At 36.5% G+C, this 72,089-nt stretch overlaps 1 long non-coding RNA gene and 1 pseudogene across 1 annotated transcript; both read right to left on the bottom strand.

Annotated features, from left to right (window-relative positions):
• Positions 1–35,726: 35,726 nt before the first annotated feature.
• On the bottom strand, positions 35,727–41,674 carry LOC149263837 (aspartic proteinase nepenthesin-2-like; annotated as a pseudogene).
• An 11,255-nt stretch (positions 41,675–52,929) lies between these two features.
• On the bottom strand, positions 52,930–53,945 carry LOC149263836 (uncharacterized). Its single transcript, XR_016250004.1, has 2 exons — positions 53,589–53,945; positions 52,930–53,499 (listed from the first exon to the last, which is right to left on the bottom strand). It is a non-coding gene; the product is annotated as an uncharacterized LOC149263836 (long non-coding RNA).
• Positions 53,946–72,089: the final 18,144 nt, after the last annotated feature.

The following is a 72,089-nucleotide window of genomic DNA, read 5'->3' as shown; positions in this document are numbered from 1 at the left end:
CCTATTTTGAAAAGTGGTGATGCAGAATACACCTTTTTTCGGAGCATATTTTTGACACTTTAAATTTTATTATGTATTAAATATAATTTTTTGTTTTTAGATATTAGTGATTTTCATGTTGATTTTGAAACATGTTGATGCAACATCAACTCTTTATTTTAGAGGGCTTATTTTGTACACTTTAAATTTTCTAATGTATTAAGTGAGGATATTTTTTTTAAATGTTACATTTTTTGACACTTTTTTTTGTGTAATTGTTTTTTAAATCATGATTACTTAACAGATTTTCTAGTTGTCTTATTTCTCTTTTTTAAATGTTGATTACTTAAAAACACAAATATAAAAATATATATAGAAAAAGGACAAAAAAATATATATATATTAAAAAAAATATATAAAAGAAAAATTATTTGCTTAACCATGAAAAAATTGGAAAAAAATAAAATAAAATTGAAAAACCTATAAAATAGAGTAAATAAAAATACAAAATTTTTAAAAACCATTAAGAAAAAATTAAAAATCTATATATATAAAAATTAAAAACAAACTAAATTTAAAAAAAACAAAAACAAAAACAAAAACAAAAACAAAACAAAACAAACTAGAAAATTAACAAAAAAAATAAAACGTCTCAAATAATTTAGAAACAACATATTTTTTTGTTTTCTTTGGTAGGTAAGCACCCACAAGGGATTTGAACCAGTGACCTATCACAAGGAGTGCCTTAACAATGCACCCACTTACCGTCAATCCAAAGCGCCATGGGCAATTTAAAAACAACATTAAAAAGCAAATAAACAAACATTTAAAAATTACTAAAATTAAATTAAAAACATTTAAAAAAACACAAAAAAAATTATAATAAACCTAAAATTGTGTTTTTCTAAATGTTTTTAATTTAATTTTAGGAGTTTTTTTCTTTTGTTTGTTTGCTTTTTAATTTTGTTTATAAATTATTTAAGATGCTTTAATTTATTTTTTTTTCCGTTAATTTTCTATTTCATTTTTAAATATAGTTTGTTTTTAATTTATTTTTATTTTTTTTTGGTTTTTTAAATTTTTGTTTTTTGTTTACTTCATTTTATAGTTTTTTAATTTGTTTTTTTTTCCCACTTTTTTTTATAGTTTGCATTTTTTTTAATTTTTTATGTTTTCTTTTGTTGAAATATGTTTTTGTTATTATTTATTTCTTTATATTTTTTAATTTTTTAATTCTTATTTTAAAATTCTTATCTTTTATAGGTTAATTTTGTTTTTCTTTTTTAACATTTTTATGATTATTTTCTTTTTAGTATTATGTTTGATTTTTTTCTTATATATATTTGATTTTTTTGTCCTTTTTTAGTTTTATGTTTTGTTTTTAATATATATTTTAATTTACTTTTTATTATTTTTTTTAACTTTTTTTTTGTGTTTTTCATTGTTTTAATTTTTAAATTTATGTTTTCACTATTCTTTTGAAATTTTAATGTTTTTCGGAGTCATGATAAAAAGTTTTACGCCATTATTTCAAAATGTTGAAAATTTATCCTAAAAGAAAAAAGAGAGAGACCTTATTTCATCAACACATGTTGAAAATTTACCCTAGAAAAAAAAAATTGTTAATCTAACATCAACACTTTTTATTTTCAGGGTGTGTTTTGCACAATTTTTTCACAAAAAATTCGTTTTCACTGCCATTTTTAAAACATGTTGAAAATTTGCCCTAGAAAAAAAAAAGTGTTATTCCATCATCAACACTTTTAGTTTTTAGCACTGTTATTCATGTTTGTTTGGGGTTTTTTGGCTGGAGTTCTCGTCTTGAGTTTATAGTTCTCGTTTCAAAGTTTACATTATTTATCTCTGATTTTTGCACACAATACATTGATAAAACACTACAAAACAACGTGAGCAACTGTTGCAATTTACACTGACTCTCAAGGCAATCACATTGGCATACTCACACACTCTAAAAACAACCAACCAAATAGACTCACAACCTTCCTCTATTTATCAATTTTTTGTTTTGATTAACTCGGTAAATACTACAGTTTATGAAGCACTCAACAATTCCTTTCACACACTTCAGATTTGGTTGAGATAGGCCTCTTGACCAAATCAACCACTAACTCCTCTAGCCTTTTGATATCTTCAATCTTGATCAGATTCTAGAGACCCCACAACTTGATTTGACCTTTTTATGGAAAACTTGATCATAAACATCACCATGATACCAAAATTAGCTAAGTTGCACACGGAAAGCAAAGAAATTCTCTTGAAAAACCTTGGTCTTACATACAAAACATGCTAAGTTCGACTGAAGCTCCTTAGTCACTCCAAAAGGCCTATCTGCCAGCAACCAGAGCTTTTCATTCGATCCCATGACCCATCATCCATGTGACTAGGGCGGAGGATGGTCAAAAACATCTTTCTACAGCTTAGAACCTACCCAAACTTCTTCCAAATCTTGACAAGCATCTGTAGGACCTCTAGAAGTCACTAACACCTCTACAACACTACACCAAGTTACTGCCATATCACTGGCATCATCACGAGTCAAACACGGTTGACTTGGATGCCAACCAATAACCATATTAGCACCTGGGTCATCAAACTACTCCACAACAACTCTGCCATTAGTATGCAGCTCTAGAACACATCAGACATCCTCCTACATGTGTACAACCATCTCAAGCATTCACTGACACTTGTAGATACTCTTCAAGCCCAATGTATAACATCATCTACATGAGAGACCTAATCCGGGACATGGAGACCTAATCACAATGTTCCTTAACTCTAACTCCTATAGCAACCACCAATACCTATATGTAGCAACATGATCAAAAATATCATCACACCTTCCAAGCTAGTACATTCTAGTATACATGCCAAGGTTCATTTACACGTCATCCATACACAAGCCACCTGCAACCACACATACACATGCATAACCAATTCACGTGCAACCCAAACAACCAGGTTGACATCAATGCCAACCAACAACACACCTGTAACACTGCAACACACATCAATACCAACACTGCTTCTAAAAGTTCAATTATCATGACTTAAACTACTCATTTTTTAATATGCTTAAACCACTTAAACATCATTAATATGTTATATATCTACTCTACTAAAATTCTTATTTCTCATTAAAAATTCCATAGTACTTTTGTCTTTTGTTTTCTTTCTTTTTTAAACAATGTGAGACTCTATCATAACTTAGTTGCTAACCCACATAGGGGTCAACCATCAGGCATTTCTATCCACAAATGCAATTCAACTCATCACCATTATTTAATGGAAACCATGCCAGTTGGAAACATTGGTTGTTCATAAAGGGGCTTTCACTCCTATTAGATGCCTCCGGGTCTTGGGTAGTAACCTATTTTGTTACCTATGGGAAATTTTAGCTCTTAGCTAGGTAGAATTAACTTTATATAAGAAGTCCATAACTTTTTTATTTTTTTTAAATAGGGAGAAAACATATTATAACTTACTGGTCAAACATGCAACTTCGAATTATTAACTTATAGTTCACAAGGAGGTAGGTTTTCACTCCTACAATATGCTTCTAGATATAAGTGTTAACCTATTTCCTAAAATTGGGGAAGATGAACTCTCAACTAAAAAAAAAAAAAAAATAGATAAAAAGAATTCATAATATTATATCAACATGTCAAGTGGGAAATGCCATTCTATTTTAAAAAAATGATATTTATAACTTAATTTGTGGAAGGCTTCCTATTTCAACTTAAGATGGATGAGGATCTATTGACTTTTCTTTATTTTTTTAATTGACCTCCTAGATTGATTGATTCTCAAGGGAATATGTTCAGCATATGCCTCTTAATGCTTATCAACACTTGTAGTGTGTCAAGGAGTTTGTTAGGTTGCATTGACTTTTAATAAATTTAAAAAGTTTGACTAAGGATTTTCAAAGCATATATATTTTTAGAAAAAATGTCTTATATATTGGTTGTCAAGGATAAAAACTCTTCAAAGCCTTTGTTTTGTATCAAGACGTGAGATTCTAAAGGTCTAAGTAAAATCAAAGTTAAAGGGTTAAGTAAAATCAAAGTTAATAATGATATTTTTTGTGGAATACATTTTTTCATTATATATTTATCAATGGTAGATAAAAATTTTGCCTCTAATTCTATATCAACCACATTAATATTTTTAATGTGGTTGTATTAGTTTTCTTGAGTGTAAAATGTTTCAAAAAATTTACAACTAAAAAGTTTTGATTCCTCTAAACACTTGATAAATACAAAGTAACATAAATATAAACTAGTGTATTTTAATTTAAAACTTATTGTTTTTTACTTTAAAAAATTATAATTACATTAAAATATTATAAAAAAATACCATAAAAATCCAAAAATTAACCCAAAAAAATTAAATAAATAAATAAATTTTACTTTAACAAAGTTAAAGTCACCTCCAATGACTGGCCATATTGTAAAAAACACAGTATTTAGTACTAATGAGCCATGGCTATGACCGTCCGTATACCAAAGGTGAGTTTTGCAAGGGACACCTAGGAGTGCGTTAGTTACCTTTTACTCCATTTTCTTTAAAAACTAATGATAATAAATAATAATGCTCAAACCTATGTTCTTTGTTGATTTAATACATTAAAATCATTGTCATAAAATCCTATTATGACATGAATGTTTCTGAGATTTTACTCGAATCAGTGACACATTTTCAAGACCCGCCCTTATATCAAATTGGATGTAAAACCACTATTAAATTAAATTTCGGTAGCAGCTGATGTCAAAATCTATTAAATTAATTGTTTTACGTCCCCTGTTCATATTTCTTTGTCGGTGAAGCCCATGAACCAGAGTGAAAATGGAGATGGGCGGGAGCATCTGCATGGTTCAGAAAAGCGTTGGATTGCTGAAAATTGGCATCAAAATCACTGGCTCTACTCACATTCCATACTTTGGAACGTAGATATTTGAAAATTCTTTTCAAGCTGGATTTTCAGCTGGGTTATCCTTTCAATTTGAAGTAGGTTTCTGCCAAATCTCGCTGAGCTCCGCCTCCAGGAGTAACTGTCCGTTTTTCCTTTGAGAATTTTCTGCTATTGCACTAGACGAAAGAGGCTTATTTTTCCAGGTAACAAATCTCTAAACTTGGAAATACAATTTCTACTATTGGGTTCATCTAGGGTTTGGTTTGGTCCTGTATTCGATTCCAACAGTCTAGTGTGATGAATTAAATCACGGCAGTAACCTATAGAACAAGACACAGTGTTGTAGTTTAGTGAAATTGAGCATGAGATGAATATGCTTGGATGGTTTTGCTGTTGGGTTGTCCTAGTTTTATTTTGGCTCTTGTTATTTTTTCACAATCCATTTTGTTTAACTAAACCTCTGTCTAGTAGATTGCATAGCCACTGAAATATATCCCAATCATACCTGGCATGATAGATACATGGGTGTCTTTACTCAACTCGGTAAATTCTCAAATATTTTTTTTGGTTAGGGATGTTTCAATCGGCTTGCTGAGAATAGAAATATCAAAATTGAATAAAAATATCAAAATATTTTGAATAAAAATATCAGAATGTTCTAGAATAAGTAAATTTTAAATTTAATGCATTCATGTTTCACTCTATGCAGCATTTCCAACCCAATATATTGCATGAGAATAAAGAACGTTGAATCAGTGATGTGCAATGGCCATTGGATGATGCGCAATCGAAAAATATTAATGAGGTATGCATACATTTCTTTATTTAAACTTTTTATGTGAGTTTTTCGGATGAAACATAAGTGTATAAAACAAAACAAGAAACCTTTGCCAATCATAAAGAAGGCCTAATTTTCAAAAATTACTTTTCTAGTTGGCAGAGAGCACTGGTATGTACTATTAATACCATATCTTAGGTAGATTTGAATTAGATGTAGGTATAATTGAAGATTACTTTAGGATATAGGCATAATTGACATTTCTCTTCTCATTTTTTCTTATTCTATAAATTTTTAAGAGCCATTTCATTCCTATAAGTGTGTTGTTAGCTTACGAGGGGAAATTCGGGCTTGTAAGCTTGTAGCTGGACATTTCAGCCTACAGACCTATAATCCCATGGTCAATAATGTCAACCCATAAGGCTTAAGAAGTGAAAATCAAAATTTTAGATAACTTCGAATTTTTTTCAAGTTGTTGAGCCTTGCCAAGTTATTTTCCAAAGAGTTTGACAACTTTGTTATATAAATGCACAATTCCATATATGTAAAGGAAAGAAGTTGGTTAATATTTTATTTTTTTTTTATTTTTTTTGTTCTCACTCAAGCTTTCATATTTATAATTATAGCATTAAGAGAGGGTGTGGAGTATAATGATCTAGTATGTATGGTCTAATGAAATCCAATGAAGGTGTGTCAGATAAGTGGTCTTGATATCTAATTATGATAGGCATTGGTTTAATATATTTCATTAAGAAAAGCAGTTAGGTTATTCCACTTCATCCTAACAAATAAAAGAGACTTGATGTCAATGTATTTGATAACCCATCATTAATAAAAGTAACCATTTTCATATATAAATTATCTATTTCTTCTATGATGCATAGCCACAGTGAAGTGGTAAGTACAACTTGTTAAAATGGATAAGAGTGGGTTCTATTTATTAGGAGAAAAACTCCTTATTTGATTTTTGTAAGTGGTAGGTGCCACATTATAGAATTTTGAAAAGTGTTGGGTGTTGCAAAACAATGTCACAAGAGAGAATTAATTTGAATCCATGCACATCAACTTGGAACAACCTAAGATGCTCCAAAAAAATATAAATACCTATTTTCCCCTTCAATTCTTCATGTTTCTTTATACGCTTTTCATTCATTGATTGTGCATTTATGGTTGTAATTTCTTAGAAGGAGAGATTGAATCCTAGATGTATAATTCAAACTATGCGACAACCCTCATAAATTCACATTTTCCATCTATGTGTTTTTCTATTCATTTAGAGTAGAATATTCCGATATAAAGATTGCAATGTGGGTTGCAGGTGGAATAGTAGGGTTAAAAGGTAACATTTTCTACTTTAGCATGTTTTTGTTGGATTTACCCTTGTGTTTGTGGAACAACCTGTAATTTGTATATAAGACCATTTGGGTGGGGAGAATAATGAATTATAACCATAGTCTACTTTATTTGATATCAATAAAAATTTGGGGTTCATTCCTGCACATTTCATCTCGAGTTTTCCCCTTGAAACATGACTACTAATATTCTCTCAACATTATAATGGAAGTATGTCATAGCTAATATAATATCACATCTTAACTATTTATGGTATGGCTTGAAAATGATGATGGTATATGTGCCTTATTTACTTGGATTTGTGTGTATGTTTATGGGGTGGAACAATTTATTGTTTCATGTATCATTTGATCATTATGAACCATAGAAGAAAATTCCCTTGGGTGATGCATTAAGGGGAATGATATTATTTCCATGATTCATTCTTGTAGTATGTCACATGGCTACCTAGTTGGTGCCAAGTGGAAATGATGCTAATGTGTATCTTATTATTGCCACTACAATAAAGTTATAATTGACCTCACAATTTTTACTACTTCCACTATAATTGGGCTATAGTTGTGTTAACATAGATTTTTAACCCTTCAGAAATTGGATTGCTAGGGATATTTGGAATATGAAATCTTAATGCAAAATGTAGGAAATTTTATGTGAGGTGCAAACTTTTCCCTCCATTTGGGCAGGTTCTTGCCAACCACAAGTGGTTGTCCCTAGTCTTGCATGCATTGTTGCTCCCATAAATGTGTAAAAGAACATAAAAACAAGAATGCAATGGTTTTTTTGGGCCAACAAATTAGTGACCAAAGAAGTGAAATGGAAACCATAGGATCAAGCATTGGCATTACAACAAAATATTGTTTAAATTGTAAGAATGGGGACCAAAAAGGGGCGTTCCTATCATACCTACAAATCTTATCTAAAATGTTTTACATTTATCTTATTTACATGCTCTATTTTTCCCATATATAGGGAAATATGAACCGGAGTTTAGACAGTTACATGAATTTTTTCCACTGAAGCTTGATTCACATCAAGTCTTATTAGACCTCCAATGTAATGTGTATGCTTTGACCCCCCTGCATTAAAATATGTGAAATGCTAATAACAGATTACATAACATAAAGATATTATCTGACATAATAACACGAAAACATGAATCATGACTAAGAAAGAATTATTATGTTTTCATATGCATATTGATATTTCTTCTATAAAGGTTTATGATGTAGTTCACTACTTAACCTCTATTCTATCTTCACAATGTGATGGGGGCTTTTGGGTCCCGATGAAATAACACGAATTTGGTCCCTAGAGTCATGTTCTCAATTTGTGCTCTCTAAGCATGGTAGTCAGGATTCTTAATCTAGAATCAAGATAAATCGTGTGTGTTGCGGAATTTGAACTACTTTATTCAACAGGTAGAACATGTATTTTGTGATCTGAATTTATTTTTTCAATTGGTAGAATATGCATTAAAAGATATGAACTATTTAATGTCAATGGAAATTCATTGTCAGAAGTTATTCCAACTTTTATAAATAGCAATTGCTCCAGGAAACAACAACAATTGTTTCCAACAAATAATCCCATTCAAGTATCATTGGACGTCCTTCAAACAATTCAAGACCCACTTGATCTCTATTCTAATCTCTTATATTATGGCACTAGGTAAAGTGGCCCACTTGGAAAAATTGGATCTAGGAGTGTCCAGGTTTTTCATGATTTGAGTCAGAAAATTTTTAAAGACCTAGTGTGATCTTCACTGATTCACAAGGGATTTATGGAAGATAAATTTTCCCATGGAGTATTTTTGAATCATAATAAACTTTCTGGGAACATCTCAAGTGACCAATTTTATTCATGTCCAAGTTTACAAAGGTTTTCCTTAAACTTAATTGCTAATCAAATATCAAGGGAAATAATAGCACCCAGACTACTAAACTGTAGTACCTTGAAGCAATTGGATGTAGCATTCAATCATATTATAGGACCAATACCACTAGTGTTTGGGAACTTGCATCATTTTTATGTTATAGATAGTCCAATATATGTTTTTCTAGCTATTTGTTGCAAAGTTACTGCTAGTCTGATTCCACGCTCGTCCTTGAGATAATATTTAATAGTATTTCATCTCCATTTTTGGTGTTTATTTTGTTTTAAAATATTACATTGTCATTCTGATATAGTGGGGATTTACATTTGCAATTTCGACCTTGTCGTGCTTATTTATGTATTATCCATCCATGTAGTGATTATTTTTCTCTAGCTAATAAATTTCTTTTTCCAATAGTTAAAAAAAAAAAAAAAAAATCACTATAAAATTGCGAGTTAATTATAATTGTTTATTTCCTTTGGAACTATGTAGGTGCTCGATAAGTATGGTCGCTTTCTTTCGAAAGGTAACCTGGAAAGTGGTGCAAGCTGGGCCATGGAATTGTGTGGTAAAACCATGGGGTGACCTATCAGAGTGGAGAATATGAGTCAACCTCGACAATTGTTTATAGAGGTTAGTTAAATTCTTAGATTAACATGGTTTTTATATGCACTCAATAACTCATTTTTGTTACTTTGATACATGGTTTAACGTTGTCTTGTTATCTTGTGCTAGTTTTCCCCAATATTCTAGATGCCTTGTGAGGAGCGGGGGTTGTTCCTAGAAATAATTTGCATCATTCGGGGCTTGGGCCTTATGATTTTAAAAGGGAGTAATGGAAGCTCGCAGTGACAAGATCTGAGTTCACTTTGTTGTTGAGATAATGTGATGGTTGAAAATAAGATAATTAATACATGGACCTTTGATTCCATGTAAAGCTTCCTCTTTTATTTATACCTTTGTTTCTTGAGCAGACCATAGACTTCAAGAATTGGCATTTGGATTTATAATGAGAACAAGGTATGAAAGTTATTTTAAGCATACATGTGTTTCTATAGTTGGAGAAAAGTGCCAACCCGAACAAATTTCAATGGTTGATTCTTAATAACTAATAGTTGGAGATTGTTATTGGGAATTTGATTGTGTAGGGTTGTAGACCATAAGATACTTTAGCTATAAACCTCTATATTTCACCATATGTGCTAATGCATGTGGCAAATAAAATTCTAAAGGCACCCTAGCCTGATTTATCATGTCGTGTGATTTGGCAGTTTCATGGTATTTTTGCAAAGTAGTGACTTCTTTTATTGGAAGTGAAACTCTAATGATGTAAAAGGATTAATAATGTTCTAAGAGCCACACAAAAGTTATAAAATCACAATTTTGATCTTTAGTGATCCCTAGACATGCATGTTGCTAAAGGATACTTGCACTTAACACAAGACGCGGTAAATCAGTGAAATTGTTTTAGGGGACTTAGTACCCTCACTTGAAGATGTGAATTATAACTATGGAAGTGTAGGACGATGCACAAGGAGAAATAATATAGCACTATATTTTATTACCTCCATAGGTTCATCTCTTGGAGGTTGTGTGCATTCAGATCAGGATGTAACACATATTTTTACTCGAGAAATGCAATTTTTCCACTTGAGATGTAATTTTGACACTTTGGGGTGCATTCTAACTATAGAATATGATGCTTCATGGCATATAGGATAAATCCTTTTCCTTATTATCCATCAGGTTTTCAATTTATGTACATGGCATGCATTTTTTAATGCAAGTGGACATTTTGGCACTATGAAAATAATAGGTAGAATGCAAAGTTAGTCTTACATAAGCATATTTTGGCCCATGGGAGTATAAATCAAGGTAGGATATGGTGTTAGTGAGCAATATGAATTCATATCCCCTCAAACATGGCATGAAAAAAAAACATCATAGAGGATAACTTGGCAAATTCCCCATTCCAAAGACCTCCAAGCATGGGATTAGAGATCAAGTTTGACTTTTCCAAACTCAAAGAGGGCATATTGCATGGTAAGATAGTTAACAGTTTGGGAACCGGTCTTATAACATTTAAATCCCAAGAGGAGGTTATCACTTTTTAAATTGTAGAAGAGATTAAGGTTGAGGGCTACAAATTACTTGATTACCAATGGATAAGCGTAATGATGATCATATTTGACTTGATCAAAGGGATTAATATATTTATTGGAAAATAAACTTTGACTTTGCCAAATGGTCATCGTTATAAATTATATAATCATTTTGTACTTTATCAAAGCAATCTACATTGAGGATATTGTAAAATTTGTAAATAACAGGAGCAAATGTTTCCTTAGGGGCATGGATTTTTTGGGGTTTAATGTCCCAAAGTTTGAAACAAGAGAAACAAAAATCTCTAAGGGTACTAAAACATTTGGGTAACCATGGCTCTTCAATTCTTCCTTTTCCCTTTTCTATAGATTAGTTTTATATGTTAATGTTGAAACTAGAGGTTGTTATTGATTAATTTTTATCTATATTTCATGCAGTAGAATTATTTCCCTTAATACTTTTGAGTAGAGTAAGAGTAGGATTCATGATTCATTGAGTATCCTCTACTACTCTTTGTAAGTTTAAAACAATCCAAGATATCATGTTCAAGATACTTTGTTAAGAAGCTTTGTTTAATTAAGCTCTTGGTTGTTTTGCTTATATGGTCCATTGATGATTATGGTTTGAAGTGAAAGTTGGTTCATCCCAAACATTTTTATTCCACATTAATACAAAATTTGTGTTGATTTGAGGAGGATATATTCTTATAATTATAATTCCCTACTGAACTTATCCATCATTTTCAAGAACTCGTCCATCTATGTGCAAGTAAAGGAATCCATCACCCAATGAGCAATGACTAGTCCTAATTGAAATCCATCAGATTAATCATCAATATATTCAAATCATTGTTCAATGACCTAACATATTGCATTTGAACTCAAATTTCATATCAGAAATGATGGGAAACCCCCTATAGCTAGAAAGCCTCTAGCTATGAATATGAATTCAAATTGGGACCACCCTTTAAAAGGTTTCTCAACAATTGTAAACTCTATGACCAATCTTAGTTAACATTTACAACTTGTTATTTAATATGGAGAGGGATCTTCAATTAAGATAACCTCTGAATTAGAAGACATGAGTTTCCTATTTATATTATGGTACAAATTTTTTATTCAAGAGATGAGTTTTCCAAATTTTATATCTCAGTGGAGATCACAATCACAAGACATGGACCTAGGATACATTGGGAAAAGTCTAAAAAAGAAGGTTGATTTGGATTTCCCAATAGAAAATTGGCATAAAACTCCAGAATTAAAAAAAAAAAAAAAAAAAAAAAATCCTAAAATAGTGGCTTTCCTAGTTGGAAAAAGTGAAGTGTCAAAATTTCCCATATCAGTGTTCAATCCTCTTTGATGACAAAATTTTGATTATGTTTATATATGAAATAACACAAAAAATAATGACTAGAGTGAGATGCAAGTTTTGAAGATCATTTGGCAAAATAAATGCCCCTCTCTTCCTCACTTAGTGGATACTATTAGTTATAATTTTCCTCGCTTATCTAGCCACATTATGGTAAGAAGATTCTTGCTCATATTCTCTCTTCAAGACATAAAAAAATGGAAAACTTGTCAAAATATATCAGAGCATTCATTTCTATCAAAATTCCTTTTCAAAATCCTAGGTCAAGCTTGTTGACTAGCTTAGGAAAACATAATTAAGCTTATTGCATCTTGGTTGAACTTGACAAGATTTGACTAGGTTTGACCCAAACTCAAACAAATCAGACATATTCAGATACAAATTTCGGAACTCTTATTTTAATATTGGAGAATAAACATAGAGTGTGGCACAAAACCCCAATGTCATACATACAAGACTTATTCCAGAGGAAAATAGAAATTATGCTAGGATTTTCTTCCATTTTACTAAATAAATAAATGCCATTTTATGAAGTGCATAATCATCATGCTAGGTTCTTTTGTTTCCTCTAATATTTGAGTACATGTGGATACATGCTCAAATTAGTAGATTTCGTTGTTGGTTAATTTTTTGCTTATCATATTTATTTTTTCCACTCTAATCCTATTCTCTATCGATATTTTTGTTATTCCCCTAGACCTATTCTATAAAGGTAGAGGGGGATGAAGTGTATTTTTGCATTGTGTAGTTTTTTTTTCTTTTGAGGTTCTTGTCTTCACGCCCCTTTGCTATATGAAGTGCTTGTGGGAAGACGTAACTATCATTGAGAGGTAGAGAGTAATTTCCTTTTATCCATGCAATTGCATCTTAGGATACATGCTTGGTGTGGATTTGGAAGTGTTTGAATGCCCCTTGGATATTTTGTTGGTGTAATAGATATTAGCCAAACTTTGTGCTTACATTTTCACATATGTTTAATGGTTACATGTCATCATTATTGTTATTGATCATTGTATTTTTACATATTCAATTAATTAATAATGAGAAGCACTCCCAATTAGTCTTCTAGACCCCATAACCAATAGGATTCAAGCATGTAGCTCATTATTCATAATTGCATCATATATACTCACTATTTTTTTTACTATTTGGCATGCAAATCAGTGTTTTAGAGATAAATCTTTATGTTGACACAACATATTTACATGATTCACAAAGTGAGAAATCAATCTTTGGTGTAATTGCATATCTTAGATTTGATAATTACAGGTCATTTATAGGATATAAATGTCTTCCAAGTTTCACTTTTAATGGAGTATTCGACTGAACATATTAAGTATCTTATATGTAGCTATTTTTCTCTCCACCCACTTTTCATAACTTCCATAACTATTAGGTAGGGACCTACACCTTTGATACTATTTTTCTTTTTTAGTAAAATATTTTCCACGACTTTACAAAGTTTTATAATTTATTGAAAGTTGTAGAATTTACAATTTATATAGTTTCAAGGTCCAATTTTTTATAGTCTAATTCTTTAAAGGGTGCTAGATCAATGGAAGATCACTTGCTTTACAAGAAATAGGTTGGTGGTTCGATTCCATCGTGCCCTGATATTCATATGGAATGGTGACGATTAGTTTTTGGTGATGGAAGATATTTTGACCATCACCAATGAGCTTATTCTAACATTTTTTTACCTTCACCAAAATATGAATTAATGGTGACGGTCAACGAATGTCAACATATATGCATCAATAGTGTTGGGCATGAAAGGTCCATCACCATAAATTGCTTTTTCTTCATATGAAAAGGTAATGGTCACTATATATCATTATAATCATTATTCATGATGGACCTTGAATGTCACCACAACACTTATACTTTTGGGAATGTAGTCTTTGGTGACATTTAACTTTTGGTGATGAAGGCTCTTTTGACCATCACCAATGAGCCTATGGTGACATTTTTCGACCCTCACCAAAATATGAAATGGCGATGGTCAACGAACGTCACCATATATGTGTGTCAAAGTGATGACCATGAAGGGTCCATTAGAATAAATCGTTTTTCATATGAAATGGTGACGGTCACTATCCCTCAATTATTTGTGATAGACCTTGAATGTCACCATGTTGACGGTGCTGGAAATATGTCAACCAATGGGATCTCCCTGATGTGAAGTTGCAACTAGACCTCACACCATTTGGTGTAGGAGTCCCATCCAGTATGAAGGCGTGGTTGCCATATACTTAGAGATATGCCTTGGCTATAGTTGTCAACACATGAGAGTGTTACACTGGTATATTCAAACAACAAGGTGCATGTGCCTAGTGAGTTCATAATGTAACTGTGTCAAGGTTATCTTACTACAAAGGGGGACAGTAAAGTCATCCTCTAAATGAGAGGTAATAGTACCACCCAAGAAGAGACACACATGAACCAAAAAGGTGTGTCCAACACCCAGCGGAATAGTCCACAATAGATGCGGTAATCATTAAAATCAAGGTGAAGGGGACAACACATACACCACCCAGTGCAGTACTCCACACAGATGTGACGTTCGTTATAACCAAAAAACAAATATGGCCTGTCCATTATCCCACAAAGTAGTCCACAAGGATGTGACAATGGTGATAGCCAATACACAAAGGTGTTCTATCTAGTGTCTGACAAAGTAATCCACAGGGATCAGACAATAGTGATAAGAAATACAACACATATTCAACAATGTAAGTACCAAAATAACCAAAGTAGTTCAACTATATTAGTACAGGTTAAGCAAACATGCATTGTTTAAAGAGTAGTCTTACAAACGTCTACAAAACATGCCTGAAAACGTGTTAGCCTTAGCATGCTACTAAATTAAGAAAAAGTCCCAAGACACATATGTACATCATACATCATTAGTCCCAGTAGTGGGACATTGGATCCACTCCTCGCTTCTCAAAGAACGTACTGCAGACTCTCAAGGCTATGTGGGAGGAACCAATGTGAAAAGTCCTTGCTCATACAATGGGAGGGGTATATATAGCCGAGGGTGATGTTTGAGTCTTGCGACTCTTGGACGACCCTTGTGACCATTCAACTTCCAATGACTTTTCAACTAACATGACCCTTCAACTTCTTATGTGCATCCATTGGACTTCACTTTACATTACATTGAGTTACAATGGATATGGCCCATAGTGGTGATGTGGCCAAGACAAATCATGACACAACTTGACATGATACTCGTAACATGTACTCGCTGACTGTGGTGTCTGTGTCAAGCAGTTACATTGCTGAGAGATGGATGTACTCTTGGTGTGCTTTGTCTTCTCCTCCGCATGGCATAGTATTGCGGGGTCTTCGATGTTCTTGGGTTTTGCATGATGGTTAAATTCATATGTTCCTTTCACTTGTTGCTTGATATGCTTGGTACATCCATCTAGTTACAAGAAAGTCTTATAGCACATGCACTCCTTCTTAATCTCGTTCATCATCTTGGCATGATCCATCAATGTACCTATTCCTACAATTCACTCATGAGATGATGACATCAAATCCAAAACCTCCTAGTCTAGCATGATGCAGTGTTCTCGTGTTTCAGGTGAGAAGGAGGGAGGACAACTCACTAAGACAGTGGAGAGTACAACTCAAGCTGGAATGAAGAACTTAGAGACGACAACCTGCACTGTCGGAAAAAACTACGCAGTGACCACTGGGAGGCATAATTGCGAAGTGAAGGACACCTGTGGTAGCTGCAAGGTGGAACCTTGAGGGGAATTTATGTGCAGTTCCTGGGGGGAACGAAAGGCAGGGTTGTAGGGGACCTGTTGTGTACTTTTGTGCAGTTTTAAAGAGAAAGGCATGACAGGGCTGCAAGGGACCTATTGAGCAAGACTACAGAGTTTTGGAGAACAACGCAGGACAGGAGGTAGAGGGCCTGCTAGACACAAATGTGATTTTTTAGAGAACAATGCAGGATAGGCAGTGGAGGGTCTGGTAGACATGACTACAGATTTTTGGAGAGAAATGTAGGACTACAAGCAGAGGGATCAGCTAAGCATGTCCATGCAAGTTTGGAGAGCAGTGTAGGACAAGTAGTAGGAGGCCTATTAGACATGTCTACATAGTTTCTGAAAGTAGTGCAGAGAAAGTCAGCACAGGACCAGTAGGACATGTCTATGCAGGTTTGGAGAGCAGTGTAGGATAAGTAGTAGGAGGCCTATTATACATGTCTACATAGTTTCTGAAAATAGTGCAGAGAAAGGCAGCACAGGACCAGTAGGACATGTTTGTGTAGTTTTGGAGATCAGTGCAGATGTAGGTCTCGGTGCAGTGTAAAGTTTTGATAGACCAGAAGGAGGCTTGATGACTGTGCTTGAGAAATGTGCAGTTCAATTTGGACATGGAGGCAGTTTCTGTGTAAATCTAGGAGGTAGACATGGTGCTCATCTTTAGGATTGTGCAATGCAATGTCCCTGGAGGACAACCTCAAGCACTGCGTAATTTTGGGTAGCAAAGCAAGGTCACTTAGGGCTAAGACTGCGTAGTTTCTAGCTCATTTGGGATTCGGTGGAAGAGGGTTGGCTGGTCAAACATATTTTCATGAAAATGGCTAAGCATTAAAAGAAAGTAAAGTTGTGTAGACTTGATATTGTGATTATACACTTAGCATACTTCGACGACGAGACAACACATGCCACCAGTACAAAAAGACAAAACATGCCCTCGGTGAGACTGTCTTGGAGTTGAAAGCGACAAGCATGTCACTTGAGATAGACCTTCAGACGACCATGAAGACACTTGCACAATAGTGCTTACAAATTTGTGTGTTAGTACGATGGACATTCACATAGTGAAGACAATCCAAACAGACAAAGACAAACCTTTAAACTCACCAAAACAAGATCGCAAACATGGAAAAGCAATCAATATGCCAAAAGATGACAGGTGGTCAAACAAGCAAAAGGTGAAACGACTTCATAAGAACTCATGGGGTGAGCTCGAGTGTTTGCAACCATCAAAGGAAAAATCAAGGAAGGATCTAAAATTTGGATTTAATCCAAAAACTTTGAGGGTGTTGCAGCCACTACAACACTTGGTGACACATTGGTTGAATACGAACTTCCCTCTCTTGGTTCGTTTACAATGCAAGGCCTTGGCCTTTCAGGGAGTATTGATTCATTGTGCGGATCACTTCGGCTTCACCAATTACCCCATGGATAGACACGGTTCACCTTGTGCTGAAACAGTTGAACACAACACGAAATTCAGCCAGATCACGGTGTTTCAAATTGAGAAGGGTAATTTGGCTCGCGAACTTAAGATTTTCTGAGTATAGTTTTTCATCTTTGGTGTTGCTCTGCTACTAGGAGGCCTAGACAGTACCCCAATAGAGTCACACAGGAACACAATCATTGCTTCACTCCTAGTGAGCCTGGATAGTTCCCCACTGGAGTTGCCTACTTCACCTCTTTGTGTATGAAGCCTTTCTATTCTTTCACTTTTATTATTTGTTTGAAAGAGAACTATTCATAGGACTTATTTATTGTGGGGCGGAAGAGGGATCCTGGCTTATTGAGATTAGGAGAGTTTGTTCCTTCAAAGAAGCATATAAATAACTTTGATTCAGGTTTTCTCGTTTAAATTATCCCCTTCTATGTTTCTACTAGTTGTATAGGCTTGAACACACCAGAGTAGAAAACTAAGTATAGGCTTTAGGTTTCCCAGACTGGACACAGGGTCATGGTTCAACCAAAACTTTCCTTAGAGACAGATCATATTTTCCATCAAGATTTCATCAGCCAGAAGCTACAACCAACTAGAAAGTAGACAGACATGGGACTGGCCAATCACTGCAATGTCACAAGACTCTTTCAATTTCAACCACGTACCCATTCAGAAACCAAAACACAGTGCAAGAACAACACTTATTCACGTAGTGCAAACAAATGGAAAACTCAATACGAAAGGAGAAACAAGATGAGAGGAAAGGCGTATACAATAAGGAAACAAAACGAGAAGACAAAAAATAAAATGGCTAAAGCAATAGGATGTAAAATAAGAAAACCATGACAAACTACGAGTGCAAGATGAGCGCAAGGAAGGGAAAGCTGAGATGCAACTAATCCCACTCCTATCCTAATAGCTAAACGGTCGGGGTTACGTAAAATTAAATTTCCAGTGAAGCCACAACAATCGCTCCCAACTTGCATCCACAAAGATACAAGTGATTAAAACAGATAAAAGTAATGTGCAATAGAAAATAGAAAAACTTGAACAAGCTACACATGAAAAGGAAGATCTTGCCTATGGGTAGAAAGATGTTTCACAACCACCCAATACACGTGCTTACCTCTTTGATGGATATCACTTTTCAACAAACCTCAGAAGCCTTTTGTGGGTGCGTCCTCATCTTCACTAAGCTTCTCAAAAAGTGCAAGGAAGGATTGAATCTTGTTTCCTACAACATGGCTTGCTAAGTAAGATTGTTCCAACCATTCATTGATTAGATTGTGAAATTCATGATGGTTGTTTGGACAACCTTGTGATCTATGAAAGGGTGAATTCTCAATTTGACAGATGGGATCACGATGAGAATCTTGTAAGGAAAAGTAAATCTGGTCATTCTCAATAGTTATGCCAAGACAGTGAGGATCTACCCTAACCATCAGCGTAGGCTAAAGTGCCTCACCTGCTTGACAGAAATATGAGGAGAAAGATTCTAAACAATCAAGATCAGAGAGTGTGAAGCAACTTTCATCAGATGTATTATTGCAAAAATCATAAGCTGATTGACAGTCACCCAAGATAGAGGAATGATCAGATGAGCTGGTTGAAACGTCAGATTCCCAGTTTGAAATGAACAAAGAAAAATCCATTTGAACAATCTTGTGAATGCTCTGAATAATGGAACCAAGTTTGTTGTGAGCTAGATATGACGGACAGATTTGCAGTGCAAGGTTCGCAAGAAGGTCGAGGAGCTGACCATGAAGAGGGGAATTCGATAAGTATGATTGTGGGAAAAGAGAGTCTTTGAGATGATCAACTTCACAATCCCATGATTTCATGATAGATGAACATTCCCAACCTGAGTTTGACATGAGAGGTTCACATGAAGGCAGATGCAGAGTAACAGATTCATGGATTCGGTCATAAGTAAAATTCTATAAATTTAAAATATCACACCTAGAATACCAAACACTTTTTACATGGGTATCCACATCAAATGAAACAATGCAGATAGACAAATTGTGTGTGTGAAACCAGATCTGATTGGGTTCGGGGAGCTTACCGGATTATCCAAGTCCTGACATAACCATCAACGGACATTGAAGTGCCTCGACTCCCTGGAAGGTCTTGAAACTTCTATAATTGCAAAATCATATTTTGAAGCTTGAACTAGATCACACAAGTCTTTGTTGATTTCAACACTACTCTTAGGATGGAAGCAATTTCTGTCATAGGTTTCACCAGATTTTTTAGCTTCAGCAAGCTGACTTGAAGAGTTGTCTTCATGTAAGAGAAGAGATGACACGGGAATGGGAAGTATGCTCTGTGATTAGAATTTTTCCAACTTCATCATGGATAGCCTCACTCCCTTTTTTCAATTGATGACATAACTCATCATATAAAGAAAAAAGAGAACATGGAGTATCTTCGACACATGTGGATGCATTGTGAATGGTAGGACACAAAAGCAAGTGAGGTGAAGATGAAGTTTCGATATGGACATCTTCTTTGACCAGAGCACATTTTAAATCTGAGTTAAAGTCTTCATGAGGAAACGGAAGATCGCATGATGTGTTTGGGTGATTGTCTCATCATATGGAAGCATGGGAGTGATGACTGTCGATGACTCGGGGTTGATTGAAAGAATTAATTGTATAGGATGCTCCATCGAGATTAGCAGATTGATAATCATTCAAGAATGGAAGCTCATTGTTTTGAAGCACACAATTTTGAAATAGAGAGGGAAGATTGATAATGTCCTCACCTTTCTACTCCTTTACCTGTGTAATGTGACTGCCTTGCACCTGATTGCAATTTGAGCCAACAATTAGAGAATCAAGAGAATGCAAACAACTACTTGGTAAAGTGGATTGATCAAGAAAGTCATGGTACAAGGAGTCATGACTTGTAGATGATATAGGATGGGAGAGACGTAGATCATATTTGAGACTTGAGCTATGAAGGGTGACATCCTCTTATGGAATGGAGGAGTGAGTCTTCACTATAGGCTTCCTGAGCTGTTCTGGAATTTCCTCCATTGAAGCGGGAGATAGGTGAGAAGATGGGTTGGGGAAATGCTACGTAGATTTCCCATCTTTGCAATCATCATAAGGGTTCACCCACAATGTAGATTTCTCAGCATTGTAATCACCAAATGGGGTCACCAACATCGGGACCGAAAAGGGAGGAGGACAACGAACAAATGGGGTGTTGGGCTCCTCCTCTGCAATATGAGGTGCCTTATGGTCCACAAGAATTAGGGAGGAAGGGAAATCAAGAGGTTCAACGTATGGAGAACTATGACCAAGCATTTAAACTCTTCTCTTAAGAAGTCAAAGTTCACAAGTTGTCCAGGAATTTCATAATAGACATGAAGGAAGTGATTATAAAATTCCTCAACTTATTTGTCACGCTCCATACTTAAACAAAATATTTTTTCACATAAATCTCGATGGCTATACTCCTCGAACATTTTAATCATTATTTCAACAAGCTGAGAAAATGAACCGATAGAGGCAAAGGGTAACATGTAACACCAGCATTGAGCATGACCTTCGAATGTGAAGGTGAGTAATACATTCCAGACATATGCATACTCTATCTTGTGGCATAGGAAATTTTTTATAACTTGGCGCACATGCACGCAAAAAATAGTTCACCCTCACCACTGAAATTTAACTTGAACAGGCCATCGATAAATTCTATTGGGATGGTACATTTTAACTTTGTAGAAAGACATCCAAGGATTATGATGTCAGAAAGAGCAATTTTTAAATAAGAGATTCAAACCAAACTCTATGGGTACAACCTATCGTCTAGCCCTCTTTCTAGCGCCATTTTGTTGACAGTGCTGGAAATCATTCAACTAAGGGGATCTCTCGATGTGAAGTCCCAACTAGACCTCACACCATTTGGTGTAGGAGTCCCATTTGGTATGAAGGCTCAGTTTCCATATACTTAGAGATCTACCTTGGCTCTAGTTGTCATCACATGAGAGTGTTATGCTGGTATCTTCAAGAAGCAAGGTACATGTTCTTGGTGAGTGTGTAATGTGACTGTGTCAAGGTTCTCTTACTACAAAGAGGGATAGTAAAATGAGCCTCTAAATGAGAGGTAGTAGTACCACCTAGGTAGAGACACATGCTAACAAGAAAGGTTTTTCCAACACCCATCGGAATAGTCCATAGAGGATGCAGTAGTTGTTAAAATCGAGGTGAAGGGGATAACACGTAAACCACACAGTGGAGTAGTCCACATGGATGAGAGTCGTTATAACTAGAAAACAAATATGGTTTGTTGAGTATCCCATAGAGTAGTCCACAAGGATGTGACAACGTTGATAGCCAATACATAACGGTGGTCTATCTAGTATCTCGTGGATTAGTCCACAGGGATGAGATAGCGGTGATAAGAAATACAACACATCTTTAACAATGTAAGTACTAAAATAGCCAATGTAGTTCAACTATCTTATTACAGGTTAATAAAACATGAATTACAAATGTTTAAAGAGTAGTCTTACAAACGTCTACAAAACATGCATGAAAATGTGATGTCCTTAACAAGTTTCTAAATTAAGAAAAATTCCCAAGACACATTTGTACACCATACATCACTAATCCTAGTAGTGGGACATTGGAGCCACTCCATGCTCCTTAAAGAATAGACTGCAGACTTTCAAGGCTAGGTAAGAGGAGCCAAGGTGAAAAGTCCTTTCTCATACAATGGGAAGTGTATATATAGCCAAGGACGATGCTTGACCTACTCTTGGACTACCCTCATGACCATTCAACTTTCAATGACTTTTCAATTAACATGACTCTTCAACTTCTTGTGTGCATCCATTGGACTTCACTTTAAATTACATTGAGTTACAATGGATATGGCCCATAGTAGTGATGTGGCCAAGACATCTCATGACACAACTCGACATGACACTGCTGACATGTATTGGCTGATTGTGGTGTCCATGTCAAGCTGCTATGCCACTGAGTGATGGATGTACTCTTGGTGTGCTTTTTCTTCTCCTCTGCATGGCATAGTGCTGCAAGGTCGTTGATGGTCTTGGTTTTGCATGATGGTTCAATTCATATGTTCCTTTCGCTTGTTACTTGATATTCTTGGTATGTTCATCCACCTACAAGAAAGTCTTCTAGCATGTGCACTCCTTCATCTCGTTCATCATCTCTCCATGATCCATCAGTGTACATTTTCCTGCAATTCACTCATGATGGGATGAATCCAAAACCTCCTAGTATATCATGATGCATTTTTCTTGTGTTTTGGGTGATAGAGAGGGAGGACAAATCACTGAGATAACGTAAAGCGCAGCTTAGGCTGGAATGAGGAACTCAAGGAGGATAGCCTGCAATGTCGGAAAAAATTGTGCAGTGCTTACTGGGAAGCTTAATTGCATAGTGAAGGACACCCATGGAAGCTGTAAGGTGGGACCCTAAGTGACATTTTTGTGCAGTTCCTGGAGGGAAGGAAAGTCAAGGCTGCATGGGACCTGCTAGGTAGTTCTGCATAGTTTTCAAGAGAAAGGCATGCTAGGGCTGCAAGGGACCTATTGAGCATGACTACGCAATTTTGGATAACAGTGCAGGAGAGGAAGTAGAGGGCCTGCTAGAAATGACTGTGCAGTTTTGGAGAATCGTGTAGGACAAGCCGCAAAGAGACTACTAGATATGACTGCACAGTTTTGGAGAATAATGCAGGACTGGAAACAGAGCGATCAGCTCGGTATGCTTGTGTAGTTTTAGAGAGCAGTGTAGGATAGGAAGTGAGAGGTGTGTTGGACATGTCTCTGTAGTTTCTAAAGCAAGTAGAGGAATAACATGATATGTCTGCATAGTTTTGGAGATCAGTGCAAACTGAGCTCTTGGTGCAGTGTAGGTTTTGGTAGACCAAAACGAGGCTTGATGATTCTACTTGAGAAATGCATAGTTTAATTTGGACATGGAGGAATTTTATGCGCAGTTCTCAGAGGCAGGTATGCTGCTCACCTCCGAATTTCATGATGCAACTGACCTGGAGGACAACCCCAAGCATTGTCCAGTTCCGAGCAGCAGATCAAGGTCGTTGAGGACTAAGACAATATAGTGCAACTTAGTCGAGATCCGGTGGCAGAGGGTTGTCTGGTCGAACATATTTTCGGGAAGATGACTAAGTGTTGAAAGCAAGTGAACTTGTGCAGACTTAACATTGTGATCATACACTTAGCATACTTCGAAGATGAGACAACACAGACCACCAGTACAAGAAGACAAAACATGCTCTCAGTAAGATTGTCTTAGAGTTGAATGTGACAAGCGCGACACTTGATATAGACCTCCAGAAAATCATGACGACACTTGCACAAAACTGTGTACAACTTTGTGTGTGAGTACAGGAGATGTTTAAATAGTGAAGAAAACCCAAACGCACAAAGACAAACCTTCAAACTCACTAGAACAAGATCACAAGCATGAGAAAGCAATCAATATGCCAAAGACCACTAGTCAAAAACGAAAAAGGGTGAAAAGACTTCACAAGAGCTCATGGGGTGAGCTCGAGTGTTTGCAACCATCAAAGGAAAAACCAAGGAAGGTTCTGAAATTTGGATGTAAGCCAAAATTTTGGAGAGTGTTGCAGCCGCTAAAATACACCACGACACACATACTTTTGGTGATGCCACCTTTGTTGATGTTAAGATTTTTGGTGGCGAAGGCTAAAGCTCATCACCATTGCTCATATGAAATTGTGACAATCACCATCTGTCATTATAAATCATTATTGGCGACAAAACTTGAATTTCACCACAACACCTACAATTTTGTCGATGCCACCTTTGGTGATGTTCATTTTTTTGTGACAATGTCTCTTTTGACCGTCACCAATGAGCTTATGGTGACAATTTTCGACCCTCACCAATGTCCTTTTTTGTTGTAGTGGTAGAAAATAGAGTAGTAAAACAAGATCCATCATAGTAATCATCAGGAATCGCACCAACTCCATGTTCTTCTTAGTATCTATATGCATAGAAATTTAACCCTAGCATCAGAATAAAAAACCTAAAATTCAAAAAAAATCCATGAAACATACAAGACATCTCTCTCTCCCATTTTCTTGATCTACAATTTACTCACACATCCTAAGGTCATAGTAATAAGTTTTCCTTATGAACCTAATGCCTTTCTCCTTACAACAATTATCCAAGATAATACAAAGAATAGTCTTCAATGATGGAAAAATATACCACAACTCTATATCCTCCATTATATATAATATAAAAAGGGAGGCTAACATAATAATGTTATAGACATTTTTGTGCCTTACAGCATTGAGCATGAAATGTCCGTAATCCAAGGGATCCAAAGTCCCTAAACATGTTGTTCCTACCCCTAGAGGAACAAGGCTAACAAACCACAGCAATTCACAAAAGTTCTCCACCAGAAACTGCTCAAAAACAAGTCAATTCAGGATCAATTCAGAGGCTCCACTAGATGTCTGCGCTGAAATGCAAAGTCTGCACTGGCTACCTGCACTGCAACGCAGGTAGAAGCACTACCAGGGTGCGCTGAGCGGGAATTGACAAATGGCAAGTTCATTCAACAAGGTGTCAAGACCCTGGAAGCTTCCAGAATCTTCCTCAATGACACTTGCCTCAGTGAATTCGACTAGTGATGAGTAAGAGGTTCTCAATCTCCAAGTGCAAGCAAGAACCTCCAAGTGGAAGCAAGAACTAACAGAGGGAGAGGACACTAGTCAGATCTCAAGCTGACTCATCCTCTCTCCAAACATCTATATATGGATCTCTCCTCCATGAGATCTAGAGGCTGGAATTTTGTTATTGCAAAGAATTGTTGTTGGTTTGAGATTGGAATCATTGGGTGCTTAATGCTTTGAAGGAAGGTGAAGATAGGAATTTCATTTGCTGGGAAGGAGATGATGGATTGGAGCCCTCTGGGTTGTATCTCTTCCTGAACCTTGTTATTCATCAATAAAGCTATCTTGGTTTCTCTTATATGCTGATGTGTCTTTGATGTATGATTGCATTAGTATGTTTAGTTTATTTCTAATCCTGAACTAGTTATGAATATGAATCTATGTCTTTGTGTAGTGTTCTCTTCGTGTGATCTTGTAGAAACCTGTTGAAGCTGGGCGAGCGAGAAGGCAAGTAGCTGGGAACTCTCAAAGAGAAGAGAAACCGGATCGAGGGACAAACGGAAGACACCGGTTAGTCCATCCATCTCTCTTCATTCTTAATTCATAAAGGAAGAATACTAGAATAGCTGTTTCTGTTTGTTGCTAAGGCACTGTCACACCTTAGGTGGATAGGATCGACCTGAATAGGCATTTTTCCCCACAACAAATAAGGAAATAATTCCATACAAGTGAAACACCATTCAAACATGATTCTCCTTAGGATAAAACCCCATCCTATGAAGTGGTGCACTCTATAATAATATATCAGTCCAAAGCTTCATCTTCCATGGTTTACTATCCAATTATCTTCTTCTAACTATGTGCCACATGTCCCCGATGTTTTTTCTCATATTCTTAATAGATTTAGAACATTAAAAAGCCCCCCATTGTATTGGGAAATTATTATTTCCATTCACATTATAAAAGTGTATTATCATGCACTTGCTATATTCATTAACACAATATTCATTTGGATCATTCTTTAAATCCGTGTGTCGAATTATGGGTGTAATCCCTTTAGTTTAGTCAATGATCACTTCTGATGCCTCTAATTGGGTCCATAGACATTCAAAACTACACTAGAGTTCCTATTTATGGATTTTATTTAAGTAAAACCTCTAAACCTTCTTGACCTCATGCAACTAACCATAATGTAACTGTCCTTACAAGGGTATGATGGATGTCAATATAAAGCCTATGTAATAGAGGGTCATTTTGGGCCTCCAAATTTGTGGTATTTTTATATCAAATCCAAAATTTGTAACTAGCATACTAGATATGATGTGTACCTAAATGGTTAATTGTATAATCCCTTGCAACTTAACGAATCACCATTTTCCTATTTATTTCTTTCAATAAATCTATGTTAGTCCTCTTTGATACTTTTGAATTATTATATCTTTGAAAACATATTTTGTAGGTGTGCAATTGAACTAGTAACTAATTTTCTTCCATATCTCTCAATCTCCTAAACTTACTTGCACATATCATCTTGAACACCTTTATAACCATACCTTTTGCTCCACCTAACCACAACCTTCTATGTTTAGTTTATACATCACAAGAAATTTTCATTGGCATATTTCAGCGAATACTATGCACTTTTCAATCCTACAACTTTGAGAACGTTTTATCAATATGGACAACCCATGTGATGTTAACCTTCGAAAATATGCAATGACACATTGTCAAGTTTGGTTAATTATATTTGGTTGGAATCCGCTAGAATCAATGGTTCACCCATTCGAGTCCCAATTTCTATTTTTTGACGAGTTGTAAGTCATTTCCAAAAGTTATTTAGTGACATAGTATGATTTTTGTCTAGGAGTATGTTGTACCCACGAGGGCTTCATGTAGGGGAAATATCGTATCACGTGCATTCAAATTGGGGGATATATATTGAGGAAAAATTTACATAATACTTTGAACATATATTATGGGGTAAAGGGTTTTTATATTGGTAGGTATAAAAAATGGAGTTGAAAGTTAATGTAAAAATATAAACGGGTATAAAAAATGTTAATGAAACAATATGTAGTGAAAGTAGGTGTTTTTTAAATTAAGAAGGTGCATTGGGTTCATATTGGAATGAGGTTAAATAATGTGACTTTTAGAGGTATTTTCCAATATGTAGTCAAATTAAAAATATTGTTTAGTATGCCACGAATGTACGTGATATGTCAAATGCTTATTAAGTAAATCGTCATGGTTGTGTCAAACAACAACCCTCAATTTTATATAAATATCATAATAATAAAAAAAAGACGCATTAACCCATTAAAATTTTTAAGTTTAAATTTACTTTAAAATATCCTTAAACAAAAATTAAAAAACCCTTTTATTTTATATTTTTACATATTATTAGATTCAGTTTTAATTTGATTCTTTATTTAATAAGGTATATAATAAATCCAAATGGCCAAGAACCACGGCAGTCAAGCACAAGATAAGTAAATCCAAGTATTTCACCTCTATGTGGGCCCTCATTTTTTATATCAAGCGGCCTATGGAACTTTTATTGGTCCTTCACACTACCTATTTTACGCATCATCATGTCCCTCCTTCCCCAAGAAAAACGTATTATTCATTTTTTTCGTAAAGGCCAGGATAATCCAGCATTGAGATAGCTCATCATCTTATGACAGTTCTTCTTTTTCCACCACTCTATCATTAGACGTTGAACGTCACACTGTCCATCTTTGTCTGCTCCTAGTCAACCCAGCCCTTTATATTGCACAAACTTATTATCCATCTTGCATTATCCTCCCGGGTTGACTTGTTACATCTATTCAATGCTTACATAACCTTTTTAATGGAGCACACTCGTCCCCACTACATGACATCCCGAAGACCAGTTAGCTTGATCATTCATTAAGAATGCTTCCTCTATTATTTCCAGGGTCAAAACGCTCAAGATGACGTAACCACCCCTTTCATATGCCAACTCACCTTTTGAATCAATAAAGTTGTGCCACTTATCGTTGTCACCCCAATTCAAATAATTGAAATTTTGTACTTACCATCCTCGTAACTTGATTAATTGTTGCATTACTACATCTTTATGCCTGTTTTGATTGATTTAACTTAGAATAAGTTACAGTTATAGGGAATTTTTATGATAAAACCCTCTAATATTTGTTTTCCTTGTAACAAACGATTATTGCAGATAGCTTTGTATCAGCTGCAGTAAAAGTGAAAGCAGAGAAGGAAACTCTTTTGCAACAACCAACGAGGTTATTTAAGGAAACTATAGATGAGAAATTGTCGGACACCTTTCTTTTCTCAAATATTGTGTGCACAAGAGATTCTAGTGTTTTGTCTTGGAATGCCATGTATGAACTTCTTAAGGAAGAACTTCGAGGAGAATATTTTGAACCTCCAAGGGTGGCCACTCAGGACCAGTGCAACAATAGTACTTCTAAAATAATGAAGAAAGATTCTGCCAAAACTTGCATGAAAAGCATTGCTATGTGACTAAGTCTATACAAAAATGATTCATTGGGTGGTGGAAAATGTCGACATCATCGAAAGGAAATTTGTCACCTTGCGAGGAACTACTAGTGGTTCTTTCAAGCCACAACACATTCATGGTATGTATCATTTTCCTAAGTGACAATTACTTTAAAATTCCCAATTTATTGACAACTTCATTAAAAAGGAATGTGAGGTAAACGATAATGAATCCCTAGCTTGATTAGAGAATGGAGAAGTGACCCAAATAAGCACAAAGAAGAATATTATGGCATATATTGCATCCAACCCTTAGCATCTCCTTTCTGCTTTATTTCTTTTATGCTTTGTCGATTGTTCACCTTTCAATATGTATCACAATTTCATGTATACTCGGTCCCTCTCATTGAAAGGGATTTCAATGGCTATATTTTTAATTGGGCCCAATTTTTTTCTAATAGTTGGGCCAAATACATTCTTAATTTTCATTCTAAACAAATGTCCAGTCACAACCTTCTATTTCACATGTTTTCTTATGGGATAGATTCCATTTGTTTTTCTTTAGACTTCCCATGTATGGGATGGAAAATGGAAACTTTCCAACCCCCTCCCCATCCATGTTTACCACAATATATTATGGAAAGAAAACTATTTTGATCATTTCTACCACATTTGTCATCTCGTAATGATTCCTATGTACCAATTCATTTTTAGTTCCAACCTTCCTATAATGTCCTCTCCTACCATTGATTATTTGAAAAAGATTTGGGGATACTACATAAAAGAGCTTTTTACTTACATATGAGTTTGGGAAAGTAATGGTTTTCCACATGTTTTGACCCTTTATGTCCATGACAATTTTTTATTGAGAGAAGTTTCTTATCAAACTGTCAAGACTTGTATAACCCTTGAAGTTAAGAAAACCTCCAAAAAGCAATGGTCACATGTCCCTTTACAATTTAGTTTGTTTACTCTTCAAAACTACCAACACACTGAGAAAGAAGTCCAAGATTTGCATGAATTGAAGCTTGCGACCATTCCTTCCAAGCCTCATGATCCTTCCAAAATAGTTTAGAATATAGCTAATGATGCACACATCAAAATCTATTTCCATGAAACCAACAAGTATGATAACTTGTTATGTGGAGCTTCTTCTTATGTTTCAATTGTAATAAATCAAAGAAGTAATCCCCACACAATAATCATCATTTTCTTATTTTCATAGAGACTCGAAGGTATACCATACCACTTCATTTGCTCAAATTACTTGAAGGTGATGCGTCATAGAAAATGGTGTCATCTTTTCAATGCAAATCACACCTCAAGCTACTACTCCAATTCAAATTCCTTCTGTCGGTTCTTTAAATCATACCTCTTCAGTTAATTCATTGGCTAATGAAATTTCTAAGGAATGGCAAGCATTTGTGGAGGTTAATTCAACATCATTACAGTTAGGAAAAGAAATAACAATGCTTGAATCAAACATTCATGATAATATTGCACATCAAACAATGGATGTTTCTCAAGATTCTTCTATTTCTTCTCCTGCACCGTCAGGAGTCATCTCCAAAACACCTATCAGCAATAGACCTAGTGTATAAACAATTATAGCATCTCCAAATTCTTTTGTTTAGTTAAATGTTGAGGAATCCCACCAATTGAAATATTTTATAGTCCTCAATGTAAATCCATTTTAAATAATAGTGCAAAGAAAAGGAAAGTTGTTGACACGCTAGTCTCAACAACAATCACTATTATAAAATATACCTCATTAGGAATGGTATGGAAAGATCCATTAATGGCCCTTCATGAGGATCTTGAAGAATTAACCCAATACACAGGAGCTTGCAATACTTCTAGTGTAGATAAAGTAGTCTAAGTTAAATAATTTTTCAAGAAGAAAGAAGAAATAATTTAACAACTAGGAAAAGAATCTTCACGATTTCAAGCATAGATGTAGGCACATATTACATTGATTAGAGGCCAATATGAGTTAGAAATAAAATAGAGGGATGAAAGGATAAATGAGTTTCAACAAAAGATAGAACAAGCCGAAGAAAGTTCTTTAGGTCTTTCTAAATTCAAGCAAAAATCCAATGAGTAAAACCTATAGCTTCAACATCAACAACAACTTCTTTCGAGCAAGTTAAGTTTTATATGGGCACAAAACAAGTTGTTTTATTCATTAGTTGATGAAGTTTTTGATATTGAAAGTCAATATGATGATGCCAAATGTAAGCTTAGTGAACTTCGAGAATGGCAAGTAGACTCTAAGAGATTCTATCCTAAATTTCCAAAGATAAGTAAAATAAAAAAATCTACAACTCTCCACATGTGGAAGGACAAGTTACATTTGGTTTAAAGATTGGTAAATGATGTTGATAGGATTTCAAGCCACAAGGTATTCACTCAATGAACCTATAACATAGAACGTACATTCATAGTATACTAAACAATATCCTTAATTTGATTACATATTGGAAAATAACTCTAAAAATCACATTATTTAACCCCCTACCAATACGGCCCAATACACCTTCCTAATTAAAAAAAACTCCTACTTTACCTAGATATTGTATGTATACATTTTTTCATTAACATTTTTTACACCCCTTTATATATTTTCCTTTGAGCTCTTTTTTTATACCTTCCAATATAAAAACCCTTTACCCCCTGTGATATGCACAATATATTATTTCATTGTTTCATCAACATATATCCCCCAATATGAACGCACATGGTATGGAATTTCTCCCCCAATGAATCCCCAATGTTTTAAGCTTAGTTGTCCAATCCATCACCCAGTCACTCAAGGGAGTCAATTTGTTTCCAAATGATGAAGAGGATACTTTTCTTGAGGAAAAATTATTACAATAAAGGTGGTTAGGTAACAATGCATAATGTAGTAAAATGATCGAGTAGTTTTTAGAAGTATATTTTGAATTGACCTGAGAGTTTTTAATTAAACCACATAGCTACTTTCAAGTAACCAAGAATATTATGGAACATCAAACTCAGTTGTTTCCACCTTTGCAAACACATGTCTTTAATTTTCAAATGAACATCAAGCTTCATTATCCTGGTGAGTTGGCACTACCTCTAGAAGTTCATCAACTATGGAAAATGCCTATGGCTCGACATCTGTAACAGTTCATCTAAATTGATAATTTTATTTTTAAATTATAACTAATAACTATTTTATTCTAGGTTGTCCTTTTTAGTTGAGATAACACTGGAGCATTAATTACTCTCTCGATTATTTTGATAAACTATTTAACGATATCTTGAGCTCAAGTTTAGGGGTTCTAAATTTTTGCAACAATTTCTTTGTTACACTTTCGTACACTATTTTTTTTAATATCAGTTGAACCACTTGTTGATTCCAAGATCTATGAAGAGTAAAGAAGAAGTGTTACTTCTATTAGCTATTTTCTTTAAATTTATATTTGAAATTTGACCTAATGTGTTGTTACTTATGCTCATGGTTACTTTATTGAAATATTATCACTTTTGATGTATTCCTTTCTATTTATTAGAAGTATAAGTTTTACAAAAAATTTATGTGAATGTTTTCATTAATTAATTCAATTAACTATTTAATTGAATTAATTATCCTTAAATTGTTCATATTAATGATATAATTTGGGGATCTACATTTTCATGTTATACATTATCTTTCTTTTTCACTATAACCTATCGATATACATGTTATTAAGTAGTTATTAGTATATATTATAGTTTAATTTATGCTTCTATATGTTGTTTTATCAGATATTATAGATCTCTTCCCATTCCTTCTCCATATCTTTCACCTTTCCTAAGTCTCCATCTATTGGAGCAACCTCTCTATGGGTAACTGGGCACACTTCATAACCCATCAGAATCACCATCCTAAATGGAAAAGAGTTTGATTTGGGGTTCTTATTGAGTGTTCTCCTAAATGTTGTTGAGTACAATTTTGGTCATCAACAGGGTATAACAATCAACAGACAAGCAAAAGAAGGAGTTTTGTAACCTTAATAATTTGTGTTTGGTTGGGTCCATGTGAATAAATGGTTTTCCCATCTTAATAATTTGTGTTTGGTTGAGCCCACGTGAATAAATTTTAGCTAGTTTATTCAGATGGGATCTTAATCGTTTTGTGCAATTTGAAAACCCTAGTTTTGTGGTATTTTAAAACCCTTGTAATATGGAATTTGATATTGCTATTTTTTTGGAATTTAAATATCATAGTTGCTGGAAAAGGTTTATTATTTTGGTAGATGTTGCATCAAATGTTTGGGGAGTCTCACTTATGCCAACTTGTATTAAGATACTATGGTTTAAGCTATGTGTGGAGAACCTAGTTGATGGTTAAGATGAAGTGTGGATAACCTCATTTAAAAGGACAAAATAAACCTTTTATTTATGCACTTTTCTTGGGATGTTATATTTTTTCGTTATATTTATGAATGCTATGAAGCCACAAAATGTTATATGGATAGAATTTTTTTATTTTAAAACATTATGTCTAATTTATACCCAACACGCCATAATAGATTCCCATAAGTGATGCACTTTTAAGAAACACATATATAAGTAGCATAATTTTATGTGATGCCCCATAAGAAATGTACATATAAGTGGTACTCTTCAAAGTCAGACACATAGTCGACATGCCATGTAAGATACATACCATAAGTAACATAGTTAAGCATCAATGCATACTTGAGCACAAAATGAGTACAAAATGTCACATGTCAACTCCATGTTGACTGTAAAATGATTTACACAACTCCCTAATACTAACTTATAAAAAAAACTTATCAATATGAAAATGAGATTGGGTTCAATTAGATTTTAAAAAATAACTTGAATTTCCCCTAATCAAAATTTCTTCCTAAATATTGTCTCATGAATTTCATCCCATTTCAAAATTTAGAAAAAAAGGGAAAAAGACTATATAACTAATGTTCCTACTTGGGCATGGCATGCATATATTGGTCAAGCCACGTGTAGTGACAAAATTTTCAAAAACAAGCTATATATATTTGTGTGGTGATGATGATGATAATTAACACCTAATAAGATCATAATTGGTTTATCAAATCTTAAGAAGGCGATGATATTAATTGGATTTATTTAGATTTTTTTTTTCTTTTCAAAAAGCAATACAATAAGCATTCCAAACTCACCATATGTCAGGAAGATTGGTATTATAACAAATATTTTGAAATTTTGATCTAATTTGGATACGCATACCACAATTTGTGAGAAAGTACTTTTGATCTTCAGCTATCCTACTATAACAAAAAATTAAAATTCTTTTATCCTAGGTGTTTTGAGAGTTTTATGACACTCACTTTCACTATAAAACTCATGAGAGTTCATATTTTAGCAATCTGAGTTTTCTTCTTTATGTTAGTTGAAATTTAGAGAAACTTTTGATCTTCTAAATTAGGGTTGACCGCTTCCTTATAATATCTTGATTTTCTTTGATCCTCAAGAATTACTTATACCACAATAGATTCTCCTTAAATTGAGATCTAGTAATATTTTTAATATTTTCACTATTATATAGAATGACTTCTTACAATATTCCCCAATGATTTAACATGAACTCATTATCTTATTTTGGGGATTCTAATATCATATCTTATTCTTATGCATTAAGTACCTAACCTGTATATATCTATCTCAACCACGGATCTACAAGTGTCAAGAGCAGTCATATCTATCTCAACCACGGATCTACCAAGTGTTAAGAGGGATCAAATCTCTTGAAATAAACCTTTGGTTAATATGGAACTATGCTCTCTCTCTCTCTACAAACACCATGTGTAAATTTTCATTGTCTAAATTGCATTTTTGAATGAGTAAATGGATACAACACCTTGAAAGTCCCCTTAGACACCTGAATCGTGTAGAATACACAATTTAAACTTGTAATTCTAATAAATCTTTCCTATATTTAAGACAAAATTGAAAGAAAGATATATTTGAAAAAAGACCAAGATGCAAAATAATAAAAATTTTCAAATGTTTAAAATGTTTTAACCATAAGAATTTGTTTTTATCAATTAATTTACATAATATATACATATATGTATAGTTCATATATTTTATTTAAATATTATTTCGCTATTAATATATTTTTGAATAGATATCAATATTATTTAAATGGGAGATACTTTATTTTTTTATTTATGATCTCTTTATAGTTGATATAATGTTATGTTATAGAATGTCTAGAGTCTCAAAGGTAAAAAAATTTCTTATCTCAGATAAAGATTCCCTAAGTCCAAGTTCATATAAGTTTTATACACTCTATTTACCTTTTCTCGGCAGGTCAACTGTCATTTATTCCATAGAAGCCAAAGAAACTTAGCAATGTATATGTCATTAGAAACTACTTTATTCCATAAAAGCCAAAGAAACTTAGCATTATTTGCATGGCCCATTGGGGTCTCTTTCAAAAGATTGAATAAATATTCCACAATCATTTACCTGTGGAGTCGTTAGCTTTAACTTCTCCAATGAAATGACTTCGAAGGGAAAAAAAAAAAAAAACAACTGTATATCCGTTTCCATATCATATTATATCTAAATTTTGATTATGATAAACTTCTATTAGTCTGATAACCAATTTTACAGGAGAAATATTTAGTCCACCTTGTTATCCTAGTAATCGCCTTCGATTTCTCTATTCCATTGACATAAACAGATCCTGGGTTTAATAATTTTGAAATAGGCTGAAACAACGCTCTTTATTATTCTATAAATACACAATATGTAAATATTGTTGCGTCCAAACGGTTACAGTGGTAGTATGAAATTACAAAATATATAGATATTGAAAGTCCATACTCCTAACAAATACTGGCACCATAGCCTATCTTCTTGTTTTTTGCGTCAACTGTTACAGCAGCACAAGATATATATAGACAGAAAAACCATACCCTTAGCAAATGCTAAGCACCATAGCCTATCTTCTTGCTTACAAGTTACAAGGTATCACAGACCGTAGGCATAAAGGACAACACGTTCCTCCCGTTGTCATAAAGTATTTGGTAGTTCTGCTGTTGAATATTTCCGAATATTGACATCCTATTGCTGGGTAACATTGCAAGGCAACCTATGCCACTGCTATTAGTATATGTGTAGTTCTCTTTTGGCAAATTGAAATCTGCTCCTTCGAAGTGGAAAGTTATTGTCGGAAAGTTTGAAGTTGAAGAGGCAGATTGTTGGTCAAAACATAGGTCCAGTCCAATGTTAGACCCATCAACCTGTGGTAGACTAACTGATGAGATCAGTGCTTTCTTCACAGCGTCATATCCAGTTCGTTCAAGATATGTGACAGTGGTTCCGGAGTCTATGATAACTCCGCCATTCCCATCGAATTGAAGATCAAAAGTACCATCGGGGATGTCCAATAATTGGCCACCAACGCTGATTCCCTCCAACGAAAGATAATAGAAATTTGGCGTCGATCTGCTTTGAACCAGGGGTGTCGAACTAAAAGTCTTCGCCTTCAAACTAGCTGTAAGGTCCTCGAGTTCTACCCGAGCGCGGGCGCGGTTGGGCACCGGGCGAGTCGACGGGCGTGCGGGTGCACGGGCGGTCGACGGGCGCACGGGCAGGCGCGGGCGCACAAAGTGGGCGCGGGCTGCACGACGGGCGGGTGAGGGCTGCACGACGGGCGGGCGCGGCAACACGGGCGTGCGACGAGCTGCGGAGAAAGTGTGACGATTAATGCGACGAAAGGTGAAACACTTAGAAATGGCTAAGTGTTGAATGACACATATAGTGACTTGGAGGAGGACTTGCGTGAGAGCAAGGTTGACGCAAGGAGAACGTTTTATGGGTGTGTGGATGCTAGTTTTGGGGTCGGCCAAGGGGCTACCACCCACATAAGGGACCACATGTAAAACTAATGTAACATGCATATAAATAACATACGTTGGAATCATTTCAGACACACAACTTCGCACTTGGAGAAGTACGCACAAGGTAGAGAGGTAAAAGTGCGCAGATTTAAGGGGTGATGCGCATACCTCATGCACAGGTCTTAAAGAAGCACTTGAAAGGTCTCTTGTAACCGGTTGTGGATTGGGCAAGGTGTGCCCGGGTGGATTTCTAAGGTGCGGTTCTTGGTGTAAGACTTGGCAAGGATTCTTGGTGGCTCGGGTGAGCACCGTCCTTTGTGCAAGAGATGCACAAGATGTTGTAAAGGCAGGTTTGCCTCTCTTTGTATTATTTGGTTAAGTGTGAGACTTGGTTCGGCCAAGACACACTTGTATTGTAAACTGATATTCTTAATAAAATTGTCGGGCAGACTCACATTACGGGGAGTTGCCCCTCCCCTTTATACTTGTTGCAATTATTGTTGTTCTTGGTATAATTGAATGATGATAATGAATGAGTATGGGCTTCATTAAGTATAAAGGATAATTGTATGTTTACTTGGTTGCGAAACACAAGCTAATTAATGTTAATGTGAAAGTAGGCGTAGTCCACGAATGTTAGTATTGGTGAAAAGAAAGTGTTCGGTGGTGCCGCACCTTGCTACAAGAGGTTGGAAGACTACCGCAGGTGTAGGGGCGTGACAGGTGGTATCAGAGCAAGGTTTTCTCGTGAAGGTTTGAAGTTGATGACAGGTGACATTGAGGCTTGAACACGGTTCAGGTGTTCAAGCATTTGAAGGTAGTTTCAAGACTCGGTTTCAGCAGGGTTGCTCGTGACAGTGGAAGCAGGTTTAGCAGAGGTGAAGCCTAGTGCTTGGACCAGGCTGAACGACAAGGCATGGCAAGTTTGGGGGAAGGTGAAGGGAAGCTCTTGCTTACCTTATACAAGTTGAAGCGGTTCAAAGAAGAGAATCCCCGGATTCGAGAGAAGCTTGCAGTCTTGGAAAGGAATGTTGAAGATGAGCTTCTTCAACTTGGTTGGACAATGGAGCAAGATGAAGTTGCAGATTGTGCTAACAAAGAAGAGGAAGCCATGACAGTTGAAGATGTTGCAGACATGACCATGATGGAGGATGAACTTGAGGATGATCAAGTTGGACCAGGATCGTGCAGTTTGCAGACATGGATGAATGAGGAAGAGCCTCATGATGATGAAGTAAGTATTGATACTTGTGTTTCATTTGGGCATTTGGTGGATGGACCGTATGCAGGGAGAGGCAAAGCCAGTTTGCCTATGCTATGGAGGATCTTGCCATGGATGACTAGGATGAGACCTTGTATGGAGAAGCAAGGATTGTTGATTGTTGCAGGACTTGTTGGGGTTGTTTGTGACCTTATGGTAGAAGGTACAAAGGCCCTTGACAAGGGAGGAACTTGATGATCGTTGTGGATGATTGGGTCATGCTTTAGTCACATGGCTAAGTGCCCGGCATGACTCATGGACAGATTGAGGAGGGCACACACTTGTGATGCTTGGGTGGACTTCTCATGGCCGAGACCAAGAGACAGTCTTGATGGACACTTTGGTGGAGGAGCTATGATGGAAGGGACTCGTGATGATGATGATATGGTTGGATGACCGAGTTCACTAGACCGAAGATTGTAGACTTGGATGAGGATGGCCGATGGTTGTAATGAGTCTACTTGGTTGGACTACATAGACAACTTAGTCATGGACATCAGGTTGGAGGCATGGAGCATGGCAGTCTTATGCAGGGACATTGTGTGGGAGCACTTGTAGAGGTGTCATGGACATCCAAGGAAGAGTGCCAAGGCAGGGATGTTGTGCAGATGGATTTGCTAGTGTGACATGGAGACTTACTACTTATGAGCCTATGGAGAGGTTGTGCACTCTTGTACAACAAGACCATGGACTTGGATGGATTTGTGAGCAGATTATGGAGCATTCCTACTACATGGAGATGTTGGTTGGAGATGACTGAAGGAGCTCATGATGACATGAGATTGTTGTGACTTTTAGGGACTTCATACGTGGTGGACTTAGAGGATTTGATGCATTGAGGAGATGAGGTCAGGAGACTTTGATGCAATATGGGATGCATACTTTCAAAGTACATGTATGGGCATGGCTTGGAAGAGTGACTTGATGTGGATGATCGATATGAGACACTTTGGGGTGATGAAGTTACAATGATGATGATGATGCCTTGACTTGGGCATGGGTTGAGCCGAGACTCAACTACTTTGACACATGGATAGATGAGACAAGTGCATACTTGTTTCGATGGCAGACTTGAGGGATGGCACATTGTGGATATGATGAAGGGGTGCTTCATGGACCCAGATGTGGCACATCGAGAGTCGGGTCGAGGAGATGATCTCTTCACATGGAGGAGACACACACACACATGATGATGTTGGGATAGATGTGGCTAATTTCATGTAGCACATTGACACCAAACATCATGGACATCATGTTGCAGATGAGGTGGATGGAGTTCCATGGACCTGAGCATGGATTATGGAGATAGATTCTTGACGAGTCAAGGATGTGACAGGATGTTTTGAGAAACGACTGATGGTGGCATGAGGATGTTCACTCTCATGGTTTGAGCGTGGTAGTTGGACTGGCCATCCAACTAGTTCGAGACATGAGGGCATGCAGTGGGCAAAGATGTGTTGGCATCATGTTGGAGTATCATGGCAGCAGTTCACATGAGGACACATGATGAAGACAGGGTTAGTAATCATGGATCGAGATGATATCTGATGGAGAGCATACTGTTGAGGTGCATACCTTGGTATGGTGAGCTTGGTGGCAGTTGGTCGCTAAGTCGAGGCATGATGGAGATGAGGCTCAACATATGTTGCAAGGATGTTTGCTCTATGTGGAGAGGTCGACATTGTGGATGATGGTGATCTTGGTGGATGGCTACCGGGATGGTATGTTGTCAAGGACGACAACGATTTCAGGTGGAGGAGGATGTAAGGTCCTCGAGTTCTACCCGAGCGCGGGCGCGGTTGGGCGCCGGGCGAGTTGACGGGTGCGCGGGTGCACGGGCGGTCGACGGGCGCGGGCACACAAAGTGGGCGCGGGCTGCACAACAGGCGGGCGAGGGCTGCACGACGGGCGGGCGCGGCGACACGGGCGTGCGACGAGCTGCGGAGAAAATGTGACAATTAATGCGACGAAAGGTGAAACACTTAGAAATGGCTAAGTGTTGAACGACACATATAGCAACTTGGAGGAGGACTTGCGTGAGAGCAAGGCTGACGTAAGGAGAACGTTTTATGGGTGTGTGGATGCTAGTTTGGGGGTCGGCCAAGGGGCTACCACCCACATAAGGGACCACATGTAAAACTAATGTAACATGCATATAAATAACATAAGTTGGAATCATTTTAGACACAAAACTTCGCACTTGGAGAAGTACGCACAAGGTAGAGAGGTAAAAGTGCGCAGATTTAAGGGGTGATGCGCATACCTCATGCGCAGGTCTTAAAGGAGCACTTGGAAGGTCTCTTGTAACCGGTTGTGGATTGGGCAAGGTGCGCCCGGGTGGATTTGTAAGGTGCGGTTCTTGGTGTAAGACTTGGCAAGGGTTCTTGGTGGCTCGGGCGAGCACCGTCCTTTGTGCAAGAGATGCACAAGATGTTGTAAAGGCAGGTTTGCCTCTCTTTGTATTATTCGGTTAAGTGCGAGACTTGGTTCGGCCAAGACACACTTGTATTGTAAACTAATATTCTTAATAAAATTGTCGGGCAGACTCACATTACAGGGAGTTGCCCCTCCCCTTTATACTTGTTGCAATTGTTGTTGTTCTTGTTATAATTGCATGATGATAATGAATGAGTATGGGCTTCATTAAGTATAAAGGATAATTGTATGTTTACTTGGTTGCGAAACACAAGCTAAGTAATGTTAATGTGAAAGTAGGCGTAGTCCACGAATGTTAGTATTGGTGAAAAGAAAGCGTTCGGTGGTGCCGCACCTTGCTACAAGCGGTTGGAAGACTACCGTTGGTGTAGGGGCGTGACACTAGCGATCTGGCCTATAAACAAAGGACTGGTTTTGGAAGGTGGATCAGTAACAGAGACGAGACAGTAAGAAAACATGTTACCCGCAGACTGGCCAAGCTGTGAAATGAAGGACAGAGGACCTCGGCCGAAGCCTACTAATCCACCTCCTTGGGTAAAGCCACCTCCTTCATTGTCCTGCCCGCAACCAAACGCAATATGGGGAAGGGATTGAAAAGAAAGGGTAAAGCTCTCGTAAGCAAGGATACCCTCCGTGGAGGACTGGTCACCATAAGTATACAAGTATTCGCAATTTGAACCACTGCAAGAATACATCGGGAGAGCTTGGCAAGAGAACTTGAACAGGGGACCTTACTGTAACTGGAAGAGTGGGAGGGATCAAAGATTGGAGTTGGCTGCCGATAGCAATCACTGCAGGGCTTGCACTGCATCCATGTCAGGTCGCTGCCGGTGTCCAGAACTGCAGAAAAGGATAATGATGGCATGCCAATCACCATCTTCATGAGAAATTCTCCATTTCCTGCATATACTGGAGCCTCCACTGCCTTCACTTCATCAACAGATCTCTGCAGTTTTTGTAGTTTGTCTTGACTACGTTTGATCGCTCGTTTCAGACACTCACTGGATGTAATATTTCCTGGAGAGAATGGAGAAAGAGGTGAATCTGTATGCACAAGATCTATTCTCAATCCAATAAGGGGTTCCTCTAGTAATCCTACACCAACTACTTCATGTACTGGAAAGTTGGCTACATGCCTGCATCGGATCAGAGGAAATATTGAGATCAACTGCGTGAAAGTAATAAGCAGCCATTTACAGACATCGAAAGATCTAGCCAATTTCTCAGCCATCTCTCGTCTACAACTCCCTAGAGACATTCATGGTTATGAGGAGAACAACTAACAGGAGGATAGAAGAGGATGAAGGGAAGATTATGTTGTACTCTGGGAGATCCATCGTATTTATAGGAGGCAATGTACCTCCCTTAGTCGTACGGATCCATGGATATCTATGAACATGGTCTATGTATAAACTTGACAAATATGAACGGAGAATTGAACTATTTGAGACATAAATGATATTTGTACATAGTCTATGTATAAACTTGACAAATATGAACATAGTCTATGGATATCTATGAACATTTTCTTAATCGATGTATAAACTTGACAAATATGAACGGAGAATTGAAGTATGAGATCTTAATGATATTTTTTCCAATTATTATTGTGGAATCTCACTTTCCAGACAAGCGGATTCTATCACTTCTTCGTTCCGACTCTGCCAACTCATAAGCAACGGTCAGTTTTATATTTTTTGATGCATAAAAGGTAAAGCTTTTGGAGTTCAAACTATTCTCCATAACTGCATAAAAGCTACATACCGTTTCATATTCCGGGGAATCGTATGGAAGAGGTTATGAATATAAAGCTTTTCTGATAGATTTTCTCCTGTATCACATCCTATCAGCCTCCACTTTAGAATTAGATGAAACTGTGAGAGATTCTACTGGTGGGGTCTACGAATAGGAATCTTGGCAGTGACAGTGAGCCTTTAGATGAATATGATGCTAACTACTTGTCGATCAGAATTGATATTCGGATGAAATAGTGAGATATTGTGCTGTGTATAGTCCTGTTTAAAGGAATCTTGGTAATGACTTCTACGCATTTAGATGAATGATAAGGCTGACCGCCAATCCAATTTTTTGTTTTCCGACCCTAACGTGTTACTTGCATTTGCTTTATTGCATCCGACCACAGAGCCTTCGTCTGTACGTGGGGTTTGTGAAGTGCCAAGGGAAATCTTGGCAATGACTGCGCGTTTAGATATTTATGAGGCTACCTCAGATTTAACCAGCATAATTGCATTAAAGTTATCACGCAACAACAATAATTAAAACCCTACGTTGGAATTGGAATTTGATGCCGTAAAGCGATTCCCAGGAACCTTTCTTCCCCTGTACTTAAAATATTCGTTCAGACTGCCATTATTGTCCCTGAGGCTTTTTGGCTAGATGCCAAGGTTGCAATTATTATCCTACGGATTCCACAATTTCCCACATTTTACGCAAGATTTTTGGAATAGGAGTTCCACAGTATGCGGAGTGCCGATGATATAAACTTGACAGGAGGATGCGATTTTAATGCGCCCTTTTATGTATGAAATTGTATGAAATCGTACATAAAAGGGCGCATTAAAATCCCTATGGGCAAGCTAGGGATTTTAATGCGCCCTTTTATGTATGATGATAGCCATTTCATGCCATGGTTACGGCAGTCTATGATGATGGATGGATGCTACGCCGGTTTGCATGTCCTGGAAGTCTGACAACGAGCCGCCGCCACTGTTCTACAAGGACGACTGAATTACAGTTACGGCAGTCTATGATGATGGATGGATGCTACGCCGGTTTGCATGTCCTGGAAGTCTGACAACGAGCCGCCGCCACTGTTCTACAAGGACGACTGAATTACAGGACGGATAAAGGACGACTGTTCTTTGTTAATGGCGTGAAACGAGAAGCATAAAAAAGGTGTTTTTAAAGAATTTTAAATAATTTGAAATAAAATATTTTTTTATATTAATTATTGAAATAAATAAATTTAGAGATTTTAAATTACAATCAATAAAATAATTTATATTAATATTAAATTATATTAATTATATAATTTATAAAATTTGAAGTTAGGTTGAGAATTTAAAATATAAATAGAAATGAAATATTATTATATTAGTATTATTTATATAATTTATAAAATTAAAATTAAATATTTAAAATATAAATATAAATTATGTAAATTTAACATTATTTTGAGTATTATAAATTTTAATAAAAAATAAATATTTATTTATGTATTCAAGTTTTTTTGATCCATAATAAATTAAGCAAAGTTTTTTGGTAGAAATCATATAAAAAGATTTTTTGGCGGACGCTTTACCAACAAATGGGGTTCCTAATTAATATAATAAAAATAAAAATTTAATATATATTTGAAATAATATTTTTTATTATAGTAATAAATAAATAAATTTTATAATTTTAAATATAATATTTAACTTCTTAAATATAACCATTAGAAATATATATATAAATTGACATGAACATTTTAATTAACCTAATTAAAAAAAGAAAATTTAAAATATTTTTTTATTATGGAAATTTATTTTATTATAATAAATAAATTTTAAAATTTTAAATATAATATTTAAGTTTTCAAATATTTTGATGAAAAACTCATTCAATATAATCTATACTAATTTTAATTATACATATATACGTTCCATCACATAAGAACTTGAATTTCAAAATACATGGACTCTTTTTATATATATATCAAAAAAAGCACATAGAGTGGGGATTAGAGCTCAACATATTTATGTAAGGGCTATAATCCCCACTCCGTGTGTTTTTTTTAAATAAATACCCAAAAATATAATTTTATATATACCCACAAAATAAAAATAGAGTTCATGTATTTTGAAATGTATGAAAGTATGTATATATGTATAATTAAAATTAATATAGGTTATATTCAATAAGTTTTATGTGAAGTGATAAATGGGCTGAAATAAACTATAAATGAGAAATCATAATTGTAATTAAAATGCCGTAGAGATATTTTATTCCTTTGGACTAGTATTGGTAGATCCATAGTTCAATGGATCGAGGTTGGTTTTGGGAAACACACTAAAAAAATTGTTTTAATTATAATATTTTTTATATTCACTTGTTTTATATAATTTGTAAGTAGTTGACATTGAAATATTTTATTTATGATTCATATTCTCCACATTAAAATGTTAATACAAAGAGAAAACATTTATCTTTATAAAATGCTATACATTTTTCTATAACCCCAAGTTATTATAAATCCAAGGCAATAATATTAAACCCAAGGGATTAATATTATAAACCCAAAGCATATAAACTGAAATATAAATATTATAAACCCTAAAATAAATATGGTTGACCATGGTTGACCATGGTTCATTTTCATATTCAGAAAATATTTGTCACAATGTGGCATTCAACCATGGTTGAGCATTCTTGAGCATGATTGATTTTCAAATCAAGCCAATCTTTGTGACAATGTGACGTTGGGCCATGGTTAATTTTCATATTGAGAAAATCTTAGTCACAATGTGACATTGTGTTGAAAAAGGTGTAACTAGCTTCAGTCTTCATAATGAAATGATCTTTGTAAATGATGAAATAAAAGAAATAAAATTATTTTTGTATTCCTTGTTGCGTGGGTTTCATGAGCAATAGGTTTATTTGTTAGTGGCTCACATTGAGAGCCTTAGGATTTATTATTAAGTCAAAGAGTCAATGTCATGTATGAAGAAGCTCTTCTTGAGCTTATGTTTAACGTATACAAGTCTATAGAAATGTCAAGAAGCCCTCCAAATGATAAGCACAATCTTCTTCATCATGTCGGCCTGCAAAATGAATAAAAAACAGTCATGTCGGCTCAAATAAAGAGACACAATGGTTCCCTCTCTCATGTCGACATATATACAAGGAAAACCACTATATATAGGCGTGAAAAGGATCTACATTATAAGAAGGATAGGAACTCAGATCCTTTGAAATCTTGGACAAGTACAGTGGTTCAGAAATATCCGATGAGTACAGTAGTTCAGTGTTGTGGATGAATAAGGATCTCTGTGTTTTTCGGTGATGTCTCGGCCTCCTCATAGTCTTAATGAAGTAATGTCTCGACATACTAAGATGTAGTCCCATTGTCCACATATGTGTAATGAAGATCTCTCAATAATATACTCTTGGCATACCTTTGTCTCAACATACAGTCTTGACATTCTTGTGAAGAGGAGGATCTTAAACTATCACTCTCTGTCTCAGCATACATTTAAGATGCAGCTATAATTTGAGCATAGAAGTAATCATAGTTAATACATAGTCATAAGCATGATGAAGATCTTGGTATATATATACATATCTTAGTATAAAGATCTCGGTGTTATGGTGAAAGTCTCAATGGAGGAGCAGCAATGATCTTAGTGGAAGAGTAGCAATGATCTCAATAAAGGTGTTGCAATGGTGCAACTATAATGATATATGCGGTGCAATAATGATGACCTCAGTGAAGCAACAGTGATGATGATGATCTCAGCAGCGACAAAGAAGAGGATTGGTGTCTTGGTCTTGGAGTGGCCTAATAGGTCAAGGGTAATGGTCTTGGTATTCGTCAATTGGAATCTCTATAAGAAAAATTTTGTGTACTGGGTTTTCCTCTTAAAGAGTGAGAGGTTTTGGCCCTGGCAGAAAGCCAACATCTTGTGTCCTTGTCTCTTTTGTTTTGGTAACTATTTGATGAACTAAGAATGCACTCTAATAATAAAAGCGAAGATAGTGCTAATAAGAAACAGTTAAAAATACCTCACAAATAGTTATCCTGGTGAGAAGAATCTTATTAACATAATTTGCACTAGATTCTTCAACATGGTATCAAATCTAAGGTGTTGAAGTCAAAGGAAGGGAGGCAAAAAGAGATATTCAAGGATCATTTTTCAAGAAGGGCATCAAAGAAAGTTGAAGGGTTTTGTGTTTCAAAACCTACTTCAGGGATTGAAGGATCAGTCTACAACAGCAATATACAATGGTAAGGGCTTTTGTCTATATAATTAAGGAGAAAGTCTACAACAACAAGACAATTTAGTCCTACAGTAAGGTTGATTTGGATCCTTATCTAAAGTTCTAGGATCAAGTAATCTCAGTCAAAAGATGAAGCATTCAGAACTCGAGTACATATCAACAATTTTGGTGTCTCCCACAGTTTCAGTCTATGTCATACAGTGATCTCAATAATAACATGATGGCATCATAATAGTGACAATCACTACCTCGGATTGAATCATTTGCTATAAAGAATACAGTCTTGACAACTCATATTCATGATACTTGATGGCATATTGAAGTAGACCATCTGCAACATTGATCCGAATGGAAAATGGCATCAACCCATGGTACTCATCGACCCATATTATTCATCGACCCATGGAATTTACCCATGGTATTGTAAATGGCATCCGCCCGTGGTATTGTAAAATCCACCCATGGTATTCATTCACCCATGGAATTTACCCATGGTATTGTAAATGGCATCTGCATGTGGTATTGTAAAATCCACCCATGGTATTCATTCACCCATGGAATTGACCTGTGGTATTGTAACTGAAAAATACTATAAGTAACAAGTCACATTTTGTAAAAGGACAGGTGGTCCGCCACAATGTAGCCTTTACAGTTATTATCGGTTTTAATAAAAAGTTTCTTTGTGGTTTTGTTTATTGGGCATTCTCCTCTTTTTCTTCTAGCATTTTAAGTTTTCAGATCTTGGGGGTCTCTTCCCCAAGATCCATTTCAATCTTTCAGATCTTGGGGGTCTCTTCCCCAAGATCCATTTCAATCTTTCAGATCTTGGGGTTCTCTCCCCCCAAGATCCATTTCAATCTTTTAGATCTTGGGGGCCTCCTCCCAAGATCCGGATCAGTGGTATCGGAGCAGGTTATGATTCCATGGGAACGAGGGTTTGATGCATGTTTCAGTTTCAAATTTTGCAGCAATATTCAACAAATGTCAGGCATGTGCTACAACCTCCACAGAGCACTTTCTTGGGTCACGCAGGAAGAATTTTTCTTTTCTCATTTTTTTGCAGAATTTTTTTTTGGGCGGCGACTTTGCAGATCAGATCTGTACATTTTGGTGCAAGATCTGCAAAATATAATTGCAGATCTGTATTCCTGGTGAAAAAATAGCCGATTTCAAAAAAAAAATCGGTTGAATCGGAGTCCGGATGAAGAAGATATCGCTGATTTAAAAATCAGTGGGGTTGCAGACAATTTTCAGGGCAGCGATTTTGTGGCGCAGATCTAGATGTCCTGGTACAAGATCTGCAAAATCTAATTGTAGATCTGGATTCTTTGGGAAAAACTACCCAACTTCAAAAAACAAATCAGTCGAATCGGAGTCCGGATGAGGGAGATATCGTTGATTTAAAATCAGCTCTTTTTTGCAGAAATTTTGGTGACGGCGGGAGAGTTGCAGCGCAGATCTGGAATTCTAGTGCCTGGATCAGGATTTCTATCATATGGGCAGATGCAAAATGGTCTTTCTGCTTCCAAAAACAGGTTATAATAAATATTCTTAGTTATATTGGCCGAGTTATGTCCATTTTAATTCTGGAGCAACATTCGGAGTGGGTTTCCATTGGAGACGTGCCCTCCCACCCCACTTTAGTAGGCACCTGCTTCACATTCATCAGTTTCAACGTAGCAGCAATCGGCTTGGGTTATTTGGAGATGTGCCCTCCCACCCTAGGCTATGTAGGCACCTGCTACTTCATCAGCAACCAACATCATGGTTGTGGGTCATCCACAAACCCACACTTCATCGAAGTCCATTTGCTAGGTCGTACACTGTTAGTATCACAGTTGGTCACAAACATTACAGGGTATCTCTATCCTCGGATCTTCGTTCTTCATGGTTATGGGTCATCCACAAACCCACAGTTCATCGAAGTCCATTTGCTAGGCCACACACTGTCAGAATCACAGTTGGTCACAAGCATTACAGGGTATCTCTATCCTCGGATCTTCATTTATCAGGGTTTTGGGTTAACCACGTAAAACCCTTATCTTCAGTGGATCTTCATATTCAACAAAGGCTTTGCAGGAGGGAACTTTACGCAATGGGGACCATTGCTTCTTAAGGAGGGAGGAATGATCCGAATGGAAAATGGCATCAACCCATGGTACTCATCGACCCATGGAATTTACCCATGGTATTGTAAATGGCATCCGCCCGTGGTATTGTAAAATCCACCCATGGTATTCATTCACCCATGGAATTTACCCATGGTATTGTAAATGGCATCTGCATGTGGTATTGTAAAATCCACCCATGGTATTCATTCACCCATGGAATTGACCCGTGGTATTGTAACTGAAAAATACTATAAGTAACAAGTCACATTTTGTAAAAGGACAGGTGGTCCGCCACAATGTAGCCTTTACAGTTATTATCGGTTTTAATAAAAAGTTTCTTTGTGGTTTTGTTTATTGGGCATTCTCCTCTTTTTCTTCTAGCATTTCAAGTTTTCAGATCTTGGGGGTCTCTTCCCCAAGATCCATTTCAATCTTTCAGATCTTGGGGGTCTCTTCCCCAAGATCCATTTCAATCTTTCAGATCTTGGGGTTCTCTCCCCCCAAGATCCATTTCAATCTTTTAGATCTTGGGGGCCTCCTCCCAAGATCCAGATGAATAATATGGGTCGATGAGTACCATGGGTTGATGCCATTTTCCATTCGGATCAAACATAGCGCTCAGAAATAGGTCCAGGTACTATAAGGTGATCATAGAAAGTAACCTTGATATTCTATGATTCTACATGAATGATGAATACTACAAGGTTCACATGTGTGACAACAAGAATTCCTAGATGTCTTTCCGAAAAAAAATTATTAGGCTTCCCACAAAAAGAGAAATTGATTTCAATATAGAGCTAGTTCCAGGAGCTACCCCAGTGTCAAAGTCCCCTTACCGAATGAGTATGCCTGAATTAACAAAGCTTAAGATGCAGTTACAAGAGTTGCTAGACAAAGGGTACATTCGCCCAAGTGTATCACCTTGGGGATCCCCAATGTTGTTTGTGAGAAAGAAAGATGGGACCTTGCACCTATATCTCAATTATAGGAAACTAAATAAATTAACTATTAAAAACAAGTACCTGTTTCCAAGAATCGATGATTTATTTGATTAAGTCAAGGGAGCGACTCAGTTTTCTAAAATTGATCTATTGTCAAGGTATCATCAAATCAAAATAAAAGTGCGAGTAATCTACAAGACAACATTTTGAACCCATTATGGTCATTATGAATTTGTCGTCTTACCGTTCGGGCTTACTAATTCCCCTGCAACTTTCATGAGTTAAATGAATAGTATTTTCACCCTTACCTAGATAAATTTGTTTTGATTTTTATTGACGACATTATTATATACTCAAGGAACTTAGAAGAGCATAAGGAGCACCTTCAGATAATGTTGAAAACCTTAAGAGAAAATTAGCATTATGCTAAGTACAACAAATACGACTTTTGTGAGGATCAAATTCAATATTTGGGATAGAACAAGTGAGTGAACACAAGCTATTAAGTGACAGATAAAAACAAATAAACATAAGTACCTTATCATTGTAGGATCGCTGCTATGATTTCGAGGAGGGAGGCTCTAAAATGAAGCGAAGGAAAAATTTTGGAAGGTGATTGTAGCTGCTACAATAGGACTTTATAATAGGCTTGCCCAAATCCAAAAAGAAAAATTATTCTATCATGGTAGTGGTGGATAAGTTGAGAGGAAAAACTCATTTTATCCCTATCACATATACTTACAAAATTGTTGAAATTGTAGATATATTTATGAGGGAGATATTTCGGTTGTATGGCATGCCGAAAGTAGTTATTTCCGAACAGGATGTAAAGTTTACTTCTGCATTTTGGAAAGCCCTTTTTACTGGGTTAGGCACTCATATTCAATTCAGTACAACATACCATCCACAAATAGAGGGGCAGACAGAACACTTTCCTAGTTTTAGTTGTTGATGATTTTCAATTATGGGTGAACACTTTCCTAGTTTGAGTTTTCCTTTTTTTCTTGCTCATGTATTTTGGTATCTACATTTGTTATTTTACATAATCTTTTCTTTTTCTTTTTTTCTTTTTTTTTGTGGGGTTTAAACATCTTCCATATATGTTTGTAGTAAATTATGAATCAATATTGTCTTTGTTTTATGACATGAGCATTGTTGGATTGTTCATTTCAAAATAAGAGAGAATAGACATTTAAAATGTTCAATCAATTAAAAATTCCTTACCAAAGAACTAGCTTAAAGCTATTTATTTTTTTTCATTTGAGTAACTAGAATGCATGGTCGAATTAACTAGAATTCAAACCTTCTAGATCCATCCTTGGTTCCAAGCCCTTATCGCATCGTAATATATTTTGCCCTTATATATTATTATAGGGTCATATTGTTATAGCACAATCAACTTTGTTCAATAAAATTAGGGCATTGTAATTTCTAGCACTCCAAAAATTTATATAGCTTACATTGCATCAAGATTTGTATAAATCTAAACATGAAGTGTGATGTTAAACTCTCAACCTAGCCACTTACATTTTCATTATGATGCACCCATTGAGGCAATAAGCTGAAATATCCAAAATAAATAAAATTAGTGAAGTGCTTATTCAAAAAGCCAAAAGTCTTGCTTCTGATACAATTGGACAATCAAAAGTCTTGTTTTGGATGTAATTGGAGAATGGAATTTTACTTTAGTATCTACAACATGTTGGAGGAGGATTTGTTGAGGAGTTGTGTACATTATGTTACAGGGCTCCAAAGATAAATAAAGGAATTGTTAATATATATATATATAATAAAACTTAAATAATACTACACCACTTATCAATAAATTTTTCATCTCTAAATGTTAGTAGTTAAGTGGTAAAGGCTCAAATCATTATCTATTTTTGCAGATTTTCTTATATGGCATGTATAGTGTACTTTTCTTTTTCATAAATTCAACTTTAGTTTTCTTTTTCATAAATAAAAAATTAAAATAAATCTAAATCCATATATATGCTCTCTTCATGTACATGATACATCTATTATTATAACTAAGCAAAGTTCCTTTGTAATGATATGTTTTTTCATGCGTGCAACATTGAGTAAGATATAAATATAAAAGTAACTTAACTTGCAAACTTGATAACTTGTACATGAAACAAATAAATCCATTCTAACTACATTCCTCAAACCTGATGTAACATTGATAGAATATAACATCAAATCCAGATCATGAATTTAAAAGTCAATGAAGACATTGTCATACACACAAGTTCAAATTCATGTATTTGTATTCCAAATTTGTCTAGTTATACATTTTTCTTTTCTACAAAATGGAACTTCATTCCCAACATAGATAATGGAAGTTCATGCCCATGAATGACATTATGGAAATGCCGCCTCATGACTGATCTAGAAATTGGGTGTATAAGTCACCATCGCCACTCTTGGCACTCCCAAGTGCATTTCCAAAGTGATATTGCTGCAAAAATTCAATAACCAATTAGTTGCAAAATCCAAAATGCATATAATCAATTTCATTAATTAATGATAAGTTTTTGGTCAACTACTCATTCTCACCATGAAGATCTAAGGCAATGGAGAAGACTGCCCTTCCTGGGTAGATGGTGGAGCACTTGGTGATGGATATAGGCATGGTTCAGGGGTGATGGATAAAGGCATGGTGGGAGAAAAATTGGAAAAATGTAGTGGGTTGGGGCGATGATACATCCCTATTGGTTGTACGATAGTGGGAATAACCCTAGGGCGAGCGATCACCCTAGGGGGGGAAATTGGAATGTTGAGGGTGGATGATTGGAACAATGAGAAGGGCGGATGGTTAAAGGGGAGGGGTGGGAATTGGGAAAGGTTTGGGGAGTCGGTTATAGGCATGGGAGAAGTACTGATTGGAGAAGTGCTCCCAATGCTATAGTTTCTTTCATCGACATGCTCATCAAATAATTGGAGTCGACAAGTTGGCCTGTCAACTGTAACAACAAAAAAAGTTCATATAGTTATGCCTATGCATTGCAAATGATAGTATATCATATTTCACATGAAAAAATACATAACATCAGATTTACCATTTTTGTGTATAATAGAATGTTGCACTAACTCAGGCATGTGGTCCACAGTTCTTTGTCGTTGAGAAGACAACTCCAGCTGTTCATTCATGCTCTTTTTTTTTGCACGAACTCGTCCAACCCTTTCAAATTGTAGTTTATCTTTCCCTGCATTTGACTTGTGACCAAAACACCTTTTCTTATTGACTGGGCTCAAGAAACTATGTTTTCTCTTGGTAGTGATCTTGGATGGAGTTATAGTATTGAAAAACATTTTGTTGTATTCTTGACACACTTTGTCTACCAAGTTGTTTAATGCATATGCCTGTTCCAAATTTGTAGGTATTATGGATCTCAATTTCTCATGAGTTGATGAGTTAACACGTTTCATCTCATCATCTTCAAATAATGCACTATCTGGTCGTACATTGGTCGTTTCAACATTATATGAGAAATTATCTAAATTATCATTGCTTGTTTCATTATGATAATTTAGAATGGGAGGAGAATCAAAGCATGGTAGAAGCTCTGTTTGGATTTCTGGGCCCAATATAGGTGACTCATTCAAATCAAATAAAATTCTAGGAATTTCTGTAGTAGGATTAGTGACATTAGGGAATACATTTTCACCCAAGCTAATGTTACTTGCCAACATCTCAACTTTCAATACATGTTTACAGATGTTTCCATTTAAGGCCCACTTGCAATTACAAAAGTGTAGAGTGGAATCTTTATATATGACATTGTACCAAATATCACGAGTATTGTTATTTTGGCTACGAACCCAATAATCGTTGTTACTCTTTTCATCAGGCACACAATCTTCATTTGGGATTTGGTTAGCTCTACACCTGGATGAATTCAACTGTTCCTCAATTTTTCTGGGTCGTACAAAACCAGCTTCTTTTAAACGTTGCATATGATTGTAATATAATACAACCTTTGTCAACAACACATAAATCAACCAATCAACCCGCCTATGGCATGCATTGTTTTTCTCACTTAGGTACCTCTGCTTGATATACCGATGGTAAGACTCAATTGCATTATTTGTATTTTGATTGGAATGTGGAAAATTTCTGTACGCTTTTGCCCACATATCTGTAGAAAGAAATTTATTGGTTATGAATTAATAACTATACATATGACATGCAAAAAAGAGTCATTAAAGCCACTTATAAGAAACTTACATATTTTGTTGTTGGCTAACCAAGTTGCTTTAAAATATTCCAAAAACTTTGTATGGTCACTGAATCCTTCAAATAAATTTTCAACTGCCTTTTTTACAGATTCATCATCTGCACATGTGTGCATGATTTCTCCTAAAGCACGGAAAATTCGGATTTGGTTTTCCCTTCCTTGGACTTTGTTTCCAACATTCTTCAACCATGCACGACGAACATGCCACACACATAATAATATTGTACAGTTGATTGAAGACCTGGAATAACATAATTTTTAGAGAGAATATACATTAAGAATATTTTTATGTCTCTTATAAAAAGAATAAACACATCACCTTAATGCTTCAATTTCAGCAGTAGCATCATCTGTAATGAAGGCTTTAACATGCCAATCTGGTTGCTATAGTATTGCGTGATGATATCACCCAAGCTACTGGAACCCCATTGTGATGTTTGTCGAAGACCATTAAAGTGTAAAGTTGATACTACATTACAAACAAAGTACATAATTATATTTATATAAGATACAAGCATTAAAATGGTGTTGAATAAATGAATTAGATTTAGGGTAATTTTGTACTCACCCCGTACTTATTTGTACCAAATGTTGAATCCATTGAGATTATATTGTTGTGAGAATATTTTAGCATCATTGAACGCATCCACTTTGTCTGTATGCCTATGATAAAAGGGATGTTTTCAGCAAGATCTTGTTTCTGGTAGAAGAAAAAGCTCTCAGTGTGTTCCTTATACCAACATTCTACACTGATTGGATCACTTTGATCTTTAACATACTCTAGCCTTATGGTATCATTGTAAATGTTTAATATATCTTGTCTTGTCATGTATGTATCTCGAGATGTCCCTGTGTATAACTCACCGAATCCATCCTTCACATCAGAGATGAACTTATCCCATATCATTGTAACATTAAAACCTCTTTGGATTAAATGTTGGACAATAGATCGCATATCCCTGGTTAAATGTGGTGCATAACTGAATCTCATAGGCCTACCGATTGCATCTTTTCCATGACAAACAACATTGGATTTATCAATATGCCTACATGCAGTATATATTATTACAGCATCATCTGGTCTAAGTTGAAGTCGTCGCACAATGAAGTGACATTGGCAACCAACTTTAATACTTTCACGTTGATTGTGTTTTTTGTTTTGATCTGAGGATGCACTCATAATTCTGTTGTTTCACTTCGGACCATATGCACACCAATATATAAAACATTTACAACAAATTAGATATAAAATTTATGCATATTGAAAAGAATTATACATATATTGAAAAAAGATATAAAGACTCACATCATGTACTCCAGATATGTTGAAAAATATGTTTGTCCGATATCCTCTGCTTTTTTACTTCGTTGAGAAGCAAGAAGAAATTGAGTGGGTGCCCGTTCACTCGATTCCTCTCCTCTTATAAAATCATCAAGTCGACAATATGGAATAATTGCAACTTGGTCCCCATTAATCTCTGTCCATGTTAAATCTTCTGCTGAAAATTCAATCATATCCTCCGGGTCTTCAACTTCCAACTCATTAATCCTCTCCCACTTCTTCATTATTCAAATACCTATAAAAATTGCATCGAAAATAATTTGGTTTGAGTAGATATTATGGTCTTGATTAATGCATATCACTAAGAATAGCAATCACATTTTTAGGTAACTATTTTATACTTTTCAGGTAAACCACTTTGGTAAAGGTAATATTTGGGTCATTAATCAACTTATAGATTTCATGCAAATTTAGACTAACCATGTATGACATATGATGTCTTTGTGGAGGTGGTGTCACCATGTTGGTCTCATGGTACAACTTGTGATGAGTGGTTGAGGTGGAAGGGGTCGAAGGGAAATACAATTATAGATTAGTTGGGTTTTATGTTTTTTTAAATCTTAATAAAATGAGATATGCTAAAGTAGTGTCTATTGTTATTGATTATGAATTGATATCTATTATTTATTAGTCATCTAATTTATATGGTTGCAATAGTTTCATTGAACTTTTCTAATCAAACATATTGTTTTTCAAAAACACAAGCTTTGGAAGTAATTTTTTTTTACTTTGATATATATTGATATAAACTTTGTGGCTAGTTGTAAGAATTAGAATCCTACTTTTGTCGGTACATTTGATGAACTCGGTAGGTTATTTATTTATTCAATATGCGTGTGCTTTTATTAAAATGTGTTAGTTGTATTTCTTTCTCCACTTATAAATAAATGTTAAGAACATTGATTTGGCTCCTAAGACATAAAACTTAATAAACCATAACCGGTTTTATATCATTTGGTAACAAATTTCAAAATCTCAATGACAAATACGTGAATTATTTCCATTTTAGTATAACAAAATTTCCATTTAGATATTAACAAGAGTATTTTCGGAACATATTTCAATTTGTACAAAATAAATTATTTTATGGCCCCTGTGGGGAAATTTAGTTTGTTCAAGTTATGATTGCTTTTATGTGTCTTCCTTCACTTATGGTGTGAAAAAGTAAGCTCAAATAAACTATGAACAAAAGCTCTTGAAACTTGATGCCCTTTGTTCAAAGTCCCACTCCTAATGAAGTAAAAATGCTTTGGTTAGTAAAAAAATATGTGTGGATTATGGACCACTTAAGTTATGTGACTTGTGAAAAATAAAAAAACAAATTAAAAACGATGTCACACTTCGTTTCTCTTAAGAGGCTAGCTATAAACTTTCATTCACAAATATGTAGTGTTCAATTAAAAAAACAAAATTATATCTTGAATAAGTAAAAACTTACATTACTTAGGGTTATTGGTTTAGCTTACATCATTATGGGTAGATAAAATTTGGATACTAAAAAAATAATTTATTGATAGTCCACCAAAAAAATCTATTACTCTACATATATTTGTAAGTCATTAACTTATAACTTTATCTCCTTAAGTGAATTTATCATTTCAAAAAAATTTCATATCATAATAAAAATTTTGTTCATAAGTTTCATTAGCAAACCAAAAAAAAATTCATTTCTGCAGTAATCATATAAGAAAAGTTTTGTCCCTAACTTACGAATTAATCAATAAGATTTATCTTGTCTTGAAGATGAATCATAATAATTATAATTAGTTCTAAAAAAAACTTCACAAAACTTCTTCAATGTAATCACTGCAAAAAGTTTTGAAGATAAATCATAATAATTATAATTAGTTCTAAAAAAACTTCACAAAACTTCTCCATTGTGATTACTGCACAAAGTTTCTCAAACATAGATGACAGAAACTTAAATTTAGAAACTTATCACTTCATCAACATAGATTACAGAAACTTAACTTTAGAAACTTAGCACTTCATCACATAGAGTTGTTCTTTATCGATGTTGCTTTGGAATCCATCGCATGGGTTATTTTTTTTATCGATGTTGCTTTGGAATCATCGAATGGGTTATTTTTTTATCGATGTTTCCAGCCAACCTATGTAATTTATCAGCAAGACGAATGTAAAGAAAAATAGTTTCTGAGCTATGGAATTCATCAAATAGAGTTATTCTTTATCGATGTTGCTTTGGAATCCATCGCATGGGTTATTTTGTATCGATGTTTCCAGCCAACCTATGTAATTTATCATCAAGAAGAATGTAAAGAGAAATAGTTTCTGAGCTATGTCTCACAGTAGAAATATGCATTAAAATTTTCATGGCAGCTTAAAAAGCAAAAAAACATGATAGGTTTGGGCAACTTGGGCAACTTAAGAGCCTCCGAGGCTCTTATAAACCTGACACGCAGTCCCTTTCCGAATGTTGACCCGTTCTTTAAGATGGATGTATAAACCCTGAAATTTAAATCGTGCATCGTAGATTCATCATGGCAAAAAACAAATTGAAAAGGCATCCATGCTAACAGAATAAACTTACCTGTTTCAAAACGCAGACGCAGACGCAGAAATGGACCCTGGTTTCAAAACGCCGACGCAGAAATGGATGCCGAAATGGATACCATGATTTCGCCCTTTCGCTGTTATTTAAAAGGCCCCGAATTCAGCTATCAGACGGCGGGAAATTTATAGCGTGGTAGATTTGCGGCGCTGGAAATCTCAGGCGATCTCAATCATATCCAAAAGCCGGAAATCTCGGAAAGCCAGAAATCTCGGGCGGGCATTGCATTTACGCCATGGGGGGATGGGTATGACATGGATCCCATGCTAAGAGGCGGCATTAATGGCCCAATAGCATGGGATCTATTGCTTGCCATATCATAGCAGGATATACTGAAAACCGCCATCTCAAACATGGACACATAAAGTTTATTTCCAAAGATTTCATCCATTTCATTAATAAAAAACTAAATTACAATCATTCATACTATATATTATAAGTTTATATATAAATAAATAATATGTGATTTTATACTATATATCTTTCTATATAAACAAATGCAGTTGTCTATAACGCGACTTTTGGAAAGTCTTTTTGGCGGGTTTTTCCGGTCGAAATCCCGCAGGAATTTATTGGAATCGCAGGTTTGATAGCTAGTTTCTGCACAATGAAAGCGTCCCAGGGATTTTTCAGGGTGCTGAATCCAAATATGCAGTTAAAAACCTATTTTAACTGCAAGAAATCAAGATTTAACCTCAATTTCTTCCGCCAGATTTCGTCACCTGAATCTTCAAAAAATCACATAGACAACTCCTAAACAAATTATATGTGAATTTTATACTAAATATGAATATGAAGTTAAAAGGATTTTGATGCTCTATTCCCCATGAACATTTCCTTCCATGGACTTAAAAAACTCGTTCACACTGCAATGATTGTCCGTTACAGTTAGGGGTAGATGCGAAGCTTGCAATTATCATCTTAGTGCTCCGACAATTTTCAACAATTTGTGTTATATTTTTTAAATTGGACTTCCATAGTATGCGGAGTGGGGTCGGAGGAAGAATCGTAACGGGCCAATGATATCATAGCAGGATCTATTGAAAACCACGTGAAACATACGTGATATGGCAAATTCTAAAAAGCCTAGTCTAATTAATTAACGCTTTGGTTGGTGAAGTATGAAATTTTGTGAAGATAGTTCTTGTACAAAATTTGAGTGATTCAAAGTTATAAATACTACTGACATAATTTATAAAATAGGAACATTTCGATAAATTTTTATTGAATTAATTTAATTGAGTTATGCATTGAAAATTTTATTTATTAGTTAGAAAATATGCGTATAATTTTTTGTTGGTTTGATGACAGATTTGAATTTTGAATTATATCATTTGTATAATAATAATTCATAATATAGAACATCGTTAATTGAGTTGCACCATGCACTATATATATATATATATATATTTCAAAAGTTTTTTTGTTTTTTATTTTTTTTAATTAGTGAGAAATCTAGTGGCCCGCAACAACCAAGTTTAGATTCACGTTAGTTTGATTACTAAGTGAGTGGTTACAAATAGTTTTTTACTTGAAATTAGGTGATTTAATTTTGAGAAGATTGTGATTTCTTATTATTCAAAATGCATTTTTTTACTACAAAAAATTATTCCTGCACTTGAACTTTGCTAATTAAACAATTATATATATATATATATATATATATATATATATAAATTTAAATTTTTTATTTAGAAGTATAAAAAATTTAATATAAGTTTTGTAACGCTCTTCTCTCACATTTACCCAAGTTAACTGGTCCACCAGGGTAAACATGTGATGAACTGCAACTCCATAAGTGTAGTTAAGGAAGTGGAACCGAAAAACCAACACTTCACATACCTCCCTTAGGTGCTACACGACCCCAATGAGCTAATCCACCACTCCAGGTGCCCAACCCCTGAGTTAACCTAGCCTTTCAATGAGTTAAGCCACCTAGCTTCTCCCATGACACGAGCATGCATGCGGTTGAGACCCTCCACTCACTCTGATAGTGCATGCAAGGGAGAGATTGTAGTCTTTTACAGTAAGTTTTGTGCGAGAGGCTACGAGATTTAAGCTAATTTTTAGGGCTAATCTCCAAACCACTATCCGAAACTTGATGAGACATTTCGAGACAACAAGACAAAGCATTTAAAATAGAAATTGATCAAGTACTTGACCTAACCAAGCCCAACCATGACAAACATTTTGTCAAACATGTCACAAATATGTATTCTACAGGTCATAAAAACAAATCTAAGCATAGGGGTATACTTATCTGAGAATCACTAAGAAGCATTGGTGCCTTATCACATTAGTTGCACTATCATCTATTAAGTCATATATTCATTGTTCATTCAATTACAAATTGAAACATGATGAGAACCATACATCATCACTGCCATAAAACATGCTCATAACGATCATATAACCAACATAAATAAAAAGGATATAACAAGCATAAAGGCCAAATATAAACAATTATATTTACTCATCAAATACAATATGAAAGAAGCTCTCAGTAACATATGCAAAATGCAACCAGGTCAGGGACTTCCACGAACCACTTGACCATAGACTAGGCTGAACCAAATCTCTCTTTCAGTGAGTCACCCCCATGCCATATTCCAAGCATGAATGTGGGATCTCATGGAACAAACCAACCAAAACCAAATCAGGACTTCCAGAGGCCAAAACACCTCAACCCTCAACCATTAATTCCAGCTCATGCTCAAACATCACTAACCATCATCAAATCGATCTCTACCCAAGTTGTGCAAGGATCTAGAGCATTTGTTACAACCCCGTTTCGAGGACTAGTAACTCAACCCATGACAACTACCGAGCTCCAGATAAATTGTCCAACCAAGGCTCCAGGACAAGTAACTCAACCCACCAAGGGCTCAAGATCATTTGTCTTGCTGAAGAATCTAGTGCAGTTAGTAATAGTGAGATTCTTCTAGACTTGATAACAATTTGTGAAGTGATTTTACAAATTTTCTTAGCTTGATATTCTTCTAGTTATTAGTGTGTGTATTTACTTCATCAAACTGCTACCAAAAACAAAGAGACAAGAACTCAAGAAGTTGGCATTCTTCCAGGGCTAAAACCTCTCCCTATTGGAGAGGAAAACTTTCACATAATTCTTCTTATAAAGATTCCAATTGACGAACACCAAGACCATGACACTTGACCTTCTACACCCCTACAAGAATAAGACACCATTCCTCTTCCTTGTCACTCCTGAGATCATCATTATTGTTGCTCCATTAAGACCATCCTTGTCGCATCACCGAAGCCTTCACTACTACTGCAACGCCATTACTATGCCTTCATTGAGGTTTGCACCATTGCTACTTCCTTCACTGAGATCATCATCTTATAGCTATGTCTCCTTTAAGATATAGCCATGCTTGTGATTGTATCTTGAAGTATAATAAGGCAGTGTTTGCTATACTGAGACCATAGATGAGTTCTGGAGATCTGTCGAGACAGAGTGTTCCTTGATAAATATATATACTGAAACTATTATTGTGTTTCCTAACTACACTGAGATCTTCATGTGATTTTTTATTATGCTAAGGTTGTGATCGTTGAGAGGCTTTACCCATAGGACTATTGTACTCATAGAGGTACTGAAACATTTCTCTTGGACCAATGTCTTGAACCATTGTAATTTCCTCCGAAAATCATTAGATGAATTCAAGCTCTGTGTGACTGTAATTACCCGAGGTTTCAGAGAGATTCGAGGTTACTTCTCCTCATCTGAAGTTGTAAGGCTAGCCTGAAATTTTGTACTCCATGAGCCATCCAAGATCCTATAGAAGTCTTTTGAAATATTTTAGACAGGTCTGATATTGTGTCCTCACTATACCATATGAAAATTACAGAGAGAAACTAGGATTTTCGTGTGTCTTTTGTGGATACCCCAGTTGGGTATATAGAGTAGTTATGTCTCCATTTTGAGACGACTTATCTAGGTGAACCGACATGTCATCTTTTAGTTATTTAATATATATTTTTGCAGGACGACATGATGTCTTTTCATCACTTTGTTTGTAGGCTTCTTCTTTGAAGGATGGTGCTTGTCTTGGAGGGTTGCTTGACACTAGGTTGACTCATGTTCATTGCATAAATGCTCAAGACGAGATCTTCAATATAATATTGACTCTTTGACTTTCTTAGACCTATAGAATGAGTAAGAAATTCATTCATATAATTTATAAAAATAATAATTCTTTTTCTTGACAAGTACAAAGATTAAAATTACATTGACAAAGAATAATCCTAGTCACCCTTTTCTTCAACATGTCCAACCAAGGATTTCAAGACTAGTAACTCAACCCAAGCTATTACAAGGCTTCCAAATCATTTGTCCAACCAAGGATTCCATGCCTAGTAACTCAACCAAAGTTGTTACAGGGCTTCCCGAGCGTTTGTCAAACTAAGGCTTCCAGGAAATAGTAACTCAACCCAAAACCAAAGGAACATGAGCACCAACAAAAAAAAATAAAGATAAACCCAAAACACCATGGTTATCCAGGAAATGACAAGGATATGAAAAACCACCATCAATCCAGAAAATTCTCCATGCCACTAATAGATCATAACCAACAAACCACATGCATAAACCACATGCATGTGCCATGCATGCCAAAACTAGCAATAAAACCATAGATGAAACTCAACACCTGCAAATAAAATCCATTGTAGTCGTTGATCCTGCTCTTCCTCGCTTGAGATTTTCTTCCCTTACTCCAAAACTCCAAGTATGCCACACACCTCCAAAAGTGCTCCAAAAACTCTAAGTGTCCAAGAGTATGTGAGAGAGAGAGTTGAACCAAATCTCTCTTTCAGTGAGTCACCCCATGCAATATTCCAAGCATGAATGTGGGATCTCATTGAATAAACCAACCAAAACCAAATCAAGGCTTCTAGATGCCAAAACACCTCAACCCTCAACCATTAATTCCACCTCATGCTCAGACATCACTAACCATCACCAAATCGATCTCTACCCAAGTTGTCCAAGGATCTAGAGCATTTGTTACAACCCCGTTTCAAGGACTAGTAACTCAACCCATGACAGTGACCGAGCTCCAGAGAAATTTTCCAACTGAGGCTCCAGGACAAGTAACTCAACCCACCAAGGGCTCAAGATCATTTGTCCTGTTGAAGAATCTAATGCAATTAGCAACAGTGAGATTCTTCTAGACTTGATAACAATTTGTGAAGTGATTTTACAAATTTTCTTAGCTTGATCTTCTTCTAGTTATTAGTGTGTGTGTTTACTTCATCAAACTGCTACCAAACACAAAGAGACAAGAACTCAAGAAGTTAGCATTCTATCAAGGCCAAAACCTCTCCCTCTTAGGGAGGAAAACTTGCACATAATTCTTCTTATAAAGATTCCAATTGACGAACACCAAGACCATGACACTTGACCTTCTATGCCCCTACAAGAATAAGACACCATTCCTCTTCCTTGTCACTCCTGAGATCATCATTATTATTGTTCCATTAAGACCATCCTTGTCGCATCACCATAGCCTTCACTACTATTGCAACACCATTACTATACCTTCATTGAGGTCTGCACCATTGATACTTCCTTCATTGAGATCATCATATTCTAGCTATGTCTCCTTTAAGATATAGCCATGCTTGTGATTGTATCTTGAAGTCTGTTAAGGCAGTGTCTGCTATACTGAGACCATAGATGAGTTCTAGAGATCTGTCGAGACAGAGTGTTCCTTGATAAATATATATACTAAAACTATTATTTTGTTTCCTGACTACACTGAGATCTTCATGTGATTTTTTATTATGCTAAGGTTGTGATCATTGAGAGGCTTTATCAATAGGACTATTGTACTCATAGAGGTACTAAAACATTTCTCTTGGACCAACGTCTTGAACCATTATAATTTCCTCCGAAAATAATTAGATGAATTCAAGCTCTGTGTGACTGTAATTACCCGAGGTTTCAGTGAGATTCGAGGTTACTTCTTGATGCAGGAGCATCTGGCTGACAGGGCAAAGATGGAAGAGAGGTTGATATGGTTTCTGAAGAGGACGGAGGAATCAATCTACTGGATGAACAGTTACTTTTTTTTTTTACTTTTCTTTCATTAAAGTTGCCTAAGATTAATGTAATGAATTTTAATTAGGAGTAACAGTAATTAGGTAGAGTCGTTGTTCCCAGATAGTTGCATTACTGTTGTAAAAGCAGAAAAGAAAATGTATTTGACAACTATGCAAAGTTCTGCATAAGGAATAACTGATGTAACTAACTGAAAAACTAACACAGTTAAAACAGTTTGAAAACAGTGCTATTAAAGGAGGAGGAAAAGCACATTAAGGGGTTCGACTGTAAAAGAAAAAAAACAGAGAGAGAGAAATAAAATTGTTTTTCTGTGCACACGAAACTCTACAGCGTCCTCAATACAGAGTAACATTTTGTTAACATTTTATCATGTGAAGATTGTCAGTGTACAGCTACAGGTTCTAAGTCAAAAGAAGAAGATAGCCAAAGTCGGACGAGAGGTAGCAGCGCCCAGTTGCAAGCGGCACAAACCAAAATAACCAGACATTAAATGACCGAATCAGGTATGTGAATCTACGAATGCAAGTCAAATCTACTCCAGTATTGAATTCATAAAGTTACAAAACACAGTCACCCAAATTCATTGTTCATTACATACTGTTCAAAGTAGAAGACCAAACCCAGTTCGCAGACGTGGGAACTAACACTAATTACAAGCAGAAGCCAATTTCCAATAAGACCCAACTCATAGCCAACGTCGTGCCTAACAACCAGAGAATTAAGTACAGACTGCGAGCGGCCTAAGGCCAGCAAAGAAAGACCAACCCAACAAAAATATCGAATCATCAAGACAAGCAAGCTACCAAACGAACAGAGTAACGCTACCCGTGCTTGCTCGGGACAGCTGAGCGTCCAGACACCGAAACCCTCGAGCGGTTTCATCTGCAAAGCGAACAACAGAGTGCTATAAGGCTCCAAGGAACAGTACCCAGAAACTGAAAAGAAATGGAAAAGAACGAATAAAAAAAACACATTGCTATAGTACCTGTCCGGCGAACCATAGCCGCAACTACACCTCGAAATAACCCTCCTGCTCACGAAGGAGCCCAGACGTAAGACACAGGTAAAGGAAGATTACAAGCGTCCAGCATAGAACAGTGACTTACCAGGCGAGTTAGCGGAGGAACCAACGGAGAACGCCACCACAGAACTGCCGAGTCTGTGAAGAAATCGAACCAGCACTGAAGAAAATATCACCAAGAATTACACAGCTATCAAACAACTATAAACACTCATGAAACACAGACAGCGACGCATGGAGGCGGAGACCCACTGAGGCAGAGCAACTGTAAACACGCATGAGACACAGACAGCAATGCACAGAGGCGGAGACCCATTAAAGCAAAACCCCAGTTCACAGTAACAGTCAACATACAAGCCGAGGAATAGAATAATGCAAATCTTACCAGAGTTTTAACAAATCGCCGGGTGAACAGAAGATTTCTAAGCCGAGTTCCAAACGACCGAGCCCGAGGAAGCTCCCAGGAGTATGTAGCTCTGGGTACTAGGCGGACAAGCCTTAGAATAAGACCAAGGAAAAGAAACCACAGAAACTGTAGAATGCCGAGAGCCCACAGGGCAAAAGACCGGGAGAAAACAACAAAGAGTGACCAAATGAGCACGAAGACATGAAACCCTATACCAAAGCGGGTTTGTAGAATATCGAGGAGGGACAGGTGTCTACTTGACAAATCACCAACGCATAGTACCATAACCCCAATCAATTCAGCATAGATTGAAAATCAATTCACCTATATCCAAAAATCTCTTGATTATTACATTCATTTGTTAGTACACACCAACGCAAGCGCAGTAACGGCGGGACCACGTGGGCTGGCCCCATCAAGTGGTATCAGAGCCAGGTTTGAAGAAAACAAAGAAAGATGGAAGTACAAAGACGAGGACGTGGAAGAGGTGCACGCAGAGTAGCAGACGAGGGCTTGAGGGAACAGTTGAGGATCCTTACTGCTCGCTTAGAAGCAGTAGAGGCAGGTAGGAGAAGAGACCCGGAAATTGGGGATGATAGTGACGAAGAGGCAGCAACTGCTACAGACGGATCAGAGGAAGAAGCCCCGGAATTAAGATTGTTGAGATCGGTACTGTTAGCTAGCAGCAAACCCAAGCCTGAGATCCCTAACTATGATGGCAGTCTGTCCGCAGACGTCCTGTTGGATTGGGTAAGTGAGTTAGATAAGTATTTTGAAAATGAAGAGATCAGTGAGGACAAAAGAGTTAGATTTGCTGCAACTAAGTTAAAAGGACACGCCGCCTTATGGTGGGATAGTGTCCAAGCAGACAGGAGACGAATGAATAAGCTACCGATAAGAAAGTGGCCAAGGATGGTGGCAAAACTGAAGGGCAGATTTTTGCCTAAAGACTATCAGGTCGAACTTTATCGACGAGTGCAGAATTTGAGGCAGAAAGGTATGACCGTGAAGGAATACACGAAGGAGTTTTATCATGTGAATTTGTGGGCTGGTTATACTGATGATACTCCAGAGAAAACAACGAGATATGTGAATGGATTGAGACTGGAAATACTAGACGAGATCAGTATTCTCTCTCCACGAAATATAGAAGAGGCCTTTCAAAGTGCTATAAAGGCTAAAGAAAAAATTAACGGAAACAGAATAATAGGAGAGGGTGAAGAAATGGTAGAGGACGAGGACAGTCCTATGGCAGAGGGAGAACTGCCACAAACAGCGAAGAAGGCAGCAGTTCCAGAGCTTTAGGGACAGCAGAGAAAGGAGATAGCACCAGAGGAGGTCGACCATATCAGCGGGGAAGAGGAAATGGTCGTGGAAGGGGGACTAATGTCCAGTGCTACAGGTGCCATAAGTGGGGGCACAGATCCTTCGAATGCCCGGAAGCTGAGCATGCTAGCCAGAGGGGAGCATTTGTTGCGCAGCCTGAGGAAGCTGAAGCACAGCCCCGAGAGATAGAAAATGTGGCAGAAACAGGGGAGGCTTTAGTTTTAAACAAAGTATTGTTGAAGCCAGCCAAGGAAATGGCTGAACAGACCCAACGGAAGGCACTGTTCCGAACAGTTTGCAAATCACATGGAAAGTGTTGTAAATTGATTATAGACAGCGGAAGTACAGACAATTTAGTCGCCACCGAGATGGTGGAAAAGCTGGGATTGAAACGGCTTAAGCATCCCACACCTTACAAGGTGTCGTGGCTACAGAAAGGCCACCAACTATTAGTGGACGAACAATGCGAAGTTGAATTTCACATTGGCAAATACCAAGACACGGTGGTCTGTGATATTATGCCAATGGACGTATGCCATATACTGCTAGGGAGACCGTGGCAGTATGATCGGAAGGTGACGCACGATGGGAAGACGAATTGTTATAAATTTGTGAAAGATGGGATCAAACATACACTTGTACCCATCAAAGAGGAGGATGCAGCAGAATCAAGTGGAACAAAAGCATTGTTAATAGGAGGAAAACAGTTTGTGAAGCAGATTGGGGAAAACGAGGTAAATTATGCGATTGTAAGGAGGACAAAAACGATGTTGCTGAACACAGAAAAGTCAGAATTGCCTACAGAGATTCAGGAGCTGTTGGAAGAATTTAAAGACATTGTAGTTGACGATCTACCAGATAAGTTGCCTCCCAAGAGGAGCATTAGCCATCATATCGACTTTATACCTGGAGCAAGCCTACCGAATAAGGCAGCATATAGAATGAGCCCGAAAGATAATGAAGAGATTCGTAAACAGGTGCAGGAGTTGCTGGATAAGGGACTGATTAGAGAAAGTTTGAGCCCTTGTACGGTACCAACAGTACTCGCACCTAAGAAGGGTGGAGAATGGCGAATGTGTACAGATTCGCGAGCTATTAATAAAATCACTATTCGGTATAGATTTCCCTTACCCAGAATGGATGACATGATGGACTGTCTTAGCGGAGCAGCTTATTTCACGAAGATTGATCTGAAGAGTGGATATCATCAGATCAGGATCAGGGAAGGAGATGAGTGGAAGACAGCTTTCAAGACCAATGAAGGGCTGTACGAATGGCTAGTCATGCCATTTGGGTTAAGCAACGCTCCTAGTACTTTTATGAGATTGATGAATGAGATGTTAAAGGAATTTATTGGCAAGTTTGTGATCGTTTATCTAGATGATATTTTGATTTTCAGCAGAACGAAAGGAGAACATCTTCAACATGTTCGAAGGGTGTTAGAGAAGTTACAGCAGAACAAACTGCTGATAAACTTAAAGAAATGCACTTTCCTGCAGAAGGAACTGGTCTATCTGGGGTTTGTAGTTGCAGAAAATGAATTGAAGATGGACCCAGAAAAGATTGCAGCAATCATAAATTGGCCGTCACCGAGGAGCTTATTTGAGGTACATAGTTTTCACGGACTAGCAAGTTTTTATCGGAAATTTATTAGGAATTTCAGTGAAATCTGCGCGCCGATGCTAGACACCATCAAAAAGGCCAGTCAGCCTTTCTGTTGGACCAGGGTGGCAGAAGACAGTTTTCAGCTTTTGAAGCGGAAGATTACGGAGAGGCCGATCTTGAGGCTGCCCGACTTTAGTAAACTCTTTCAGGTTTGGTGTGACGCAAGTGGGACAGCTATTGGCACTGTGCTCAGTCAGGAAGACAGACCAGTGGCATTCTTTAGTGAGAAATTAAATGAGAGCCGGCAAAAAAACTCCTTGTACGACAAGGAATTTTATGCCGTGGTCGAAGCTTTAAAACATTGGAGGCACTACCTGCTGGGCAATGAGTTTGTATTATTTTCTGATAATTCAACGTTACAATATGTAATGCAGCAGCACAAATTAAACCACAAGCACACCAAATGGGTAGAATACTTGCAGAGTTTCACTTTCTTGTTAAAACACATAAGTGGACAAGCCAATAAAGTGGCAAATGCCTTGAGCAGAAGAGCTTTGCTCTTACAGGAAAGTAGCATACAGGTGATGGGATTTGAACATCTGAAGGATTTGTACCAAACCGACACAAATTTCAAAGAAGCTTTTGAAGCCTGACAAAAACCCATGTTGAGGAATGCAAGTCCATGGTTAGACTACAATTTGTAGGAAGGATTATTGTTCAGAGGTGGACAGTTATGTATTCCGGACTGTTCGATGAGGGAAAATATTGTACGGGAGAAGCATAGTGGTGGACTAGCGGGACATTTTAGCATCAACCAAACTTTGGAGCAACTCGGACATTTTTATTATTGGCCCAGAATGATCAGGGATGTACAAAGATATGTGAATAGGTGTAAAGTCTGCCAACTGGCAAAAGGACACAATCAGAATGCTGGACTTTACACGCCACTACCTGTTCCAAGTAGGCCATGGGACTCAGTCAGCATTGACTTTGTCTTAGGACTGCCTAGAACGCAGCGGGGATATGATTCAGTGATGGTGGTGGTAGATAGATTTTCAAAAATGGCTCATTTTATTCCTTGTTGGAAAACTAGTGATGCCACGTACGTAGCTCACCTGTTTTTCACGGAGGTAGTTCGATTACATGGTCTACCCAAATCTATCGTTTCAGACAGGGATGTAAAATTCACAGGACACTTTTGGCGCACCCTGTGGAAAAAGTTGGGCACGCAATTGAACTTCAGCTCTGCATATCATCCGCAGACTGATGGACAAACAGAAGTGGTGAACAGGAGCTTGGGGAATCTATTACGGAGTTTGACTGGAGAAAGTTCACGATTATGGGATCGTGCTCTCGCTCAGGCAGAATTCGCTTATAACGATTCGCCCAATCGTAGCACCGGATACAGCCCATTCTAGATTTTGTACAGCATGCATCCTTGGGGAATACATGAACTGCAAGATTTGGGAAAGTTGGAACGGAGAAGCGCGGATGGGGAAGATTTTTCCGAAGCGATGAGCGAGCTACATGAACAGGTCAAATTAAAATTGCAGGACAACGTACAGAAGTATAAGCAACAAGCAGATTCAAGGCGAAAAGAAGTGCAATTTAACGTTGGAGATGAGGTCCTCGCGCATCTGCACAAGGAACGATTTCCTAAGGGCACGTATAATAAACTAAAATTTAAGAAAATTGGTCCTTGCAAGATCTTACGTAAATTTTCAGCCAACGCCTACGAAATTCAGCTGCCACCTGATATAGGCATATCACCTATTTTCAACGTGGCGGATCTGTTCCCATATACTACCCAAGCAGAGGAAGACAGTGTGGTACGACCAGAACGGGACACCCAAATTGGAGACAGTTCTTGGAAGAAGCATATGCCTACGGCTCAGTCCCATGAGATTTAAGGGATCCTCAGTACCCAGGTAGCCAAGAAGACACGTAGGAAAGAATATCTACGATATCTCATCAAGTGGAGAGACCATCCAATGGAGGACAGCTCGTGGCTCGACGCGACGCAGATACAGAAGGCTGGCTATTCGGTGGAGGAACTCATGGAACGGAGCCATGATTTTCTTTTACCCCGGGAGCCTGATGCAGGAGCATCTGGCTGACAGGGCAAAGATGGAAGAGAGGTTGATATGGTTTCTGAAGAGGACGGAGGAATCAATCTACTGGATGAACAGTTACTTGTTTTTTTTTTACTTTTCTTTCATTAAAGTTGCCTAAGATTAATGTAATGAATTTTAATTAGGAGTAACAGTAATTAGGTAGAGTCATTGTTCCTAGACAATTGCATTACTGTTGTAAAAGCAGAAAAGAAAATGTATTTGACAACTATGCAAAGTTCCGCATAAGGAATAACTGATGTAACTAACTGAAAAACTAACACAGTTAAAACAGTTTGAAAACAGTGCTATTAAGGGAGGGGAAAAAGCACATTAAGGGGTTCGACTGTAAAAGAAAAAAAACAAGAGAGAGAGAAATAAAATTGTTTTCCGTGCACACGAAACTCTACAGCGTCCTCAATACAGTGTAACATTTTGTTAATATTTTATCATGTGAAGATTGTCAGTGTACAGCTACAGGTTCTAAGTCAAAAGAAGAAGATAGCCAAAGTCGGACGAGAGGTAGCAGCGCCCAGTTGCAAGCGGCACAAACCAAAATAACCAGACATTAAATGACCGAATCAGGTATGTGAATCTACGAATGCAAGTCAAATCTACTCCAGTACTGAATTCATAAAGTTACAAAACACAGTCACCCAAATTCATTGTTCATTACATACTGTTCAAAGTAGAAGACCAAACCCAGTTCGCAGACGTGGGAACTAACACTAATTACAAGCAGAAGCCAATTTCCAATAAGACCCAACTCATAGCCAACGTCGTGCCTAACAACCAGAGAATTAAGTACAGACTGCGAGCGGCCTAAGGCCAGCAAAGAAAGACCAACCCAACAAAAAAATCGAATCATCAAGACAAGCAAGCTACCAAACGAACAGAGTAACGCTACCCGTGCTTGCTCGAGACAGCTGAGCGTCTAGACACTGAAACCCTCGAGCGGTTTCATCTACAAAGTGAACAACAGAGTGCTATAAGGCTCCAAGGAACAGTACCCAGAAACTGAAAAGAAATGGAAAAGAACGAATAAAAAAAAACACATTGCTATAGTACCTGTCCGGCGAACCATAGCCGCAACTACACCTCGAAATAACCCTCCTGCTCACGAAGGAGCCCAGACGTAAGACACAGGTAAAGGAATATTACAAGCGTCCAGCATAGAACAGTGACTTACCAGGCGAGTTAGCAGAGGAACCAACGGAGAACGCCACCACAGAACTGCCGAGTCTGTGAAGAAATCGAACCAGCACTGAAGAAAATATCACCAAGAATTACACAACTATCAAACAACTATAAACACTCATGAAACACAGACAACGATGCATGGAGGCGGAGACCCACTGAGGCAGAGCAACTGTAAACATGCATGAGACACAGACAGCAACGCACAGAGGCGAAGACCCATTAAAGCAAAACCCCAGTTCACAGTAACAGTCAACATACAAGCCGAGGAATAGAATAATGCAAACCTTACCAAAGTTTTAACAAATCGTCGGGTGAATATAAGATTTCTAAGTCGAGTTCCAAACGATCGAGCCCAAGGAAGCTCCCAGGAGTATGTAGCTCTGGGTACTAGGCAGACAAGCCTTAGAATAAGACCAAGGAAAAGAAACCACAGAAACTGCAGAACGCCGAGAGCCCACAGGGCAAAAGACCGGGAGAAAACAACAAAGAGTGACCAAATGAGCACGAAGACATGAAACCCTATACCAAAGCGGGTTTGTAGAATATCGAGGAGGGACAGGTGTTTACCTGACAAATCACCAGCGCATAGTACCATAACCCCAATCAATTCAGCATAGATTGAAAATCAATTCACCTATATCCAAAAATCTCTTGATTATTACATTCATTTGTTAGTACACACCAACGCAAGCGCAGTAACGGCGGGACCACGTGGGCTGGCCCCATCACTTCTCCTCATCTGAAGTTGTAAGGCTAGCCTGAAATTTTGTACTCCATGAGCCATCTAAGATCCTATAGAAGACTTCTGAAATATTTCAAA

Source organism: Pinus tabuliformis, chromosome 6 (assembly GCF_031772625.1).
Source record: "Pinus tabuliformis cultivar Carrire ecotype Pingquan chromosome 6, CPIR1, whole genome shotgun sequence".
NCBI lineage: Eukaryota > Viridiplantae > Streptophyta > Pinopsida > Pinales > Pinaceae > Pinus > Pinus tabuliformis.
Note: the sequence above shows the minus strand (reverse complement) of the source record. Positions and strands in the feature narration are given on the sequence as shown.